We start from the raw sequence: 72,089 nt of genomic DNA on the forward strand, positions 1-72,089 counted from the left end.
ATGGTTATTTATAGAATAGTCTTCATTGCCATTCAGGTCAAGTAGGGAGTGTTAAAGTGACAGGGAGTGAACATATTTAGATTTTGTTTTAGTTTTTCTTTTAATAAATTAAATTTGCTGATATTTTGCATTTTATTATTTCCATGTGTTTTATGTGTAAACTTGTCCTGGTCACGTGGTCCACACGAGGTAGAGTTGGATTGGGCGCCGATTCTAACATCGATTCTAACATCGAATCATTCCCGTGTAATTAATTTCACACTCTTAAGTTCCACGGTCATCGGTTATAGTGGGGATCAAGCCCCAAGGTTGATTAATTAGCGTGATCGATCCAGACCTCGATCATTGCTCGGTGTTGCTGGTCTGGTGGTGGCAGCGTAGAGGCGAGACTAGGGTTTTACTCAAAGCCTAGGTCACGTCATACTGGGTGTAGAATCCTAAGTCGGTCAATCGTCTTAGGACCACGTGGCGTGGAGTTGGCTTTGGTAAAAGTTTTGGAGTCCCTTGGTAGAGAATAAAAAGTAAGAATACGGGTAGAGGGAGTAGAAGGTAGATAAGTAGAGAGAGAATCCTAACCCGTGTTACAGTGGGGGGGGGGGGTTGTGAGGTGGTGGTGGCGGTGGGGGGTTGTGAGGTGGTGGTGGTGGCGGTGGGGGGTTGTGAGGTGGTGGTGGTGGGGGGGGGTTGTGAGGTGGTGGTGGTGGGGGGGGGTTGTGAGGTGGTGGTGGGGGGGGGTTGTGAGGTGGTGGTGGTGGGGGGGGGGGGGGTTGTGAGGTGGTGGTGGTGGTGGGGGGGGGGTTGTGAGGTGGTGGTGGGGGGGGGTTGTGAGGTGGTGGTGGTGGTGGGGGGGGGGTTGTGAGGTGGTGGTGGGTTATGAGGTGGTGGTGGGTTGTGAGGTGGTGGTGGTGATGGTGGTGGTGGGTTGTGAGGTGGTGGTGGTGGTGGTGGGTTGTGAGGTGGTGGTGGTGGTGGTGGTGGTGGTGGGTTGTGAGGTGGTGGTGGTGGTGATGGTGGTGGTGGGTTGTGAGGTGGTGGTGGTGGTGATGGTGGTGGTGGGTTGTGAGGTGGTGGTGGTGGTGATGGTGGTGGTGGGTTGTGAGGTGGTGGTGGTGGTGATGGTGGTGGTGGGTTGTGAGGTGGTGGTGGTGGTGATGGTGGTGGTGGGTTGTGAGGTGGTGGTGGTGGTGATGGTGGTGGTGGGTTGTGAGGTGGTGGTGGTGGTGATGGTGGTGGTGGGTTGTGAGGTGGTGGTGGTGGTGATGGTGGTGGTGGGTTGTGAGGTGGTGGTGGTGGTGATGGTGGTGGTGGGTTGTGAGGTGGTGGTGGTGGTGATGGTGGTGGTGGGTTGTGAGGTGGTGGTGGTGGTGATGGTGGTGGTGGGTTGTGAGGTGGTGGTGGTGGTGATGGTGGTGGTGGGTTGTGAGGTGGTGGTGGTGGTGATGGTGGTGGTGGGTTGTGAGGTGGTGGTGGTGGTGATGGTGGGTTGTGAGGTGGTGGTGGTGGTGATGGTGGTGGTGGGTTGTGAGGTGGTGGTGGTGGTGATGGTGGTGGTGGGTTGTGAGGTGGTGGTGGTGGTGATGGTGGTGGTGGGTTGTGAGGTGGTGGTGGTGGTGATGGTGGTGGTGGGTTGTGAGGTGGTGGTGGTGGTGATGGTGGTGGTGGGTTGTGAGGTGGTGGTGATGGTGGTGGTGGGTTGTGAGGTGGTGGTGGTGGTGATGGTGGTGGTGGGTTGTGAGGTGGTGGTGGTGGTGGGTTGTGAGGTGGTGGTGGTGGTGATGGTGGTGGTGGGTTGTGAGGTGGTGGTGGTGGTGGGTTGTGAGGTGGTGGTGGTGGTGATGGTGGTGGTGGGTTGTGAGGTGGTGGTGGTGGTGGGTTGTGAGGTGGTGGTGGTGGTGATGGTGGTGGTGGGTTGTGAGGTGGTGGTGGTGGTGATGGTGGTGGTGGGTTGTGAGGTGGTGGTGGTGGTGATGGTGGTGGTGGGTTGTGAGGTGGTGGTGGTGGTGATGGTGGTGGTGGGTTGTGAGGTGGTGGTGGGGGTGATGGTGGTGGTGGGTTGTGAGGTGGTGGTGGGGGTGATGGTGGTGGTGGGTTGTGAGGTGGTGGTGGGGGTGATGGTGGTGGTGGGTTGTGAGGTGGTGGTGGGGGTGATGGTGGTGGTGGGTTGTGAGGTGGTGGTGGGTTGTGAGGTGGTGGTGGGGGTGATGGTGGTGGTGGGTTGTGAGGTGGTGGTGGGGGTGATGGTGGGTTGTGAGGTGATGGTGGTGGTGGTGGTGGTGGGTTGTGAGGTGGTGGTGGTGATGGTGGTGGTGGGTTGTGAGGTGGTGGTGGTGATGGTGGTGGTGGGTTGTGAGGTGGTGGTGGTGATGGTGGTGGTGGGTTGTGAGGTGGTGGTGGTGATGGTGGTGGTGGGTTGTGAGGTGGTGGTGGTGATGGTGGTGGTGGGTTGTGAGGTGGTGGTGGTGATGGTGGTGGTGGGTTGTGAGGTGGTGGTGGTGATGGTGGTGGTGGGTTGTGAGGTGGTGGTGGTGATGGTGGTGGTGGGTTGTGAGGTGGTGGTGGTGATGGTGGTGGTGGGTTGTGAGGTGGTGGTGGTGGTGGTGGTGGGTTGTGAGGTGGTGGTGGTGGTGGTGGGTTGTGAGGTGGTGGTGGTGATGGTGGTGGTGGGTTGTGAGGTGGTGGTGGTGATGGTGGTGGTGGGTTGTGAGGTGGTGGTGGTGATGGTGGGTTGTGAGGTGGTGGTGGTGATGGTGGGTTGTGAGGTGGTGGTGGTGATGGTGGGTTGTGAGGTGGTGGTGGTGATGGTGGTGGTGGGTTGTGAGGTGGTGGTGGTGATGGTGGTGGTGGGTTGTGAGGTGGTGGTGGTGATGGTGGTGGTGGGTTGTGAAGTGGTGGTGGTGATGGTGGTGGTGGGTTGTGAAGTGGTGGTGGTGGGTTGTGAAGTGGTGGTGGTGATGGTGGTGGTGGGTTGTGAAGTGGTGGTGGTGATGGTGGTGGTGGTGGAGGTGGGGGGGTGGTGGAGGTGGGGGGGTGGTGGAGGTGGGGGGGTGGTGGAGGTGGTGGAGGTGGGGGGTGGTGAGGTGGTGGAGGTGGGGGGTGGTGGAGGTGGGGGGTGGTGAGGTGGTGGAGGTGGGGGGTGGTGGAGGTGGGGGGTGGTGGAGGTGAGGGGTGGTGGAGGTGAGGGGTGGTGAGGTGGTGGAGGTGGGGGGTGGTGAGGTGGTGGAGGTGGGGGGTGGCGAGGTGGTGGAGGTGGGGGGTGGTGGAGGTGGGGGGTGGTGGAGGTGGGGGGTGGTGGAGGTGGGGGGTGGTTGTTGGATATTTCCAACATCGAATACAGCATTGTTGTATTCTCATTACTTATTACTAACCATATTAATATTGTAGTAAGTAAAAATAACAACTCGTAGAATTCTCATGTACTAATAATTCATCTGTGCATTAGGCTAGAATTCTCACATCACCTGACGCCAGTATTGCGTCAGATTTCTTTACAGTAAAACACATTATATTCAATTTGTGTGAGAATTAAATACGATTCTCCATAATTAAAGCATTCTGTATGGCCACTGATTGCAGACGAATGGTTCTCTAACTAATAGTCGAATAGAGCTTTAGAATCATAACGTCTACCTCGCGATAGAGGTAATGTCATCAATGAATGCTATGGGGAGACATTAATTCCTCTCCCTTATATATTTACTATTCTTAAATAGTTAAATAATAATATTTCGTTCCTCTAAATAATAAACCCGTCCAGTCTTTAGTTTCAAGCGCGAATGCGAGAAATATTAATGTTCAAGACAATAATTTGTGTCATGAACGTCGACTCGGCGTGGGTTGGGGGACGCCATCCTCAGTCGGGAAGCGGATACGTGCAGGGCCAGAAGGAGGCAAAGCTGCGCTTACCGTACTCACAAAAGACGCCATTGTCCAGCATATAGGACAAGTGTGTCCATCCACAGATGAAAGCCGCCACTGTGAGGCGTGAACGACCTTGCAGATAATATCTTCAACTAGTGCTGGTGTTAAAGGAGGGACCTTAGACTTGGTTCCTGACGACACGTGATCAGCCAGCTTGAAACGCATCAATCCAGGATAGGTTCACCGGAGCCTGGGATGCGAAATTACGGCACTTTTTTTTTTTTTTTGAGATATATACAAGAGTTGTTACATTCATGTACAGCCACTAGTACGCGTAGCGTTTCGGGCAGGTCCCTGGAATACGATCCCCTGCCGCGAAGAATCTTTTTTTCATCCAAGTACACATTTTACTGTTGCGTTAAACAGAGGCTACAGTTAAGGAATTGCGCCCAGTAAATCCTCCCCGGCCAGGATACGAACCCATGACATAGCACGCGCGGAACGCCAGGCGAGTGTCTTACCACTACACCACGGAGACTGTGCTCTTAATACTTACACAGTGCCCACAGCTAAGTACTTTTTATTTGATGCATCATTTATAAGTTTATTAATAGCGGGGTGATTGCACGTCACGCGGCGAGACAACACCTAATAACAGGTGATTACAATACAATACAATTTTATTTAGGTAAGGTACATACATACAATAAATATTTACAAGGATTGTTTAACTTATAGGTATAGCTAGTACATACAATGCCTAAAGCCACTATTACGCAAAGCGTTTCGGGCATGATAAACTTAAATGACAAGCTTAATACTAATTGAACATAATGAGTAGAATGAAAACAAGAAATGAAAACATAGATGAAAAAGCAGCACAAATACAATTATGTCGACAAACAGCGCTCTTTAAAGAAAAAAACAGACATTGGTTGACAAAAGAAGGGTAAGGTAGGTTACAGGGAATTTATTAGGTATAGCTTCGCTTTTAACTTAAACTGGTTGAGAGAGGTACAGTCTTTAACATGGTTGGGAAGGTCATTCCACATTCTGGGCCCCTTGATTTGTAGAGCATTTCTAGTTTGATTAAGTCGTACTCTAGGAATATCAAAACTGTATTTATTTCTGGTGTGATGCTCATGGGTTCTGATACAACCTTCTATGAAGCTTTTGAGATCAGGATTGGCATTATAGTTTAGCGTTTTATATATGTATAATACACATGAGAGAATGTGCAGTGACTTAATGTCTAACATATTCAGAGATTTAAGTAGGGGTACCGAGTGATGTCTGGGGCCAGAATTGGATATTGTCCTAATAGCAGCTTTGTGTTGAGTAATTAGAGGACGTAAGTGATTTTGGGTAGTAGAGCCCCAAGCACAAATACCATAGTTGAGATATGGATAGATAAGGGAGTAATAGAGAGTCACCAGGGCAGGGCGAGGTACATAATATCTGATCTTAGAAAGAATGCCCACAGTTTTTGAAACTTTTTTTGATATGTTTAGAATGTGTCCCTGGAAATTAAGCTTGTGGTCAATGAGAATGCCAAGGAATTTGCCATCTAATTTGTTACAAATTTGGGTATTGTTTATTTTGAGATTTATTTGATTAGAGGATTTATTGCCAAACAGAATATAAAAGATTTTGTCAATGTTAAGGGTGAGTTTGTTGGCAGTTAGCCACAGATGGACTTTATTTAGCTCAGTATTTACTGTGGCATTTAGAGCAAGGGGATCAGGACTGGAGTAAATGAAGGTTGTGTCGTCAGCAAATAGAATTGGTTTGAGGTGTTGGGAGGCATTTGGAAGGTCATTAATGTAGATGAGAAAGAGGAGAGGGCCAAGTATGCTGCCCTGGGGAACACCAATGTTGATGGGTAGGGTGGGAGAAATTGTATTATTCACAGAAACATATTGGAGCCTGTCAGTAAGGTAGGATTTGAGGTATTGTAGGGAGTGTCCTCTGACTCCATAATGATGTAATTTAAGAAGAAGGTTTTGGTGGTTGACAGTGTCAAAAGCTTTACGCAGGTCCACAAACAACCCAACAGGGAACTCATTTTTATCAAGAGCTGTATGAATCGAGTTAAGCATACTAATAAGTGCATCGTTAGTGCTTTTTTTGGGTCTGAAGCCATATTGGCAAGGGCTAAGTATATTGAGTTTGGCTAGATATGAGTAAAGCTGCTTATAGATTAGTTTTTCAAAATTTTTTGACAAGTTTGGCAGGATAGATATAGGTCTGTAGTTGTTAACATCTGTGAGATTACCACATTTGTGGACAGGCGTTACTCTCGCTTTTTTTAGAATATCTGGGAAGGTTTGGAGTTCAAGTGACTTGTTGAAGAGCAAAGCAATAGCAGGGGCTAAAGATCTGGAGGCTTTTTTGTAAATTAAAGTTGGTATCTCCTCAAGGGCACCAGACTTGGTTTTAAGGGAAAGGATTATCTCATTGACGTCAGTGGAATTAATAGGCTTTAGGTACAGAGACTGTGGATAGTTACCTGAAAGATAGTCATTAATGTCTGTACTGGAAGATGAAATATCATTTGCAAGGGATGAACCAATGGAAGAGAAGAACCTATTGAACTCAGTAGCAGAATCAGAGGCTGAAAGCTGACCATCGTTATTAGTCAGGAGAGTCGGTTTGTTATTTAAAGACTTCTTTGATCCCAATATTTGAGAAATTGTTCTCCAAGTTTGTTTAATGTTGCTCTTTATTTGGGTAAATTTATCTTCGTAGTATTTAGTTTTGGCTCGTCTAATTATCTTAGACAGCAATAATGAGTAATTCTTTGAGAATTCTTTGGAGACAATTCCTAACCTATACTTCTTCTCAAGGTCATGTTTTTTATTAATAGATTTAAGTATTCCCTTTGTAAGCCAGGGATTGTTAAGCCTTTTGGTTGTGACTTGTTTTGTAAGCATAGGACAGTGGGTATTATAAAGGCTAAGAGTTTTTTGAAGAAAAGATTGTACTGCAAGGTTGATGTCCACTATGTTACCTAACTCGGACTCCCAGTTGACATTATCAGCAGCAGTTATAAAATTGTCTATAGCAGTTTCATTGTGTAGTCTAAAACGTATCACTCTTGACTCAAGAGGTGGTTTGCTAATGTTAGTTAAGAGAAATGTGGGGTAATGATCTGTAGTGCTATCGGTGAATATACCTGAAGTAAGCGGAGAGGTTATGTTTGTCCAGATGTGATCGAGCGTCGTGGCAGTGCTATCAGTGATTCTAGTAGGTCTAGTGATTAAGGGTATGAGGAAGCAGGAATTCACACAGTTGAGGAAGCTAACAGCAGTGGGGTGTTCAGGCTCGCAGAGGTCAATATTAAAGTCCCCTGCGATAATTAGGTGGTTTTTGTTCAGTCTGTTATCAAGTATTAGATTTCTAAGGTTTGAGTTGAATTCGGACACATCAGTGTTAGGAATTCTATAAACTGCACCCACAGTCAGGACAGACTCGGCACCCTTGACTCTGAAGCTGGCGAAGATATACTCTCCATAGCAGTCTCTGGTTCTAATTTCTTTTAAGCATGTTAGTTCTTGGTGGTAGTAAAGAGCAGTGCCACCACCTCTCTGAATTTGACGACAGTTGTGAATTGCTGAGTAGTTAGGCATGTTAAAGAGCTGAGTAGTATCCTCTTTCAACCATGTTTCAGTAAGTATAATAAAAGAGAATTTGTTGTCAATAGCTTCAATCAAGGCACTAACATCATCGAAGTGTTTACCTAGGGATCTAACGTTCAAATTGATTACAGAGATATTGTGATTATGAGTTAATACATTGTTTACATCATGTGCTGCAAAATATCTGCAATTTAGATCATTAAAGTGATAATTGTCATAGATAGTGGATAAGAGGTTAAGTTCAGGGTCTATACTTGTCTGCATAAAAAAAACTGATTGCAGGAAAAACAAGGGAAGAAAGGCAAATAACAAGGTAGAAATAAGCTATAAAATAGGGAAAAAGATGTACACAATACAGAACAAAGCAAACTCAAAAGGGGCTTACAGGGGTACAATGGAGTAAGGGAGTATGGCTAGGCTAGGCAACCTAGGTAATAAATGAGATTAACGAAAAAACATATAAACATGGACTATACAAAACACAAGATATAGAAATACAAAACAAAAATATAAACAAGACTAAGCAATACAAAAACAAATTGAGCAAAAAATGAAAAATGAGGTAGATTGCTTACAAGTATTCTCAGGTACACTGTAAGTAACAATTTGCAATTTGAGATGCAGGTAAAGCCAGGGGTACAATGGAGTAAGGGAGCATGGCGAGGCTAGGCAACCTAGGTAATAAATGGAATCAAAGAAAAGTTGAATAATAAGCATAGGCAAATTTAAGCTAATGATTATTAACTATAAATAGTTCAGTTATGACTGTAATTAATAAGACCTGAAGAACTATTAATGCACTCAATTAAAAAATTTCAGTAAATGACTAGTTAAGAGTAAGTTAAAAATTAAGTCAGAAAATGAAACAATGAGACTTAGGAAACCTAGCCCCACTAGTTGACAGGGGGTTAATTAAGTTAATTCACTGGGAGTGATAATGAGCTGAGACAGACCACATTGGGAGAGGAAAGCGTTGAGGTTCTCTTCTTTAGTAATAGTGAACATTTTGCCCTCTGCAGTTTTTCTCACCTTTATCAGTCCATCTCTAACGAAGCACTGATGAATCGCATCTGGTTTTTTTTGACGGATTTGACGCAGGCGGTAGAGGAGGTGCTGTCTGTTCCTAGTCAAGCACTCGTTGATGTATAATCCCGTCCGTTGGGCTACAGCTGTCCGGACTAGATTGGATTTCGTGAACTGGGAAGACAGCTTCAGGCGAATTTTCCGTTGGTTTTGACTTGATGGATTCTTTTTGCCTACTCTGTAGGCAGCAATAACGTCAGATTTGTTTAGAATGAGCTGCAATTTGTCTTTTATGAGATCCAGAGCTATTTCGACACAGTTTTCACCATCATGTTCCACAGGTAAATCTTGGGACGACACTATAACAGAGTCTAGCAGCTTTTGCTGGTCTTGTTCATCCTGGGAGACAGAACGCTGGGCTGAAAATGTACTGATACATGCAGTCATTTTGTTGAGGGCTTCCTCCTGTTTTTTAATGGCTTCATCAGTTTTCAGAAGGTTGCTTTCCTCACGGAGATCATTTAAATCATGCTGTAGTTGGTCTTGGCTTGCCTTGCAGTTTCTAATTTCCTCGCGGAGGAGGGTTATTTCTTGTTGTTGTTGTTGGAGATTAGCGCGGATCGCTAGATTCTCATTTAGAAGACTCAAGATGATAGCATTTTGAGACTCGAGGACTTGGCACAACTTTTTGAACCACTGATTCTCGGCCCAGTTATAGAATTCCGGTGAGGGACCGGAAGCTCGCTTGAGTTGCTTATAGTGGGATGCTAGCATGTCCATAGGAGAGGGTTGAGATGTCTCTGCTCCATTGCTCAAAGGGGTGGAGGGGAGGGCAGCACCGCTGCCCTGGACCCCAGAGCTTCCAGACGGAGAAACACGAATATTGTTTGAGTTGGCCGGGATGGTTGCCTTGTTAAGGGGTTTGTTGTCCTCCTTTCTCTGCACAGCCCCATGTTTAGGAGACATGATTGGTTAGAATGGACTGGGGGTATATATTGTGAAGAAACTTGCGTCAGGCAGCGCGGTGGCGGCAGCATGCACTGGTACTCACAGCCGTAGAGGAATGTTTTGAAACTTAATTGAGATGGAATGAGTTGATTTTGGTCGGTTACTTTGGTTTTGCTATAACATGCTAGGACTCCATGTACTTAGCTGCCTGTGGGTGGCGGTCTACATCATCTGGCAATAGTATAAGGGCTGATATACAGCTTAGAGTGAGGAGCGCAGCGTGATCACGTTGGTCTCGTAGCGTAGCTCCAATACCTAAGCGTAGCTAAGCGTAGCTTAGAATTCTATCTGTAGATATCAGTAATCTTGAATATGAATTGAGTAGTTAAATCAATTGCTACTGGTAGTTATTTATCTTGCAGCTTGAGAGACGGATTCCTCATGCTGTCTTCTCCATGTTAATCGTGCCATTCGTCAATGTGCCAGAATTGGAGATTAAGAGGACTTCCAGAGTTATCTAAAGGAACCTACTACAAGCTAAGGCTTATTTCTTTTTCCTATATTTTAGCAATTTGATACATTCAGAATGTTCAACATAATGTGTGATTTACTGTAATTCATTGCTATGCTCATATTCATGTTCTTTGTATGAATAATATTATATTCAGCATTATTTATAGGATTAGATTATTATTAATTGAATTAGTGAACGAACCACACTGATTCCTGGACGTACTGACCTCCAGTAATAACCCCCCAATGTAGGTGTTTGAGGTTTGGTTTTTAATAATACAGTCCATTAATTATTCTCATGATCATACTTTCTAGTCATATCCATAGTCACTGGTTTCCTCTAGAATTTTATCTAATGATCTGGAATTCTCAGTTTCCCTCTTAACTTTAAACGCGGGTGGTCCTTCGTAATTTAATTTACTACTTTAATTATTAATTAATCAGAATCAAACCCAAATATCCCACATTATGGTCCTTATCGAACCGGATAGGCATTAAATTTATAATTAAAATATTAACCATTAATAACTAATCCTTGTGTGATAGAAGCTAGACTAACTATTTAATTAATTGTGTCAACTAACATTGTAACACATCAGTTAGCCTAGATCACACTAACAGCTACCTTATACATAGCTGTAGTGGGTCATAGCCAAGTACCCACAACACTTAGACCTACACTTCATACTGAAGTAGAATCTTTAGGTCACCAAGAGCAACAGCTCATAACCTTATATTAATCACTAACACCAATTAAGTGTTAACCATTTAGGCTATACCAATGTTTCAATATATGGCTGTCAGCAGACTGTCCATTATAGCCTGAATCCATGTTATAATTACTGATTCACTCAAGTCAGTGGATCATTAACATTTAGGGATCCAATATACTAATATAAATTACTGATCTCATACTAGTTAATCATTACTAACCCTGATAATATTTTATTCCACCATTAGGAGTACATTTAGGAGTTAGATAATATTTACGGCAGTAGAATACTTGCCAAACACAATTAATTCCTTTGTGTTCATTTAATTTCTTATACACATAATTACACAAGTGTATATTATATAAAATACAAAAAACCCAAAAACACAGCACAATTATTTGCACATTACTGCACCATAATATAATCTTTGCCAACCTTCATTAGGTAGCAATTTAGGCTGTGACTGTGTTGAATTTGGCACAAGCACAGACTAAATATAGTTGTAGTTTCTCAAGTAGAAATTCTCACGACTAGGCTTGAGCTAGTTAGTGACACATATTATTCTTTTGTGCTGACCCTATCAAGGGTGGGATTAACCATTTATTGTGTAATTATTTTATTGCATATTTCTATGTATGTCTTTGAGTGTTACTGTAAGTCCACTACCCATCCGAAGCTGATTTAGAAGAGCTAAGCTGAGGAACACCTGTAGTGAGACCAAGGTACCACTCAAATCTTAGTTGCTTATTATTAGGTAGGTAGCTAACCTCTAAATGAAGTAAATTACAACCAGCCTCAAGAAATATTAGGCTGTCCATACTTATACCTGCTCTGCATCAAGGAGCAGACTATAGCTATACCACTAGCTACATAAGCCCTATCAGGCTGTCAATAATTATACCTGCTCTGCATCAAGGAGCAGACACCCTAGCTATATAAGCCTTATGAGGCTCAAATTTACATCCAGAATGGATACTTCTGAAATATTAAAGAGAATCAATATTATCTTGAGAAGTCTCCAAAAGTACCTATCAAGACGACTTAACGACTGCGACAACTGTTTAGAAAACAATCCAATTGACTTCTTTGAGTTCAACCTCTACACAGAGGCAGCTAACGAAAAATACGTCCAGGTGAAGGAGACCATCGAGGCTTATAAAGACAAACTCTTTAGCAGTAATACTGACCCAGACGAATTAAGTCAGATCGAATATGATCTTGATGAATATGAAGATACCATTCAAGAAAAGCTAGATCACTATAAAAGGGTGCTTGCGAAACAAAATGATCCTGATTGGATAGAACGTTTTTGTAGAAAAACTACAACCGAGCAAGCACACAGCTCAGATGAAATACTTGAGCTAAATCAAGACGAGGAGAATCCTCTAATCAATACTGATCACTATACAGGATCAACAATTGAAGTTCAACCTTCATTTTCTAACCTCTCATCTAATACAGCTTCATGTGATGATTTGTTTACAGAGTCTGATCAAATTTCAGACCACACTTCTCAATGTTCCTTGGATTCTATAAGTTCGATACGTAATGCTACTGAATTAACTAGCTTATCAACAGAACCCAGAGAAACAAATGAAGCTGCAGATGAAACAAGTGAAGCTGCAATGATCAGTGAATCTGAACCAGAAAATGATAAAGCTAATGCTGCAGCAGCAGTCGAAGCTGTAATCAAAACTGAGGCTAAGCAAGAAGCCTTAAGCAACACAAGTAATGGTCACAATTGCTCACAACAGCCTTCTAAAGTAAGTGCTGACAATGAGAAGACTATTATAAACCTTGTGCACCAATTATTAAATTTATCTTCACCAGAGCAATCAGTTGACTCTTTACAAGCTTTTAGTTTTCAGCTTGAGTCACTAATAAATTCTTTCAGTAAAGAGGTGGATCACCCAACTACTGAGTGGATGACTAAAATTATCATCCAAAGAAAATTGTCTGGTGACACACTTAATAAACTATATGTATGCCAGAATGGTAATACCCTGTCAATGCAGGATATATTTACAGGTTTGCGTAATATGAGCAATCATACAGCAGACCAAGCAATTAATGCTAAATCTGAATGCACCAAAACTGTACCTACATCAGTTTCCTTACTTGAAACTCGTAAAGTGACACTGTCACTAGGTAACAAAGGTGCTAATACTCAATGTGACAACAATCAGTCAAATACTGATTCATCAGTGAGGCCTAAGAGTCTCACAGGTGCTCCTAAGAGACCTAATAGTCCAAAGAGCACTGCTAATAATCCATGTAACCAGAATCAGTCAAACACTGATTCATCAGTGAGGCCTAAGAGTCCCACAGGTGCTCCTAAGAGACCTAATGGTCCAAAGAGCACTCCCAAGAGCCTTTTAATGGTTCCCCAGAGTATACCAAGTACTCACAAGAGAATAAATAACAAGCAAATGCAAGCAGCAAAACCATCACAACCTGAAAATACTGTTTTACCTAAACCGGTAACCCTTAAACGATCTGCAGGATGGGGAATATGCTTGTTTTGCAATCAAAAACATTCTCTGTACAAATGTACTAATTATCCTAATAGAGACACAAGAGTCAGACGACTCAAACAGTTACATAAATGTACTAGGTGTCTCAAACCACATGATGTTAACAGCTGTGACACCCCACTGAACACCTGCAACAGGTGTAGAAGGGGCAAGCATCATGCTGCACTGTGCAAATTAGTTAGAACTAATTACGTCAATCCTAGAATAGGACGTAGAGAATCTACACCAGTACAGTGTTGCAAGGTGCGAGATGTGTACAGCGTAACTTCACAAGCATCTCAAGTGGATGCTGCTTTGCCCACTGCCCAACTTCAAGTGAAGAACAGAGGAGCCAAGATCACCATACGTGGACTATTTGATCAAGGTTCCCAGAGAACTTTCATTACTCAAAGGGCAGCAGAGGCACTTAATTTACAACCAATAGGACAGGTAAAATTAAACTTGTCAGGGTCCATGATAAATCGAGGAACCCATGAATACTCAGTAGTTCAACCGCTTGTACGACTAGGTAGTCAAGCCAAGGCTGTCCAAGCCATTGTTGTAGATCAAATACCTTTAGACTTAAATATTAAGGGTCTGGGGTACACAGCCCACTTCCTGCAGGAACGTGAAATTAATTTGGCTGACAACAAATTAACGTCTGACCGCCTTAACAATATAGATGTACTAGTAGGAGCCGACTACTATTACCAGTTCATAACTGGACATGTTAAACGATTGGGAATGAATATGCTCCAATCTGCAGGAGGCTACTTACTTACTGGTAAAGTTCTGAATGTGAACAAGCCTAAACCTGCCAACAATAATAAATTAGTCAGCAGTAAATCAATTCTCCAGCAGCAAGCTAAAAGGAGAAACACAGCTGAGTAATAAACTCAGATTGAATGTAGTACAATTGATACTCGCCGAGATGTTTCATAGCTCTCGGTGAAAACCAATGGTCCGTACTCAAACAAGTACAAGTCACAGCGACCAAGCCATTGAATTCACTGCAGACCTAGAATTATTCTCGACAAGTAGTAATTGACCACACTCAGTCTTCCTAGTTAAATTGTAATGTTAGGCTAGAGAATCTAGTACTCCCTAGGAATTAATAATGTTAGGCTAGAGAATCTAGCACTCAATGCCACTGGCATTTCCTGAATTTAGTGATAACATTCACTAGGACCACTGGTCCACTATACTTGCGCTTAAAGGTTTGCCAAGAAAACCTTCTTAATACCATGTTTTCTGCACTAAGAGTTAGTGATAAATACTTGCATTAATTGTTTGAGTTGTTTTTCTTTCGTTTCTGCTTATTTAGTGTAGGAACGCAGCACGAACAAACTTGCAAACTTACTAACATGTAAGTGAATTTTCAGAGAACTAATATGTTTAATGCATTATCGTTAAACATTAGCATTGTTAATTAACATGCTTCATGAGCTTAACATAGCTCACCTTAGAATTAACGTAATAATATGAGTGCTCGTTCACCATGCGCACGAGCTTAATATTGCTCGCCATGATAACTGAATGACAAAACTCCACCTCGTTAATTCGAGTTCACTGAACTCGACCTGTTAACGGTTAACGAGCTCCATGCAGCTCACCCTGTTAGCACCAGCTAACGAGCTCACTGTAGCTCACCCTGTCAACACTGTTGACGAGTTCACTGCAACTCGCCCTGTTAGCACTAGCTAACGAGCTCCATGCAGCTCACCCAGTTAGCACTAGCTAACGAGCTCACTGTAGCTCACCATGTTCACGAGTTCAATATAGCTCGACCTGTTAATGAGCTCAATACTGCTCACAATGTTAATTCGAGTACATTTTTGCTCACAATTAGCTTAGTCCCTCACTTAGGTAGGTTAGAAATTCAAACCATTTATTTAGGTAGGTTTAGGGACTTTAGTAGTGTCAACTGAGTACTAGCCTAATCAGTACTCACCATTAATTATAGTTGACTATACTTATAGAGACTGATTTAAGAAAATCAAATTCATGTAAAGGTGATTTCGTATTAACAAGTTTACAGTGTCAAGCCTATGAGCAGCCATTTAATTAGCTCATAAGTCAGAATGACTAGGCTACTAATCTCACTGTCGACTCAGAATTTTCCTTGATTTTAATGAATAAACTTTTCAGTTCTCTACTTTCTATTATTTTAGCTAGTTAGCAAATTAGTTGTACCATCAGTCAGCATGACTACTGCACGGCAGTGCACATTAAATTCAACTTCCTCATTTGAATTTGAGGTGATCGTGATGCTGCGTGATGTTATTGTCTAGTAACTTAATAGTTACAAGTCACAGCGACCCTAGACAGTGACCTTACTGTAGTGTCATAGTCTCCTTGATCTTAAATGACTAATAATACTCTACTGTATAATCATACAATAGTGTTATCAGTTCTTAGGAACTTATTCTGAGTTTACCTACGATTCAGCAGCTACGTAATTCACCATTACATGTCACTGCGACCCTAGTTGTTGAGTTTATTGTGAGCTTTAGAGTGTTCCTGATTACCGATAACTTAATCATTTAATGTTTCATTATTTCATGCATGTTTCCACTGAGGGAAACTGCAAGCCTATTACAACTCTGAAGAATGGAAATTTCCTTCACTTCCCACTGAGATAACTGTGATGAAGCTACGATGTGATATCACGTAACGAAACATTACACGTCACTATGACCCAAGATATCGCATCACTGTAGATTCTGTTAGTTTAAATTGGGAGAGTTAAATTTTATAAATATTGTGTAGGCTACAAACAACATGTTTCATTTGACATGTAAATAGCAAGACTCAAGTTCTTGTAAGTCCTTGATAAATCCGGGACGTTCGTTATGTGTGTACTAACATACTAACATACTAATGTATTAATCTTAATATCACTTCGGGATAGGTCAGTACAACACAGTACACTGCGACCCTGGGAACCCCCCCCCGGAGTTATGTTGGATATTTCCAACATCGAATACAGCATTGTTGTATTCTCATTACTTATTACTAACCATATTAATATTGTAGTAAGTAAAAATAACAACTCGTAGAATTCTCATGTACTAATAATTCATCTGTGCATTAGGCTAGAATTCTCACATCACCTGACGCCAGTATTGCGTCAGATTTCTTTACAGTAAAACACATTATATTCAATTTGTGTGAGAATTAAATACGATTCTCCATAATTAAAGCATTCTGTATGGCCACTGATTGCAGACGAATGGTTCTCTAACTAAAAGTCGAATAGAGCTTTAGAATCATAACGTCTACCTCGCGATAGAGGTAACGTCATCAATGAATGCTATGGGGAGACATTAATTCCTCTCCCTTATATATTTACTATTCTTAAATAGTTAAATAATAATATTTCGTTCCTCTAAATAATAAACCCGTCCAGTCTTTAGAGTTTCAAGTGCGAATGCGAGAAATATTAATGTTCAAGACAATAATTTGTGTCATGAACGTCGACTCGTCGTGGGTTGGGGGACGCCATCCTCAGTCGGGAAGCGGATACGTGCAGGGCCAGAAGGAGGCAAAGCTGCGCTTACCGTACTCACAAAAGACGCCATTGTCCAGCATATAGGACAAGTGTGTCCATCCACAGATGAAAGCCGCCACTGAGGCGTGAACGACCTTGCAGATAATATCTTCAACTAGTGCTGGTGTTAAAGGAGGGACCTTAGACTTGGTTCCTGACGACACGTGATCAGCCAGCTTGAAACGCATCAATCCAGGATAGGTTCACCGGAGCCTGGGATGCGAAATTACGGCAATCTTAATACTTACACAGTGCCCACAGCTAAGTACTTTTTATTTGATGCATCATTTATAAGTTTATTAATAGCGGGGTGATTGCACGTCACGCGGCGAGACAACACCTAATAACAGGTGATTAGAATTCTATCTGTAGATATCAGTAATCTTGAATATGAATTGAGTAGTTAAATCAATTGCTACTGGTAGTTATTTATCTTGCAGCTTGAGAGACGGATTCCTCATGCTGTCTTCTCCATGTTAATCGTGCCATTCGTCAATGTGCCAGAATTGGAGATTAAGAGGACTTCCAGAGTTATCTAAAGGAACCTACTACAAGCTAAGGCTTATTTCTTTTTCCTATATTTTAGCAATTTGATACATTCAGAATGTTCAACATAATGTGTGATTTACTGTAATTCATTGCTATGCTCATATTCATGTTCTTTGTATGAATAATATTATATTCAGCATTATTTATAGGATTAGATTATTATTAACAGAATTAGTGAACGAACCACACTGATTCCTGGACGTACTGACCTCCAGTAATAACCCCCCAATGTAGGTGTTTGAGGTTTGGTTTTTAACAATACAGTCCATTAATTATTCTCATGATCATACTTTCTAGTCATATCCATAGTCACTGGTTTCCTCTAGAATTTTATCTAATGATCTGGAATTCTCAGTTTCCCTCTTTACTTTAAAAGCGGGTGGTCCTTCGTAATTTAATTTACTACTTTAATTATTAATTAATCAGAATCAAACCCAAATATCCCACAGTGGTGAGGTGGTGGAGGTGGTGAGGTGGTGGAGGTGGGGGGTGGTGAGGTGGTGGAGGTGGGGGGTGGTGAGGTGGTGGAGGTGGGGGGTGGTGAGGTGGTGGGGGGTGGTGAGGTGGTGGAGGTGGGGGGTGGTGAGGTGGTGGAGGTGGTGAGGTGGTGGAGGTGGGGGGTGGTGAGGTGGTGGAGGTGGGGGTGGTGAGGTAGGGGGTGGTGAGGTGGTGTAGGTGGGGGGTGGTGAGGTGGTGGAGGTGGAAGGGTGGTGAGGTGGTGGAGGTGGGGGGTGGTGTCGGGGTCCAAGGCCTCGAAACGGTTTCGAAACTGAAAAAGTGGGAGAGGGCGAGAAGGGGAACTCAACACACGAGCATAAGATTCAGATTCAGATGTTTATTCAGGTAAGGTATATACATACAAGTGATGTTACATTAATGGATTGATATATAGATAGAGCTAGTACATACAATGCCTAAAGCCACTATTACGCAATGCGTTTCGGGCAAGAAAAACATTAATATCAAGAACTTAATACTAATTGAGCATAAAGAATAAAAAGTGTTGAGAACAAATACAAATAAAGATAAAAAAAAAGGGGGAACATGACTGAAAAAGCAGCACAAATACAATAGGTTGACAAACAGTGTTGATCAAAAAAAAGAAAATAACAGACATGGGTTGACAATAGAGGAGTGAGGTAGGTTACAGGGAATTTATTAGGTAGTGTTTAGTTTTTATCTTAAACTGGTTGAGAGAGGTACAGTCTTTAACATGGTTGGGAAGGTCATTCCACATTCTGGGCCCCTTGATTTGCAGAGCATTTCTAGTTTAAGTCGTACTCTAGGAATATCAAAACTGTATTTATTTCTGGTGTGGTGCTCATGGGTTCTGTTACAACCTTCTATGAAGCTTTTGAGATCATGATTGGCATTATAGTTTAGCGTTTTATATATGTATAATACACATGAGAGAATGTGCAGTGACTTAATATCTAACATATTCAGAGATTTGAGTAGGGGTACCGAGTGATGTCTGGGGCCAGAGTTGGATATTGTTCTAATAGCAGCTTTGTGTTGGGTAATTAGAGGACGTAAGTGATTTTGGGTAGTAGAACCCCAAGCACAAATACCATAGTTGAGATATGGATAGATAAGGGAGTAATAGAGAGTCACCAGGGCAGGGCGTGGTACATAATATCTGATCTTAGAAAGAATGCCCACAGTTTTTGAAACTTTTTTTGATATATTTAGAATGTGTCCCTGGAAATTCTGCTTGTGGTCAATGAGAATGCCAAGGAATTTGCCATCTAATTTGTTACAAATTTGGGTATTGTTTATTTTGAGATTTATTTGACTAGAGGATTTATTGCCAAACAGAATATAGAAAGTTTTGTCAATGTTAAGGGTGAGTTTGTTGGCAGTTAGCCAAAGATGGACTTTATTTAGCTCAGTATTTACTGTGGCATTTAGAGCAAGAGGGTCAGGACTGGAGTAAATGAAGGTTGTGTCGTCAGCAAATAGAATTGGTTTGAGGTGTTGGGAGGCATTTGGGAGGTCATTAATGTAGATGAGAAAGAGGAGAGGGCCAAGTATGCTGCCCTGAGGAACACCAATGTTGATGGGTAGGGTGGGAGAAATTGTATTATTCACAGAAACATATTGGAGCCTGTCAGTAAGGTAGGACTCGAGGTATTGTAGGGAGTGTCCTCTGACTCCATAATGATGTATTTTAAGAAGAAGGTTATGGTGGTTGACAGTATCAAAAGCTTTACGCAGGTCCACAAATAACCCAACAGGGAACTCATTTTTATCAAGAGCTGTATGAATCGAGTTAAGCATACTAATAAGTGCATCGTTAGTGCTTTTTTTGGGTCTGAAGCCATATTGGCAAGGGCTAAGTATATTGAGTTTGGCTAGATATGAGTAAAGCTGCTTATAGATTAGTTTTTCAAAATTTTTTGACAAGTTTGGCAGGATTGATATAGGTCTGTAGTTGTTAACATCTGTGGGATCACCACATTTGTGGACAGGCGTTACTCTCGCTTTTTTTTTAGAATATCTGGAAAGGTTTGGAGTTCAAGTGACTTGTTGAAGAGCAAAGCAATAGCAGGGGCTAAAGATCTGGAGGCTTTTTTGTAAATTAAAGTTGGTATCTCCTCAAGGGCACCAGACTTGGTTTTAAGGGAAAGGATTATCTCATTGACGACAGTGGAGTTAATAGGCTTTAGGTACAGAGACTGTGGATAGTCACCTGTAAGATAGTCCTTAATGTCAGTACTGGAAGATGGAATATCATTTGCAAGGGATGAACCAATGGAAGAGAAGAACCTATTGAACTCAATAGCAGAATCAGAGGCTGAAAGCTGACCATCGTTATTAGACAGGAGAGTCGGTTTGTTATTTAAAGATTTCTTTGATCCCAATATTTGTGAAATTGTTCTCCAAGTTTGTTTAATGTTGCTCTTTATTTGGGTAAATTTATCTTCGTAGTATTTAGTTTTGGCTCGTCTAATTATCTTAGATAGCAATAATGAGTAATTCTTTGAGAATTCTTTGGAGACAATTCCTAACCTATACTTCTTCTCAAGGTCGTGTTTTTTGTTAATGGATTTAAGTATTCCCTTTGTAAGCCAAGGATTGTTAAGCCTTTTGCTTGTGACTTGTTTTGTAAGCCTAGGACAGTGGGTGTTATAAAGGCTAAGAGTTGTTTGTAGAAAAGATTGCACTGCTAGGTTGATGTCCCCTATGTTACCTAACTCGGACTCCCAGTTGACATTATCAGCAGCAGTTATAAAATTGTTTATAGCAGTTTCATTGTGCAGCCTAAAGCTTAACTCCCTTGTTTCTAGAGGTGGTTTGCTAATGTTAGTTAAGAGAAATGTGGGGTAATGGTCTGTAGTGCTATCGGTGATTATACCTGAAGTAAGCGGAGAGGTTATGTTGGTCCAGATGTGATCTAGAGTCGTGGCAGTGCTATCAGTGATTCTAGTAGGTCTAGTGATTAAGGGTATGAGGAAGCAGGAATTCATACAGTTGAGGAAGCTAACAGCAGTAGGGTGTTCTGGCTCGCAGAGGTCAATATTAAAGTCCCCTGCGATAATTAGGTGGTTTTTGTTCAGTCTGTTATCAAGTATTAGATTTCTAAGGTTTGAGTTGAATTCAGACACATCAGTGTTGGGAATTCTATAGACTGCACCTACAGACAGGACAGACTCGGCAGAGTCTGATAAGACCTGCCAGAGAAAGAGGAAAAACGGCAAACGTGGCGCATTGCTTCAGGAAAAGTCAAATGATCACGATGCTTCAAATTGAGGATGGCTTCCTATTTTGTAATACACACATGCGCGGGAAGTAGGGCATTCCGTCTTGGAATGACCCGATGTTCCACACAAGGGGCAGACACCCCTCACTTGTGCACCTGAAGGGACCATGCCCAAATCTCCAGCATCTGTTGCAGAGCAAGGAGAGGGGATTTACTGAATGGAGCATCTGGCACCAGCAAGAATGACTGAAGAGGGAAGGGACCTACCACTAAACGTAGTCTTCACAGCGCAAAGAGGCTGATGGCGACAGCCACGAAGGGGCCAAGTGAAGGTATCCACTTGGAGGATAGAATGACTTTGGGCCTCAAGGATATACTTAATATCACCGTGGCAGTCTATATTCCCTGTCACCAGTCGCAACCTGGTGCGGGAGAAGAATTGTACTAATGCTAGCATTCAACCAGGAATTTACGGAGATCTGAACTGGGGTCTCCCCAGTGCAGGACAACGAAGCCAAGTAGGCAGCCATTTCCCGAGAAGGGCTGCCACAACACGGTTACCAGTATAGGTGGGGTTAAAGCTGACCAAAGTATATACCGAATCAACAAGGTGTGCATGAAGAAATAAATAATCAGGACGAGTAGATTCAACATGCCTAAGATCAAAATGGAGGGCCAAACAAAGCCTGGAAAGGAGGAGATTGGGACGGAACCAAGTGTGAGCGAGTGCGGAGGTGACGACGTTGAGCACCTCCCAGTAAGGGGGTAAAAGGCTCAGTTGCGACAACTAGAGAGCCACGCCAGATGATATGGTTGTCTACACTGGGGGGCTTGGGGCTCAACCCCGCCACAGAGGTTGGAGGGGAGCAGAGAGGCAGTCTGAAGAGTCCGAGAAGTAACATGGGTCAGGGCCCATTGTAGTGGGGGCTACAGAGTCTGGTCTTCCAACACAGTCGAACCCAGGGGGGCCTTGATCGCCTACCCGAGTCTAGGAAGTGAAAAGAGGGTCAATCATTGGTATAATCGCGTGCAGGTAATAGATTCGTTCACGAATAAGCCCCCCGGACCCACCATGGAGCCACAATTAGAGGATAGGACACCCGACAAGACGCCCCCTCCCCCCCAGGGATGCATCGTGAGTATTTGTCAGTCTCCGTGGTGTAATGGTAAGACACTCGCCTGGCGTTCTGCGAGCGCATTGTCATGGGTTCGTATCCTGGCCGGGGAGGATTTACTGGGCGCAAATCCTTAACTGTAGCCTCTGTTTAACTCAACAGTAAAATGTGTACTTCGTTGTAACAGCGATTTTTCGTGGGGGATCGTATTCCAGGTACCTGCCCGAAACGCTATGCATACTAGTGGCTGTTCAAGAATGTAACAACTCTTGTATACATCTCAAAAAATATATATACTCCCAGCAATCGCCTCCTTAAGATCCGTCAGTCCATCGCGATGGGATCGGCAACGAAGGTGAGAATTGACAATAAAAGCGTCCCCCCCGTCCTCGCTCGCAACGTCAGGTACCACAGTTCTACGGGTGTGAGAGTGCGCGCCTCCCCAAACACCCGGGCGTCAAAACATTACATGCCAGAAAGAATAATCAATACCAGCAAAAAGGTCAACGTGAAAGAATGAAAAAGGAGAAGATGGAGGGGGGAGGAAAATGAAACTTAAGAGTAAATAGAAACCAGCATAATTAGTGAAGACGGCAGCAGGAGCACAAGGCATCAAAAGGACAGAAGACTGTCCCATGGAGCATCACACCCCGGCAGTTGCCCACAAAGCCCCCCTCACGATGCCAACAGGCTGGCAAGGGAAGGGGAATAGCAACCCAAACGTCTGCAGACACCCACACTCGCCAGCCTAGCCAACATACTGACATCCCAACACCACACACAACCCTAACAAATGACCCATACCATATGCCAACCAATGGTTGACGGGCCACCAAGCTTTCCATTCCCCCATGCCCCCTTTTCCCAAACCCCCGTCCTTTTCCAGAACTTCAAATCATCACCCATTCTTCCCCACCCCCTTCTTCCCCACCCCACTTTTTCCAAGCTTTTTGGACATTGATCACAAGCATTACCCGACTTGATATCCAAGGACGGAGAAAAATGTCGTCACCATTTCGTTCAGAAGTCTACCTTTTCAGGAATTTTATTTCGATTTGCCATCTATTCATGTATCTTTTTATACCTCGTCAGAATGCTTCAGGTTTGACTAACAACACTAACCCAAACATCTTCAGAACTTCCTTCTAATCAAATCGGGAAGATATATTTTTCCGTCAAATTATAAAAAAAAAAGTGCTTATTGGTATACTTTTGTGATATTTTGGGTATCCTTAAGCACTTTAACGTTTTCGTCGTCGATCTCTTGCTAAAAGACGTGATGGCATTTCTAGGCTCTGGAGCATATGGAGAAGCTGCTCCTGTTGAGTGGCACGGAAAACCAGCACCTCTTAAAGTAGAAAAGTCTTCCTCATTTTCAGAATATTTCGCCAGCGAAGGCAAAGTTTTGTGGTTACTGAAGGGCGTGGGGGGGGGGGGGGGGGGGGCGCTCCCCTGGTGTAGGGTGTGACAGTCAATCCTTCAGCGCTGCTGACAACCTACAAAGGCAGCCAGATGCTTGATGACGTGTTAGAAAACCCACTGTACAACATACTCTACGTTGGACTACAGGTTGGCAGAAAAATAATGGACATCACGAGGCGGGTATTATACACGAGAAAATGTGATAACTTTATGGTCTTAATGACTTTGGATTGGCTTTTATGAATAATGATAATTTATTACTTGAAGCAGTCCCCGAGATTAACACAAAACACGCCTCTGGACGACTCCGGCGAGATATACATTCGCTTCTGCTTTATTTCCATATGGAAAACTGATGTTGGAGATCCTGCAGTCGTTGCCCACAACACCCGTCATTGGAGCAGATGTTCCAGGCACCTGCGCACCTCAACCCTGGGGCGCGCCCATCACTCCCTGACCTGCGTCGTCGTCCGCAGTAAAACATCAGCAGAAACTCTCGGGTTTTGAGCCAACGCCCAAAAAGCACCTTCGGATTTCTGATCTACACGTCAACCCAGAACACAAGAAACTGAGCCAATGCAACAGCACAATTGGGCTCCAAGTCCAGTGCTGGAAATTAGTAGGCTCCTCCCACGGCGGGGAAGGAGCCTATCTTCAAAATAGTAATAGAAGGTCTTCCAATGCAAAAGGCTGCCTTTGATCCAACAATCCTAAGGCGCATTATACAAAAGCAAGCGAGCAGCATTGCAGTAGCAAGAGCCACTCACATCTTCTCAGACGAATCGGTGGACACAATATAAGAGTGTTGGTGCTGCTCTCTACATGGATAGTGGAACAGACATATTGGAGACAGAGGTCCAGTCTTATCGACCTTAACTGAACTTAGCCATTTAACAGCCAATCACATGTGATTGCACAAACCACTAAAAATGCAATCACACACACACTCAAAAGCGGCATTTCAAATATTAGCAAAAAGCAGTGGAAAGAACGTGAAAATAATTACCACAATTTTGTATCTACGAGCAGTAGTTAAAGGCAAAGGACTCAACATAACCTTAACTAGATCCCATGTTTGAATCCCATTAAATGAGAAAGCCGATGAAACTGCTAAATTGGCAACTCGTCATCCAGTAATCCACAAAAAATTCCTACCAGCCTAAGGAGGGGGACAAAAAAAACTCAAAGCCCATCAACAGAGTAGCAAAATTTTCGCCCTCTGCAATACAGCACTTCATCCCACCAAGTTAGACAGGTTTAATTAATATATCCCGAAAGAAATCCACAGGGAAATAACAGTTCGTTTATATAGACTTCGTCTAGGATACAAATTACAACTGGGAAATGGGTGAACTCAGATGGGAATACATCTGCCAAACAATAACAGAAAAGTCACTACTTCCTTATCTCCTGGAATGTGAAGCAACCAACAACCTTAGATTTGCTGATGTTGCTGCTGTTTTAGATTCAGCTACTCGGAACAAAGAGGTCCATTAAGTCGCAGGGACTATAGTGAGCCCCTAGTGGACTTACTTGGCACAGGAGTGGGGCTGTAATTTATTAACTGTTACAGTACTGTAGTTTAGATTTACAATTCAGTGGTGTGAATATATAAGTGGTAGTGAGGTGAGAAAATGTCTGTTCAAAAAGAATAATGAGATAAGAGGTTATTAATAAGGTATTATCGAGATAAAGGTATCAATGATCTTGCTCAAATCGTTTTATAACCGATTCCATCAAAAATATGAGACCATGAATTTTAAATCCATCCTTCTGAAGATATATTATTAAATACGAAAGTACTTCAGTTATTTCCTGTCTTAATCCTCCCTTCGTGGTCTGACATTGTCACATTGTTCATCGTGTTTATTTATTCGCGATTTACACACTGAGAACCATGCTGTTCCCCTCAGTCTGCTTTTCCTGACCATCTATGCAACCCTACTTGGAGAAGTATACTGCACTTGCATCCGTCTCAAATTCATGAAACTCTGAGCAAGTTCTACCCATGTCCGTCTCATAGAATTAGGTGTTCAACCGTTCAGTGATGTGCGCTATTATTTTGGAAAAAATGTTACAAAATCAAGTGAACGTTATTTTTCAAAAACTTATAAACAGCAAAAAGAAACTTCCATCATGCCATACCTTCTGATTGGAAAAGTTCTCTGGTGGATCACTGTTCATGTGACTATGTAGGTCACTGTTCTCGACAGTGACCTACATAGAAAAACACATCAGTTACTGAATATTCTAAAACGTAAGTTATAAAGTCTGACAAAAAAGAGTGATTGGACAAAAATCTAATCCAATTAATAAAATCGCGGTTACTGCTTTGCTTATTGCATGTCATTTGTCATTTCAAGTCAACCATTTGCAGTTAAGATTTCTAGTTCATTGATTCTGCTAGAAAACCAAAACACAAAACTTAAACTTGGTTAAAGGTATTATTTATGGTTCAATGTGGACAAAATTTCCCTGAACGGTTCAGACGAAGCTTGCAGAGTTAAAAGCAGACTCCTCCATTCATATAACAAAGGCTGACAAAACCAGCACTGTTGTTATTTTAGACAAGGAGGATTATATTTCCAAAATTAATTTCTACTCCAAGATTCTTCTACTTAATCAAACAGGAAAAATCCTTTATGACCTCATTAAATCCTTCAATACTAGCTTGAAGTTTAAGAAACTTACTGATCTTAATTTACTACCGCATCTCCTTTATTACCATATCTCTATGACCTTGTCAACACTTATAAGCCTAACTATCCCACGAGGTCTACCATCAGTTCTGTTGGATGCACATCTTAAAGCTTTCCATCTTGTAAGTTCCTAACACTGGAGGACACCAAAATCATGTACCCAGTGTTAGGAACCATTTCATCTTCACATTTGACCAATTCTATTTAATTAATTAACAAATTGAATAATGTTCCAATCAATCCTGATAAGTTAATTAGGTTTGACGTCAGTTCTTTGTTCCCAAAAGGTTCCTGTTGATATTTCGGATTTTTATTACCTTTCTCATGAAGTAATGAACAACCTCTGCCTGTTGATATCATCATCAATCTTGTTATGCCATGTATAAAAGAATGTAAATTTACTATTAATAATGAGTTATTTAGACATTTGGAAGCAATGAGCAAGAAAGAATATTTTATCGCTATTCCTAGCAAACTTGTACAAGGAATTTTTTGGTAAAAAAAAAAATCGTTTCTTAAATTACCCCTGGAATCACTCCATTGTTTACGTATGTAGTGTATTTAGCCTACATATGTAAATTCAGACGAATTTTCAGCTAAACTTAATGATCAAGTCACCTCTAAAATTTACTATAGTGAAATTGATAAATGTTTGCCATTTTTAGATATACTCGTTAATAGGGAAGGTTTTTCACTTAAGTTTAGTGTTTACAGAAAGCCTACGAAAAATTTATCCAGTTATTTCTCAGGGCATATTTACAACGTAAAGCGATAAGTTTTTTCCCTATGTATAAAAGAGCTCTTCTGGTTTTTAGCCCGGAATTCTTGGATGAGTAAGAATATTGGTCTCAAGCTTTGCTATTCATTGTTTTGTTTTTCTTTTTTTGAAGTTTGCCTCAGCAAACTACTACATACATATAATGTATGCATTGAGAAAATTCTCCCCCAAAAATAGTTTTTGTTTACCACAATCTTCTGGCTTCGAAAATATTCAAGGCTGTTATGTAAATGGTGGGCTTGCTATGGGGAAACTGGTACTATTAAGGGGTAAGGGTAGTTAGAAGACAGAGTTATCAAATATGGGAGAGCTAAAAGGCCCGGCCCCCAAAATAAACTATCCACAGTAATAACTTGCTACTAGATCATATATGTCAGTCTAAGGGTTTGTTACGGCCCTCTCGGGACGCAACGGGGTTCTTACTCTGATGTTGTTAGAGGAAGATATATATATCCGTTCCCAAGCCAGTAGTGGCTATCAAGGGATGTGATCCGTGACGCAAGTAACTTAAAGGGAGTAGGAAAGAAAGTTAAGAACTTAATATTATAATTATCACCATCACCGATTAAATATATAAAATCAAAGAGTGCACAGGGGGAGGGGTATTAACACTATACAAGGGGATTATTCACAATATAGTCTTCTGCTGAAGACTCTGGATCCAGAAGCTAGGTGCTGAGTCCTCGGTGCTTTCTTCGTGGCCTCACAACGTGTCCTCCGAGAATGCCGAGCCTACCCTGGCCACAGGTCAGCCAAAACACAGGTCCACTGGGGGCACCGCCGTGGAGGCCGTCAACCACAAATCCAGCCGGTCTGCTGGCAGGTTCCGGACCCGCAACGCTGGTCAGGCCACTCCACGGACGATATTAGGGTAAACGCCCTAGACAGGAGTCTCGTGTGATATCACAAATCACCCTCTGTCCTCAATACCCCAGTGGATAATCGTCTCCAACAGTCGGTCCCGGGTAATCCTTTTGCTGCCACTCCACTGACAGGCTAACACACCACAGTGTTCTTCCGGGGGGACGACTTCACAACGGCTGCAACAAGGTACAAGGTATGGAGACTGGCTGCCTCGGGTAGACTGACTCAACTCCTATCACAGCAGTCCCAGGTCGACTCTGTAAGCAGACACGTCATCAATAACTGGGACACTAAAACACCTCACTTACAGGCTCAGACACAAACGCCCGACACATCCACTTCATAGATGGCGTTGTAGTCTGAGCACCACCTCACCAGAGGTCAGCAGCGGCGGTGTAGAGTGCTGAACGGGACTGGAAACTGGCCCTTGTGGCCGGTATTCGCCGTCCTCACCAGGTGTCGTCGTCCGTTTGGCGGGGGTTTCGGGAGCTGACCCACAGATGGCGTGGTCGTTACTGCACCGTGCTCGGACGCTGGATCCGGGTTCGTAACAGGGTTGATCAATGCACTCCCCCACAGGAAGAAGGGATACTCTGTTCTAATTTACTTATTTATTAACCCCTTAACAGCCCCCCATAGACATTCACACCAATAACAATAATAATAATAACTTTACCACACTACCTTACGTTAAAAGCCTTGGTCCACATAAGCAGGATACAAGGTTTTACACTGAACACAAGCTAGGGTAAAGCTCTACTATTGAATAACTTGAAGTTAGAGTCAGCTTAGGGTAGGGGACCACGTGGTTCCAATGGGACCCCCTTTAGAATAACTAGTAATATAAACTCTAAAAACACCTACTACACACAAAATATACTACTCTACACATAGAACATGAGTATGCCAGACATGGAATAATGTACTTATCTTTAACAAGACACAGAAATAAGGAAACGAAGAGGAAGGGTAGGAGGTTCCTGTCCACACCACGCCAGCTCAGAAAAAGATCGAGTCTCCCTCTCCTTCCCCTCAGCTGGCGGCTGCCGGCAGACCGCTCAACTAATCGTACCGCAGCCCTATACCAAGTTTACTCAGGTTTACTTTACAAATGATTAGAGTATTAGTAAACATAGTTGGTGCCTATGTTATTATTTAATAATCAACCCCAGCTCAGTCTTTAAATGCTCTTTGAGAAACAAGAATAGTCTTACGTCTGGCAGGGAAGATACAAACAAAGACACATCGAGTTGCGATTCCTACTCTAACGTAGCTTATTTAGTTAAATTTTGACCTCTGGTTTCCACTGAAGAACCCAGGGTCGCAACAAAGGCCTTGATTTTTTTTATATTATGTATTGTTAAATTATGAAAATACTGGTGGAAAATTATTAGTTAGAAACAGTCCTCATAATAACCAATTTACAATATACTTTGTAAAGACATCGGTTCTATTTAGGTCAAACATCGAGATTTGAAATTTAAAATTAGCAAATATTCTGTCCATAATTACAACAGGGATTACACCAGTTTCTCGTTCTCAATCACACAGCGTGTTAACACTAGTCTTGGGAGATATTTGACATAATCGAATTATTATCGAATCTAATCATAACTTGACAATTATTCATCGATAACAATGTTCAATTAATTCCTAATCATCCATCATTATTAACCTACCCTGATCTCGCTAATCCTGCAAAATTTTAACTTATCCAAAGATGATGAAATTTATCAATAATGATAATGCTTTTCTGATTAGGGGGGAGGGAAGTACTGTCACGAGAGAGGAAGATCCTCAATTCTATTTTTGTACGTAAAAATTTGGATGGAAAAATAGAGTATCTCAAACAAGAGGAAAGCTTGAACAAAGCCTGAATGCCTAACAGGGTTCTACATTAATTGCACAAATTGAACACCCAGTAAGACACTGTTCACATGTAGATTATCCAAAAGGAGCAGGTGGAAGGCAACTTTTTTCGATCCTGATGGTGAAGCAGACAGTCTCGTGCAGTATCTGGCAGCATATAAATGTTTAGCAAAAGGCATGCATAGTGTGTGGTCTGGTCAACATACTTCAGCCACGTTATTGTGACTCATCGCCTGCGCATGCATCTAGACATTCGTAAGCGATGTGAGAGCTGGTGTTTTAGGTATATTAATTGGCCAGCTGATATAACTTCGGCGTTCACATTTAATGATATGATTAAGGTAGAAAAATTAAATTGTCAGAAACTGTTTATCCGCTAGAAAGATGAAAATACTAGACATTACATCATCACTCTTGCAAGTAAAGGTTGTTGATGAACATGAGAACTGCATTGCTCAGGTTTAAAGCTCTTGTATTGAATAAAAAAATTTAACCAGAATGTAAACAATATGCGGCCGTAATTAAGATCGCATCGTGAGGCGTCATATTTTGTCATTTCTGCATGGTTTTCCTCTCACCTGCGAGAATGTGGGCTCACAAAGGTACGTCTAAAGTCCATCAGACCCTCACAGGCCATATTCCAGTCTAAAGATGCATGCGAGGTGAGCGATGAACCCTTCAGTGAGCGTTTTGTAATCAAAACTGGACATTATGATCAATGTGTAAGAGTACATAATTACACAGCAGCTTACTGTAATCACTGCAATTTGCAATGTAATGATTCCTATAAATTCCTCTACACATTTTATCAATGCTTCGTACGATTTAGGTGTGATCTTAAACGAGAAGTCCCCTAATATGAAAATAGATATACTAGTAGGGATTCATTAAGGTTTATGAATGTAGATATAATAGACTAGAGATTTTTGGATGGTTTAGCTCTTCTTAATTGATCATTAGGGAAAATAGCAGATCACACTGACAGCGGGAAGGCTACTGCCTACACATTAGCCATGATAGAGGGTGTAGATGTCCGAGTCATTCCAAAGTTGTTAACAGGTAAATAATCATAACAGATGGCTTGCTTATCATCAATGTGTGTGCTGGATGGACCGTGTCTTCCTTCTTGCAATTAGTGTTACATTTCGATGGAGGACGAGTTGTCAGAAGCTCATTATGAGCAAGTATTAGAATTTTTGTATTTGGCCTAATATAGTAACATCTGGGAACATGCAGACGACGAGTCAACGTGGCTGAAGATATGATGACCAAAACACGCATCAGAAGATGGAGACGGCGACGTTTTTGTCCGTCCTGGACCATTATCAAGTCGGTATCTCCTATACCTCAGTAGACTCGGGGTTATTGTGTGACGTTCACAGTCTGGAGGGATACTTTCATTGCTCTCTACAAAATTAGACATTTTCCACAAAAATTTCTCTCCCCCTCGTTCTCCTGGGATGCTATCTTGCTTAACTCTAAAGTTGAACAATGTGGCATCAGATCCTGTTATTCGACTTAATCTGGTAAAACTCCACATAGGGTTCACAAGCTTAACTAGACAGTATACCAATGCTGTGAACCATCATACCGGGGCTGAAACGAGTGATTATAGAAGTAATCAACATCTACTTGGACTTTAACAGTGTATAAGAGGCATGCACGAGGGAAATACTAGCGCGAGGTGGTATACAGAGGCTGACACACGACGAGTGGGACGCCATGCTGGAGCCGGGACTAGCGCATATTGTCAGCGACGGACCGAGAGGGTACTGGGTCTTGTGTGATACAAAACATGTTTCCTCGGTATTGTACGATACACAGATGAACCAACCCCTGGCTCTTTCCCATGAAGACATTACTGAAGATCAAATATCACCTTTCGGTAAGAACATTCTTGAAGAATGAGGCAGACTCCAAACAAGTAACACTAAACTAATCACCTTTCTCAGAAAGCCTATTGTATTAATCTTCACTTGTTGCAGTTGCTAATGTGTATTGGTTTAGAAGTATCCAAAGTTTACGACATCTACGAATTTGACCAGGAAGCTGTCCTTAAAGATGTCACTGAAAGTAATGTTCATGAACAAGCCAATACCACCTGCACGATGATATTTGTAAGGCCTTCAAAAGCCTATCAAACCCGATATATTACAATATTTTCACAGACGTTATAATACAGCAACAAACACTACCTAGTCACAAATCGTAGGGCCTTCCCAAGAGGCGCTCTTAAGCCATTTGTCAAGCGTCATCTTTGGTTTAGTAAATACCAGGTGATCTGTACCTTCTACAGAAAATCTCTTGGCCAACAATCCTACGTACCTCTCTCACCACATACTCTACATTGCCAAAAGACGTCTGTACGAGATCTGGTATGATGTGGCTAAATCAACATATGGGGATAAAGCTATTCTTTTATTCAGACATTCGTCATTAAACTAGTGTCGAGATGCATTCAATGAGTTGAACAAGTCCCCACTCACTCAGTGCGTGGATTTCAGTAACTTTGACAATGACGACCCATGTTTCTTCCTGGCGCGGAAAGATCAACTAGATTTGCTCAAGTCAGAAGTTCGATCTCTGATCATTAACCAATTAATCGTCCTTAGGCCTAAAAAGTACTCGTTTACATCTGTAGATGGAGAACATGCAAGTGTGAGAGAGCACCGTCTAACCACCAGGCGACACTTACACATGCTTCACTTCAACACTCAAAACCAACAACAATTCAGTTTGTAACTGGATTCATATGAAACGTGCAAGGGAAGACCTGCATTAGTTGCAGTACACAAGAGAAGTTTGTCAGCATTCCAAGATAAACGGTACGTACAGAGTCCAGCTCGATCACTTGCCTCTGGTCACCCTGATATCCATTAATATTGAGATGGAAATAGAGTTAGTAAAGAGGGTAGCAGACGTGGAGGCGGCAGAGGTAGATGAAGTAGTAGACGAGGAGGAAGATGCTTGTCCACACTGTCCCATAATCCTTCCATGGAGTAGGAGAGATGCTTTGGCCTAGAGACTGTTCAATCCCTAATAGAAAGTTATGCTCGACTTTGTACAAATATGGATCAACTTACTATGATGCTCTGACCTAATGTTTGATGATGCAATATATCAGTTCGTCCTCCAAACTAAGACCCAAAAGTGATTCTATGCACCCACCAAAACCCGTTTATGAATGAAAACGGTTTACACAAACTGCTTTAAACGGTTTAAATTAAATCGACCTTTTAAATCGTCTAGGATACAAGGTGCTCAGCGCTATATATCCGTCATTTGGAAATGGAGCAGCTTAACGAAAAGATCGTGAATGGCTTGCTTAAGTTCAAGATGAAGTGTCTGGGCTCTGGAGCATATGGAGAAGTGGTTCTCGTAAACTGGCAGGGAACGCCCACTGCTCTTAAAGTAGCCGTCTCAACTTCCTGTTCCGACTATCACTAGCGAAGCCGACGTATTGTGGTTACTGCGCGGCGCTGTTGGCGTTCCACTATCGTGGAGCGGTAGTGGAGCGTCGGCCACACCGGCTGGTTGGTGTGGCCGACGAGCCTCCAACTCTCCTGTCAACCTACAAGGGAAGTCAGACAATTGGAGACTTGTACGAAAACCTACTTTACATCGACAACTTTATCTACGTCGGGCTTCAGGTTGGCCAAAAATTACTAGAAATTCACGAGGCGGGTATTGTACACAACGATATAAAAAAAACAATAATATTATGGTCCAGGGCACGCCTGACAATCCAGAAGTTAGTACATTTGACTTTGGATTGTCCTGTGCCAACAATGAAAATCTTACTAGGAGGCGGCCTAGAGTCTCTCTCAATATACGCCTCTGAAGTCCTTCGACAACATTGCAGCACATACTCATTTGCTCTTTGCTCGTGCGAAGTACTGATGCTGGAGATCCTACAGGCGTCGCCCACACAACACTTGACCCTGGAGCAGGTGTTCCAGGAAGCTATGCACCCCAACCCTAGGTGGCGCCCATCACTAAGAAACCTGCTGAACCGCCTACAAGCAAAATTTGGCAAAAAATTCCTTGGTTTTGAACCGTATTAAGGTCTATTGGAATCCTACTCCGATGCTGTCAACTTTGCACACGGAAAGAAAATCAGGGCCCTAGACTATGTTATCCCTGTCCTAATCCAGTAACTGTCATCCCTGAACAAGACGGGAAACAGAATGAACGCTTTAAGAAGAGCTATCGGCATTCCAATCTTGTGCTGAATCTTGAACGACATTAAACAGAATGAGTGCCCTAAACAGCGCTATCAGAGTCCTAATCGAGGGAACCCGTCACTGCATAACGTGTTTCGGGAAGCTATACACCCCGTTCCCTAGGAGGCGCCCATTGCTTCGAATCTTGCTGCGACCCTTATAGGAAAACATAAGCAAAACCTCCTTCACTTTGAAAAAGTTCTGTAAAAATCAGTATCCAAGTGCAACTTTAGAGTTTTTCAACGTCAAGCCCGGCAGAAAACTGCGTCAACGCCCGATAAAGCAGAGTCGGACCCCAACTCGAAAGATTACCACCCAACACTGTAGGAAACTGCGTCAACGCCCTAAAGGGAGTCATCAGACCCCATCTTTAGAGGCTATTAACTTTTAACACGGCAAAAACAAAATGCAAAAAATTGCCTGGAGAAACATAACCGGAACAAGCTGTCAGGCACAAGACAAAAGAACTATGCATTTTTTGTTTTAAATAATTCTTAGATTTTGTTTTAATTTTTAATGTATTTTTTTATTTATTTATATGTATTATTCCAGAGCGTTTAAAATTGTATGTTTGGGGAGGGCGGGGTGTAATGTATTTTAAGTGCCTCAAGGCTCTGTCCTGGGACCTCTCTTATTCATTATATATAAATGATTTAGATTCAGGTTTGAGCAGCAATATTTGCAAATTTCCCGATGATACAAAAATCGTGCGGGGAAATAAACATCGAACAAGACACTATCATTTCAAGATGAACTAAATAAGGCTCCGAAGTGGTCAAAAGATTGGCAGAAGGAGTTTAATGCTGACAAATTTAAAGTTTTAAGGCTACGTGTTGATAATATAGTTACAAGACACGAGCTAGTGAAGAACAAGAATGAAGATAACTGCAGAAAATGATGTAGGACGAGTTAGGATTAAGGTACTGATATAGGGGTTTAAGACAGCCATAGAATTAGTTAGAAAGGGAGAAATCCCAATCATATGTGGGATTTATTTATTTTATTTATTTAATTTATTTATATATATACAAGAAAATAAAAATGAATTTTGGAGAATTGATTTTTGATTTACCTCCAACAGTGAAAAGAAATGTACGAAAGATTGAGAAAATTCGTGTTAGAATTATTAATCTTACTTTTTCGGTCATATTTAATAATATATATATACAAGAAGGTACATTGGGTTTGTGAGAATACATTGGATAGTACAGTATTTACATTCTTGCAAAGCCACTAGTACGCGCAGCGTTTCGGGCAGGTCCTTAATCTAACATAATTTTAAGTAGGTAATTTCTATCAGAATTAATAAATGATAAAGATACATTGCAAGAGAAAAATGAGATGAGAGAGCTAAGTAAGTATATTAAAGCACATTGTTATATTAAAGCTCTGATTACATTGACAGCTTGATTAGTAATTTAAACAAGATTAATAGACACCATACAGCAGATTGACAGCACATATAAGACAGCAATGATCACAATGGTAAAGATGTTCAGATTGGGTACATAAAGATTGGGAGACTGGGTAGCAAAAGATACAGGGCAATTTTAAGGCAAAAAGTGAAAAACTATGAAGATGAAATTAGGTACTTTTTAGTATTGATTTTGAATGATGTAAAAGTTGGACAGCTTTTCAATTCAGTAGGGAGTGAGTTCCATAAACTGGGTCCCTTTATTTGCATGGAGTGTTTACACAGATTAAGTTTAACTCTGGGGAGATATTTAACTCAGAGATATTTATTTCTGGTGTGGTGATAATGGGTCCTATTACAACTGTCCAGGAAGTTTCAGACAAGGATTTGCATTTAAGAACAGGGTTTTGTAAATGTAGTTGACACAAGAGAATTTGTGGAGTGAGATTATGTTTAGCATGTTTAGGGAGTTAAACAAGGGGGCTGTGTGTTGTCTGGATTCTTCCAAGAAAGGGAGTTAGAAATAAATGGTTGTCGATGGTAATTGGTGTCAATTGCCGACAGGACAAATATTGCAAGTTAAATGCAATATCATTCATTGATAACTGGGAACACTTCTATGAAATGAATGACATGTATACTCGGGATGGGGTGCATCTATCTAGGGCTGGGGTTGTTGCTGTTGCAAACTCTTTGGAACCTTGTGGTTGGAAGAGTTTGTTTGGGTTTAAACTGTTAGTAGATAGTGGTATGGGAATTGATATGGAGAAAAGAGGCAATAAATGTGTTTTTGTTGGAAAAACTGGCAAAATGAACAGGGAAGGAGAAGGTCCCGAGAAAAACAACACTTAAGGTATATTACACTAGCGGTAGGAGGCTAAGAAACAAAATATACGATTTAAATGCTCTTGTCTGCACAAAAACAATAGATATTATTGAACTTAATAAAATATGGATGAATGTAGAAAACGAAACTATTTGCTGAATATCAAATAAACGGATTTAAACTATTTTACACATATTAGACGAGGAAAGGGAGTAGCCATGTGTGTGTTTAAAATTGCAATTGTAGCCTCAGAGGGAATCAAAACTAAGCCCCTCGCAAACTATTTGTCTAGAATTAAACGAAAAATCTTGTAATAGGAGTTATATACAGGCCACCAAACTTAAAAGAGCCAAAGCATCTATGAGATGAAATATCTAGAGCATCTAGGTCAAACAGTATTAGTGTCATGGGAGACTAATTTTAGTGAACTAAACTGATTTGACAAAATGGGGAATAATGAAGCAAGATTTTCTATAATTGACGATTGCTTCCTTATGCAACACATAACGAACCAACGGGGTGAATATATTAGACTTAGTGTATACTAACAGTGAAGCAAATTAATGACATCAAAATAGGGAGTGAGCTAGGAAAGCTTGGACACCCGAAACGCTGTGCGTACTAGTGGCTTTAGGCATAGTATATACTTGCTTTAGATAAAATCCAACACTAACTCATTGTATACACGTCGTTTTCCCTAAATAAAATGATCATTTATATCTTACCTTATACTCAGACCTAGATAAAGCAGCCAGGCGAGTATGGAAGAATAAATTTTCACATAAAATACACAAATATAGACTTGTGTGTTTTCATCCAAAATATGTATACATTTTCGGGTTAGAGTAAAAATTTGGTTGAAAATAAAAACAAAAGAGGAACCTATAAAGTATTCAATAAATGGGTCAACAGTCACCATTACAACAGGTGAAGGCAAATGCCGCTAGTTCCGTAAAAGCTCACTAATCTGGTTCCGATTACCAGAGTGAACAAATGGATCAATGCAGACCTAGACGCCATGACCGGTACGCCTGATATCGACCTGACTAACCTAGCAGACCCCCCCCCCTCCCTGACCACACCAATAGCAACACTGGAAATGGAAGGGGTTATAAAGAACACCGGAACAAGGCCCCAGGCCTCTCGGGCATACTGGCAAAACAGATACAGCTCCTACCAGGGAACTTCATGCACTCACTCCTGAACGTAAACGTATTCAACGCAATTTTAGCGTCAGAACACATCCCATAAGTCTTCAAGAGGAGGAGGATGACTCATCCTTAGGCCCCTCCCCCCCCCCCCTCCCTTCTCCAAACAAAACGTCCAGAGAATTATGGACCCTCTCACTCTGGGAAACATTGTAAATGCTTCGAAATTATCATTCAACGGCTCAACTTACCTAGGATACAAGAACGTCAACACTCAAAAAAAAAAAACAATTTGGGTTCAGGAGGCATCGATCGACGCAACATGCAATCAACATCTTTGATGTGGTCTCCCACATACGCCAGCATAATCAGGTGACCCTAATAGCAACTAGAGATCTGCGCAAGGCCTTTGATAGCTTGTGGCACGACGATCTTGTGAACAAACTAACAAACATACCAGCTCATAACTGGACCTTCGTCCGTCTGATCAGGAACTTCTTGACAAATAGAAAACTTTCGCCCTGCTTCAACAGGAAAAATGCAAAGACCTTCTCCCCAACAGCCGGTGTTCCTCAGGGCTCATGCGTGAGCCCCGTGCTATTCAAGATCTTCGTCAACGACCTCTCACAACAAGAACAGACACAATCATCACTATTTGCAGATGTGACCCACATTATAACATCTAAACCAGGGAAAGAGGGGGGGGGGGGGGGGGGGGGATAAGGGGAGAACTACGAAGTTTTCCACAGTAGTGCGAATACCAAATTGGCTTTAAAGGCGGAATGAGAGAGGAAACTGCGTATCGGAACCAACCCAGAACAAATCAGAATTTGCACTAGTGGATGAATGGCATACTCCATCTAAAATGATTGAAGAAGATTAAGCCTTCCAAGAGGTGGCACGGGCATGAATAGCCCGTAATCCATCGAAAATGTTGGAGGGGTTCGCATCATGGGCAACCCATACTGATAAATGACAACAGTTCTCAGCTACAACATCAACCGGCTCCCCAACTCCACACAGTACAACATCACCGAAAAAACGGCAATTTCCAGGAGCTCACTCAAGGCAATAGAGATATGATCCAGCTCCCACTCGTGTCAAACTGCACCTTTACAAGATGATCGTCAGACCACCTTTGGAGTACCTAACACGCCCTTAAGCTTTACTGATAAAACCAACACCAGGGGAAAATTCAACGTGTCCAAAATAGTAATGAAATCTCAGATTGATCTTCGTAGACTCCAAAACTAAATGCATTATCTCCCACTCAATAACCGACTTACTGTAGACCAATACCGCTTTAACCCATCAGTCTTAGCATCAACCAATGACAGCAATCACTAAGTCATCAAGTGCATGATTTATTTGAATTTAATAAAGATATTCAAGCTATACATCAGATTAACATAAATGGTGCACCCGAATGTAGAAATTAATTATACATCAGTTACATCTATCATAACCTGGTGAAGGTATTAATATGTATATATAGCCCCTCACAACCGGCACAGTGCCACACGGCTGAGAGAACTGTTATTGTACCGTTTATATTGACTTGCCTCACTTGTTTCAGTTCTCTAAGAACAGATCTTTAGCCCCTGCTCTTTTAGCCCCAGATCTTTAGCCCCTGCTATTGCTTTGCTCTTCAACAAGTCACTTGAACTCCAAACCTTTCCAGATATTCTAAAAAAGCGAGAGTAACGCCTGTCCACAAATGTGGTGATCTCACAGATGTTAACAACTACAGAACTATATCAATCCTGCCAAACTTGTCAAAAATTTTTGAAAAACTAATCTATAAGCAGCTTTACTCATATCTAGCCAAACTCAATATACTTAGCCCTTGCCAATATGGCTTCAGGCCCAAAAAAAGCACTAACGATGCACTTATTAGTATGCTTAACTCGATTCATACAGCTCTTGATAAAAATGAGTTCCCTGTTGGGTTATTTGTGGACCTGCGTAAAGCTTTCGATACTGTCAACCACCAAAACCTCCTTAAATTACATCATTATGGTGTCAGAGGACACTCCCTACAATACCTCAAATCCTACCTTACTGACAGGCTCCAATGTGTTTCTGTGAATAATACAATTTCTCCCACCCTACCCAACATTGGTGTTCCCCAGGGCAGCATACTTGACCCTCTCCTCTTTCTCATCTACATTAATGACCTTCCAAATGCCTCCCAACACCTCAAACCAATTCTATTTGCTGACGACACAACCTTCATTTACTCCAGTCCTGATCCCCTTGTTCTAAATGCCACAGTAAATACTGAGCTATAAATAAAGTCCATCTGTGGCTAACTGCCAACAAACTCACCCTTAACATTGACAAAACTTTCTATATTCAGTTTGGCAATAAATCCTCTAATCAAATAAATCTCAAAATAAACAATACCCAAATTTGTAACAAATTAGATGGCAAATTCCTTGGCATTCTCATTGACCACAAGCTGAATTTCCGGGGACACATTCTAAACATATCAAAAAAAGTTTAAAAAACTGTGGGCATTCTTTTTAAGATCAGATATTATGTACCACGCCCTGCCCTGGTGACTATTACTCCCTTATCTATCCATATCTCAACTATGGTATTTGTGCTTGGGGCTCTACTACCCAAAATCACTTACGTCCTCTAATTACTCAACACAAAGCTGCTATTAGGACAATATCCAATTCTGGCCCCAGACATCACTCGGTACCCCTACTCAAGTAAGTAAGTAAGTAATTATCAAAAGAAGGCACCAAACCGGGAAGGCTATGTAGCACCATCAAATACGCAAAATAATCAGAGGGCGCTAAATATCACCAAGGATGCCAATACGAGAACAAAAACGCATAAGGCGAACGATATCAAAAGTATCCGAGTCACCAAGAATTCTATCGAGGGACAGGTGACCGCGAGGGGCGGTCGGAAAGCAAGACACACGCTCGTCCTGGAAGTCAGGACATTCAAGAAGGACATGCACGACCGTAAGAGGGACAATGCAACTAGGACAATAAGGAGCAGGGCGGCGCTCCATCAAGTGACCATGGGTTAAGCGAGTATGGCCAATACGCAACCTCGCCAGAGCTGTTTCCCACCGCCGGTTACGGTGGAAGGAGGACGGCCACGAGGAAACACAACATTTAAGAGTACGTAGCTTGTTACCAGTAACAGACAACCAAGAAGCCTGCCAACGGGTAAGGACTGAGGAATGGATAACCGGGTAAAAGTCGGAATACGGAATGCCTTTGCGAGAGATGGGACAAGAGCGGACAGCGTCCTTGGCAGCAGCATCCGCACGCTCATTTAAAGACACACCAATATGGCTGGGAACCCAACAAAACTCAACCGACTTAAATTTACCGTGAACGAGAAACAGCCAATGCTGGATCTCGACAACTACTGGATGAACCGGATTAAAGGACCCGAGGGCCATGAGGGCACTACGAGAGTCAACAACAACCACAAAGGAAGACTGACAACGAGAAAGCAGGAGACGAAGAGCAGAGAGAATAGCATAAAGTTCCGCTGTAAAGATGCTAGTCTCCAGAGGCAAGCGACACATATAAGTGCGATCAGGAAAAACAACAGAGTAGCCAACACCGTCCGCTGACTTAGACCCATCGGTGAAGACAGAAACGGAGCGGGAGTGAGAAGAAAAGTGCTCGAGGAAAAGGCGTTTTAGAACCGTAGGAGGGGTAAAAGCTTTAGTGATACGGGTCAAGGATGTACAAAACCGCGGAAGAGGGACCCTCCACGGGGGCAAAGAAGGAACAACACGAGGAGAAACATCAGAAATACGAACGGAAAGAGAATCCTGTAGGCGAGATAACCGGACAGAAAGAGGGAGGTGGTGAAGAGGAACAGGAACCGCAGGAGGGGTAAAAGTTAAAGCACGACAGAGGCGAGAGGAAGGATGTTGCAAGGACCGCGCAAGATAGCGAAGACAGTAGCGATCACGGCGGTCCTGGAGAGACAGGAAGCCAGTGTCAACATACAAGCTAAGGACGGGAGTCGAACGAAAGGCACCAGAACTGAGGCGCAACCCAGTATGGTGCAAAGCATCAAGACGGCGAAGAGTAGAAGGAGAAGCAGACGAGTAAGCAGGGCAACCATAATCGAGCTTAGACAGGACGAGAGAGGAATGTAAAGCAAGGAGAGTGCGCCTATCAGCCCCCCAAGAAGTATGGGACAAGACCCGAAGGAGGGTAAGGGCCTTAGAGCACTCAACACGGAGGTAAGAGATATGGGGAGACCAAGACAAACGAGTGTCAAGGAATAACCCCAAAAGCTTCGCGGAATCTTTGTATTCAAGGGGATGACCATAAAGTGACAAAGAGGGACGAAGAACAACCCGTTTCCGCGTAAAAGTCATGGCACAAGTCTTAGAAGTAGAGAACTTGAAGCCATGACCTGTGGCCCAAGACGACACGGCATCAATTGCAAGTTGAAGCCGGCGCTGAAGGAGAGGCGAATCATCACCCTGACAACAAAGGGTAAGATCATCGACATAGAGAGCGGAGAAGACACCAGAAGGAAGAGAGGAAAGAAGACCATTGAGGGCAACCAGAAAAAGAGTAGTGCTCAGAACACTACCCTGGGGCACACCTTCGTATTGCTGAAAAGAGAGAGAGAGCGGTACCAAGGCGCACCCGAAAGGAACGACGAGAGAGGAAGCTGCGGAGAAAGAGAGGGAGATGACCACGAAGGCCAAAAGAATGAAGTTGAGATAGGATATGATAACGCCAAGTGGTGTCGTAAGCCTTTTCTAGGTCAAAAAGGACGGCAACAACGGAGGTCTTCGCAGCAAAAGCAGTACGAATATAGACCTCCAAGTTCACCAGGACATCTGTCGTGCTGCGGCACTTGCGGAAACCAAATTGAGAAGGGGAGAGGAGGTGATGGTGTTCCAGGAACCACATCAGACGAACGTTAACCATACGTTCAAAGAGTTTGCAGACAACTTGTGAGAGCAATAGGGCGAAAGTCCTTAGGGGAAGTACCCAGAGACCCCGGTTTGCGAACAGGGAGGACAACGGCATCGAGCCAGTCCTCAGGGACTGACGACGACTCCCAGATCCGATTATACAGACTCAGTAAATACTGAGACGTGCTCGGAGGGAGATGGCGAAGCATCTCATAATGAATACCATCGGAGCCCGCCGCCGTAGAACCGCAGAGGGCCAGGGCAGACCGAAGTTCAGAGAGAGAGAAGGGATCATTATAGGGAAGCTGAAGATGAGTGCAGAAATCTAAAGGACGAGACTCAAGGACAGGTTTACGAAGAAGGAAAGATTGGGGAAGATGAAGACCAGAGCTAACAGAAGAAAAGTGGGAACCCAGTTCGGAAGCGACCTGCAACGGGTCCGCCACAAGAGTATCATGGAGGTGAAGGACCGGTGAAACATCGGGAACGAACTTACCCGCTATCTTGCGGATACGCTTCCAGATCTGGGCCAGAGGGGTTTCGGACGTAATTGTTGAGACATAAGATGCCCAACATTCACGTTTAGCCGTACGGATGGCCCTACGGGCCACCGCACTCGCTTTCCGAAAGAAAAGAAAAGAATCGGTCGTCTGCCTACGGCGGTGCTTCTTCCAGGCTGCACGCTTACAGCGGACAGCCCGAGCACAGTCCGCATTCCACCAGGGAACGCACTTCCGTGGACCCCGAGAGGAAGAGCGAGGAATAGAGCGGAGGGCAGCGTCGAAGACAGTGTCATGAAAAAGGAGGAGAGCGCGAGACAGGGGCAGAAGGGAGAGGTCAGAGAGAGTAGCACTGAGGGAAAATAGGGTCCAGTCCGCCTTAGCAAACTGCCACCTAGGGAAAGAGAGGGAAGGGCGAAAAGAGAAAAAGGAAACAAGGATGGGGAAATGATCACTTCCATGGAGGTCATCAAGAACCTGCCACGTGAAATCTAAGTAAAGAGAAGAAGAGCAGAGAGAAAGATCAAGACAAGAAAGGGTGCGAGTTCGAGAGTCCAAATGAGTGGGCTCACCAGAATTCAGAAGAGACAGGGAAGAAGAGAGGAGAAACGGCTCAAGGAGGCGACCCCGGGTATTCGTCAGAACGTCACCCCAAAGAGAATGACGACAATTGAAGTCACCCAGCAGGAGCACAGGCTCTGGCAAGGAGTCTAGGAGGTGTTTCAAATCAGGAAGAGAGAGCGGGACACTCGGGGAGAGATAAATGGAACAAACTGTGTACCATTTCCCCACAAAGATACGAGCAGCAGAACAATGGAGAGGCGAAGGAAAAAGTAAAGGAACAAAGGGAACATCAGCCCGAATCAAGAGAGCAGAAGAATTAGAAGCCCCAGCAATGGCTGGGGGGGGGGGAGAGAAAGGAATAGCCACGAAAACGACCAGGACGAGCACCAAGCATTGGCTCCTGGAGACAGACACAAAGGGGCGAAAACCGCGAAACCAGAAGTTGGAGTTCGAGGAAATTGGCGTAATAACCTCGAACGTTCCATTGAAGAATGGACAACGACGAGAAGAGAAAGGACAAAAACAGAGAACAAGGAAGAAACAAAGGCGAAAGACCAACAGAGCACGTTAAAGAATATCAGGGTCGGGATCAGGGTCAGCAAAGTCAGGGTTAGGGGGCATGGGTAAACTGAGCAAAGACGGAGGGAAGGAAACGGGAGAACAGATCAGAGGTGGGCGGGCAGGGTCCGGAGGAGGAGGAGGAGGAGGAGACAACGGAGAGGAGCAGTCAAGGACAGCAGCAGGAAGAGGGGGAGTAGAAAGAGGGGAGCGCACCCCAGCAAGAGCAGCAACCGAAAGGGAAGCAGGGGCCAAAGAAACCTCCATAGCAGGAACAGGGGGCGCAAACACTGAAACGGGAGGGGAAGGAGCAACAGAGCCAGAAGGAGGAGCTGAGGAAGAAAGCGAAGCCTTCTTACCCGCCGGGGAAGAGGAAGGAGAGGAGCCAGGCTTACGCTTCTGACTTAAAGAGACCGGTGTCCCAGCAACCACGTACCGGGCAACGGATTCCAGTGTCTCAACAGGAGAAGCCGAACGAGAGCACACACGACGGCCGTTAGGAGAGCGATGGACATCCGCCCGCACCGACAGGCGGTGGGGAGAGCCGGTAGATGGAGGAAGAGGATGGGAAGGAGGATCGGAGGGGGACGAGGAAGAAGACACAGAAGACACGACAGACCGGGTAGAAGGAAGGGGAACCCCAGACAGAGGACCAGGAGGAGGATCCTTCGGGAGAGAACCCAAAGGGACAGAGGAGGGGGCAGTGGGCGCATCAGGGTCCAAGGCCCGGAAACGGTTGTGAGTCTGAGGAAGGCGGGAAGGACGAGGAGAGGAAGAGCGCAACACGCGAGCATAAGAGATATTAGCAAAAGGCGGGAGCCGGCGAACCTGGCGCCTCGCCTCAGGAAAAGATAAACGCTCCCGGTGCTTCAAGTTGAGGACGGCTGCCTCAAGCTTGTAATGGACACACGCACGGGAGAAGGTAGGATGGGCCTCACCGCAGTTGAGGCAACGAGCCTGGGGAGAAGCGCACTCCGACTTAGAGTGACCTTCGCCACCACACAAAGGACAGAGACAGTCAGTCCCGGAGCAGCGGAGGGCACCATGCCCAAACCTCCAGCACTTGTTGCAGAGCCGAGGAGAAGGAATGTACTCCTGGACAGAGCACCTGGCACCAGCAAGAATGACAGAGGGTGGAAGGGTCCTACCATCAAAGGTAATCTTCACAACCCGGAGGGGTTGACGGCGACTACCACGAGGGGGACGAGTAAACGTGTCCACCTGGAGAATAGAATGGCCCTGGGCAGCGAGGATATGTCGAATATCGTCGTGGCAGTCGCGCAGGTCCCGAACACCGGTCGCAACATGGGGCGGGAGCAAAATAGTGCCAACACTGGCATTCAACCGAGCGTTCTTCGAGACCCGAACGGGGGTCTCGCCAAGGCAGGATAAGGCAGCCAAGCGGGAAGCAGCATCCTGAGAAGGAGCAGCAACGACACGTGTACCGAGACGAGTTGGGTTGAAAGTAATGGAGGCATCCACGGAATCAATGAGATGTCGATGGAGGGAGAAATCGTCAGGAGGCGCAGAATCAAGAGGGAGGAGATCAAAATATTTGGCCCACGAAGCGGGACCAAACAAGGCTTGATAGGTAGCAGAACTGGAAGGAATCGAGCGAGGGCGGCCGTGACGAGGACGGCGGTGAGAACCCCCAGAGAGAGAGGGGTTAAAAGGCGCAGTAGTTACAACTAGAGAAGGAGCCGCGCCAGGGGACGAGGTAGTCACCACTGGGGGCTTGGGGCTCGACCCAACCACAGAGGAGGGAGGGGAGCCAGAGGAAGGAGTCAGAGAGGCCAAAGGAGGAGCAAGGTCGGGGCCCAATGCAGCAGAGGAGCAAGGTCGGGGCCCAATGCAGCGGAGGCTACAGAGCCCGGTCTTCCAATACTGACCGACTCGGGGGCTTGGTCGCCCACCCCACGAGCCTGAGAAGGTAAACCAGAAGAAGCCGAAGCAGGGGTAATCATCTTGACGAAAGAAGAATTCACTCACGAATGTGCCCCCACACCCACCATGGAGCCACAATTAGAGGCAGGACACCCAACAAGAAGCTATCGCCGATCTTGTCGGGGCCTCCTAGGGGTGCGTCGCGAGTATACGCCCCACAAACGCCACCTTAAGAAACCGACAGTCCGTCGAGATCGGGTTCAGTGACGAAGTGGGGATTGACAATAAATGGTTCCCCTCGCTCTCGACGTCGGGTACTGCAGTTCTACGGGTGCATGAGTATGCCTCCTCAAGCACCCGGGCGTCAAAATAGAAGAAGTCCAAGGGAAGAACCAGAACGAGCAAAAGGTCGGCAGGAAACGGCAAGCAGATAGGAGAAGAGGGGGGAGAAAAACGAAACAGAAGGAAAAGGAAAAGATGCCCAGCAGAATTGGAGAGGACGGCAGCAGGAGCACAAGGCTAGAAAAGGACAGAGGACTGTCCCAAGGAGCATCACACTCCGGCAGCCGCCCACGAAGCCCCCACACGGCGACAACGAGCTGAGCGGGGAGGGGGTACCCCTACTCAAATCTCTGAATATGTTAGACATTAAGTCACTGCACATTCTCTCATGTGTATTATACATATATAAAACGCTAAACTATAATGCCAATCCTGATCTCAAAAGCTTCATAGAAGGTTGTAACAGAACCCATGAGCACCACACCAGAAATAAATACAGTTTTGATATTCCTAGAGTACGACTTAATCAAACCAGAAATGCTCTTCACATCAAGGGGCCCAGAATGTGGAATGACCTTCCCAACCATGTTAAAGACAGTACCTCTCTCAACCAGTTTAAGTTAAAAACGAAGCTATACCTAATAAATTCCCTGTAACCTACCTTACCCCTCTATTGTCAACCAATGTCTGTTTTTTGTTTATTTTTGTTTTTCAAATCAACGCTGTTTGAATGTAATTTTCTGTAATAATTTTGTAATTGTATTTGTGCTGTTTTTTCAACAATGTTCCCCCCTCTTTTACCTCTATTTTTATTTGTACTCAACGCATTTTTTTCTTTTTACCCATTAGTTTTAAGCTTTAGTCGTTAGTGTTTTTTCCTGCCCAAAACGCTTTGCGTAATAGTGGCTTTAGGCATTGTATGTACTAGCTCTATCTATAAAGCCAACAAACTTTGTAAAATCTCTTTATGTATGTACCTTTACCTAAATAAAAATTATTATATTATTATTATAACATAATAAGCCTATGTGGATATTAGTGAACATTCCCTTAAATATCCAAAATAGAGAATAAAACCAGAAGATACTCATCCAATATACGTCTTAATACTGGACATTAAGTACAAATTTAAGTACAGATATACATCGCATCCCCCTTCTAAGATCGGAAGCCACACACTGTGTATACCCCACAGTAATATTGGGCGGGATTACATGCACGAAAACACTGCTCAGACAGTAATATTGGGTGGGCTTGCATGTACTAAAACACTGCTCAAATATAAACTTACTTTAGGCTCGTCGAGGCAGCTGGAATAATGAGAGAGATGACTCGCCCAGGGATATAATAACCTTCACATAGGCACCTTAAAGCTGAATGTTAATATCCACATTACATGCGGACCTTAATAACAGTCCACAAAGCATTTTAAAACAAGTGAAGCAATTGTCGGTCTTCAGACTAAACAGTAGACATACACCAATTATAACCCCTTACTGGTGATAATCTTATATTAAATAATTATTTATATCATAATCTTTGAATTAAAACGACAGGGCCAGGCGGCGGTGTGTTAGTTAACACCCGGACTAATCTTGCTAACACTAGCCACGCCCACCAACTGAACTATCTACACCAGCGAGACTTCACACCCAGACAATTCAACTATTGTCAGGGAAGCTTAATATACTGAATATACATTGTGCTAAAGAATACAGGATTTTCTTCTACGCTTTCAAAATATTATGTACCGATAGAACCTTTTTGGCCAGTTTAACTTTACTTTCCTTATTTGGTCAAGAATCAAGACGGAAGTAGACAGACTACAGGATGACCTGGACAAACTGGAGGAATGGTCTAGAAAATGGCTGCTAAAGTTCAACTCGGGAAAGTGTAAAGTAATGAAATTGGGCGAAGGGAGAAGGAGGCTGAATACAAGGTACCATCTGGGAGGTGAAACCCTGCAAGAGTCAAATAGAGAGAAAGATCGGAGGGGTTGATATCACACCGAACCTGTCCCCAGAGGCCCACATCAAAAGAATATCATCAGCGGCATATGCTAGACTGGCCAACATAAGAATTTCCTTTAGAAACTTGTGTAAGGAATCGTTCAGGACCCTGTATACCACTTATGTCAGACCAATCTTGGAGTATGCAGCTCCAGCCTGGAGTCCATACCTAGTTAAACACAAGACAAAGTTAGAGAAGATTCAGCGGTATGCCACCAGACTCGTCCCGGAACCGAGAGGAATGAGCTACGAGGAAAGGCTAAAGGAGCTGAACTTTACGTCCCTGGAAAACAGAAGAGTAAGAGGAGACATGATAACCACCTACAAAATTCTCAGGGGAATTGACAGGGTGGACAAAAACTCTTCAGCACGTTGGGACATGAACAAGGGGACACAGGTGGAAACTTATTACCCAGATGAGCCACAGAGACGTTAGAAAGAATTTTTTCAGTGTCAGTAGTTAATAAATGGAATGCATTAGGAAGTGATGTGGTGGAGGCTGACTCCATACACAGTTTCAAATGAAGATATGATAGAGCCCAGTAGGATCAGGAATCTGTACACCAGTTGATTGACAGTTGAGTGACGGGACCAAAGTAAAAGCTCAACCCCGACAAACACAATTAGGCGAGTACAAAGTACTCAACAGGAACGTGCCAGCGATCCTTGCAGGTGACTAATGCACACCACGCCGCGTTCTTCAATGTCCTCAATGGTAGAAATGACGTCAAAGGTAGACTCTTGAACAACCTCCTAACGGCAAGAAACCTAACCGTCCTTGGCCCTTTTTCCCCCCACTTACGTCGGGGTTCACCCGGGAACTCCGGACCAAGTTCTGTTAAACCACGATTGTGGCATCTTTCACTCTGAGAATCACCCCTGGTGGGGATGTGGGATCTGACCACATCCCGATAATTATCCATCTTCAATCGCCCCCCCTTCAGGACCATAGGTACTCCCAGACCCCAACTCAGCACCCTTAGACTCCGCCCTTACATGGATTCCCTGGGTGATGATCCGGTAACAGTCTTACAAGACTGCGCGACCCACGACACAGATGCATCAGTGGACCACCTCCATACCCGCATCACCGAAGCAACACTTATTCAAAGGTTTGCCACCAGACTAGTACCCGAGCTGAGAGGTTTGAGCTACGAGGAGAGACTACGGGAATTAAATCTCACTTCGCTGGAAGACAGAAGAGTTAGGGGGGACATGATCACCATTCAAAGTTCTGAAGGGAATTGATAGGGTATATAAAGACAGTCTATTTAACACAAGGAGCACACGCACTAGGGGACACAGGTGGAAACTGAGTGCCCAAATGAACCACAGAGATATTAGAAAGAACTTTTTCAGTGTCAGAGTGGTTGACAAATGGAATGCACTAGGAAGTGATGTGGTGGAGGCTGACTCCATACACAGTTTCAAGTGTAGATATGATAGAGCCCAATAGGCTCAGGAACCTGTACACCTGTTGATTGACGGTTGAGAGGCGGGACCAAAGAGCCAGAGCTCAACCCACGCAAGCACAATTAGGAGAGTACAATTAGGTGAGTACTTGCAAACTGCGACCTAACCAACAAGTCATAAAACAGAACAACCCAACAAGGGAAATCAGGGAAAAATGAGATCTTACCAACAAGAGTACATCAGAAGGACCCGTACCGGCCTCCCCCATTTACACACGATTCAGTCCCTCAGACGAGAAGTAATAGGGCTCACACTCCTTCCAAAAGGTCATATCTGGGGCTCATTGGTCAACCTGGCCAACAATTACAAGAGGGAGCCAGCCGCGTTCTGGAGGGAAATTAAACAACTCCTTGGCTCGACTGCCACCCCTCTCTCCCATCTCAACCACACACACGCCAACAACGAGGTGGTCACAACCAGGACTGAGGACCTCCAGCACCAGGACAACTTCATGGAGAGGTCTGGCGCGGAATATTCACCGAAAACCTTAACCAGGTTAACCTTGAGAACCATTGGAGGATGGGCCTATGGGCCCAGGAAAACGAGGAAAAACCTTCACAGCAGACCAGCCATCGACGAAGCCCTACGCGATCCATCCCACCCCATTACTAGACCGATCACTCTTCTAGAGTTGAGGGAGGTCCTGAGGAATACCAAGAGCAGAGCTCTGGGGCTTACTGGTATTTCCCTCATCCAACTCAAGTTCCTTCCTATTAACTGCCTCCAAAGCCTTCTTAACATCTATAATGCCATCCTGGCATCCGAACACCTACCCACTGTACTTAAGACCGCAAAGATGATTTTCATTCCCAAACCAGGCAAGAGCAGCTACTCCCCCGTGAACTACCGCCTGATCATCTTGCTAGAAACGACATGGAAATGCTTCGAGAAGATCATGTAACAATTATTTACTATATGGAATACCACCACCTCTTCACAGAAAGTTCGCAAGCAAAAGCAAACGGCAATAATAGCGACAAGAGACGTACACAAGGCATTTAACAGCCTCTGGCACGACGGACTCAAGCTGACCAACCTGCCTCACTACAACTGGACCCTCCCGAGACTGATTAACAAATTCCTAACAAAAAAAAAACAGTAGATCCCAATATTTAACACAAAAACAGCAGCTGCATTCACTCCTATGGCGGGGGTCCCCCAGGGGTCATTCATCAGCCCTGTTCTCTAACCTTTTCGTGAATGGTTTGCCACGCCCCATTCACAATGACTATTATCACCCAATTAGCACACGATGTCATTCACGTTGTCACGTCGGGGTCTGCAGGACAAAATGCAAAACACGACATGGTGATAAGGAAAGTGAAGGAGGAACTAGCCGCCACGGCAACGTGGGAGAGGAAAATCGTGACCCACCCCAGCAAAATCCAACTTCGCTCGATAGGCTGCTGGGCTAGCTCCCTGGAAGCTATCAACATTGGAAGCACGCTGACAAGGGTACAGAACTATCACGATCCTGGGATACAACATAGCAAGACTCCTGAACTCTAATGAGCATATTAACAGTAAGAGCAATCGCCAAGACTCAACTAGCCAAGCTATACCGCTTCCACCAGGCCCCGCAACATGTAAAACTCCACCACTACAAGATGCTCATTCGGCCAACCCTTGAATACCCGTACACCCCACTCATTCTGGCAAAGAAATCGAACATGCTGAAACTGCAACGGGTCAAGAACAGGGCGCTCGGATTTGTGGCAAATGTGTCACTCTTAGAGTGCGCATAACAGACCTTCATGCCAGGCTGAGGATTGGCCCACTGAATGTTCGCCTGCATTGCCTTTCGATCAAACAACTACATAAAATGAAAAGTATGTACATGCCAAACCGAGAGAACTCCTTTGTTGTCCTCAACACTACGAATTACGCAATGCTCGACCAGCCCCACAGGTCGAGGAGGATGTCCCTCCAACAAGGGGTGAGAAGATACAACCTCGACAGACCCTACCCCAGGCCCAGGATCCTATGCAACCTAACACAAGAGGACGAATGGCATCCACCAGCCCCACTGTACACCTAAGTCCCACGACCTGAAACCCACCGATTAAGGATTTAAAAACTCCACTCAACCACCAACCACTGAAAAAAACAAGCACAGCTCTCCAGGAAAAACAGTGAGTGGCTACTTAATCAACCACCACCAGCACTATGGCTACTCACCGCCAGCTGATCAGGGAAAAAAAAGAGCCTTCTACTAACCACCATGCATCACCTCCACATCCACTCATCACGTCTCATCACAATCAACCCCAAACTGGTTGGGCCACTTAACTGTAACCCCTTCCTCTCCCTCGTACCTTAATCCTTTTCAAGTTTTCCTACAGCCTCCCCCCCATCCTTCTCTTCCCGACTTACCAGTCCTATGGTCTTCAAACCGCAAACTTATCCACAAACCAGTTTCCATTTTTTGGCCAATAATTATACATTTGCGATCACAACAGATCGTTTCTTCTAATCTCGGATCTGGTGCTTATGTCTTTAAATGTACAAACTGTATGTCAACTATCAACACCGCATCTGACCACACGGCGTCTCTTACCACACAGCTTTGTACATTGAGCAAATGTCATCCTCTACTGTTATGGGATCACAGAGGAAAGTTGAATGTTCAGTCTAACTCTTACTGTTTAACACATTCTCGTCCTCTAAGTCTTATGTTGTTGGGTCTTTCCTCATGTTATTTCAAACTTTTTTTTTTTTTTTTTTTTTTTACTTTCCATATAACTTAGATTTTATCTTTTTTAATTTAATGTGTATAGATTTTAAAATAATTTTAGCTAATCTTGCCGTGTAAATCGACCTTCTTGCACTGAGTACATTATGAGAATCGTCCATTTTAAATAAACATTAAGATCATCAGTTCTCTAAACAACTGTTCTTCATATTGGTTAGTTATTCCTGAAAAGCTGATCTTCATTTATCTAAATATGTTGAAAATTATTTCAATACAAACACTTAAAGTACGGCTTGACAGATTTAAGCTTTAGGGCTTTTTTGTGATAAAATGCTTATGCTGTATACTAATTATTAAGGAGTACTCTTTAATAAAGAACCTTTTTCAGATTAATTTAGCCTTAAAGCAAGCAAGGCTACCAAAACTTAGCAAAAATTTAATTACATATTCTTCACAAATATATAGCCAGTTACAAATAATTTAATAAAAAGACCTTGCAGTATCATTGAAAAAAGCACAAATTGTCCTGCAATATTGCCAGTGGAAAAAGCTCAATGTACTTTTTTTTACCAAAAAAATCTATCTTCATAAACTTTCTAGAAACCATCTTATTGTAATGCAGTGTTTGCTAATTTGTGTACTGTGTTAAGTTAGTGATAATCTGTAAAAACTTGGGGAATACAATACAGAAAAACAGTGCCATTGTGAGTAATTTTCCTGCTAAAAATGTAGGGATCAAATGCTCAATATTCATTTAAATTATAATACATTTTCAATGTCTTGTTCAATTAATGACAAAAGTGCTCTGACATGACTGGTTGAGCCTCCTCCTTCCCCCCCCCCTCCCTCAAGGTGAACAAACCGTTTTCACAGAAAATACTCAAATTATTTTTACTTTTAGAGGCCAAATATTTGATAATCGACTAACAATAAGGATACATGCAAATTTGACTTTGTTCATCAATATATTCCATAACAATTATGATCTTATATTTTATGAAAATAAAAGTGGTCTTTGGCTAAAGCTAAATATTAAGCAAAGTAGAATTGTCAGAAGTTTTTCTTAAATAGAACAACTGTTGGGAACAGTCTACCAGATCAAGTTGAAAGTAATTATATATAAACTGCATTAAATGAAGGATCGGTTTATTAAGAAACACTCCTACATCTCCTTATGCACTGTACTAGAAGAGACGTTTCAGGTATACTATACATCAATGTTAATTTGTTACATAATTAACAATATTTTAATTCAGGAATTGAATATTTTCCACTAGTGGATCTTGTGTATTTAAAGGGGGGGGGGGGGGTTATTAATATGTAATTGTCTACCATAATATATAAAAACGGTTGGGTGTAAACATAAGGAAGCATTACAGTACCATCGGGAGAAGCGCCTGATTAAGTGTTAAAACACTGTCTTCGATCGAAGTTTGTGCTTACTCAACCTGCTCGATTTCTGCTATATTAAAAGTTTATTCATTGAAGGTAAGACAGCTTGTAATATTTCCTACCTGCCTTTGACCCTCATAAGATAAAGACTGCAAACAAGAGATGGACCTGCATTTAATGGTTAAATAGTATTGGATGTAAACAATGTCTAATCTTGAGAAATTCGGAAGACATTTGGTAAAGGGCGGGAGGTTGGGGGGGGGGGGGGGGGGGGGGGGGGGGGGAGGGCCGCAATGTTCAGTAATGTGGACTGTGCTTTCCTGATACGCTATTGACATCTATCGCAGCTTAAACGGCACGACGAAAATTTTCAGACGCCAAAATGGGCAGCCAATCTCCATCACCCTTAAAAGTGACGGACGGCAAGCTGACCTAAGCTTACTAATAAATCAGCCTGACAACAAGTGGTTATTTAAAGTTAACGACTAGTGGTACAAATCGGCAAGAAGTGTTAAAGATAGATGCCTTTGAGTACAAGTGACGATGATTAAGCCAGACAACGTCCATGGGCTATAACGATGACAAGTGGAGCTCATGTCTATTAGATGACAATCATCATCATCATCATCATCATCCCAGGTCAATCTTATTGTACCATTACTGGTTCCTCCCACCGAGTATTGGCCAGTTTTAAACATAACTAAATTAGGTGAAACGTCGAGTAATGAAGACAGACAAAAAGAAGACAAAACTAAATTAAGTACAATATGTCTAGAACACTATGCTATCTATTTAAATTTGAAATAGTTTTAAAATTCAGTTAAAACTTCAGTAATGTTAAATATCTAGTGTTAACATACAAACAACTTGCCTGTAGATATTACAGTGGCGTAGTAAACACTGTAGCGAGTAGATTATCCCAATAATATACTCGCTCCAAATGCATTGTTAATATTCCTGTCAACCTTTGGAGATGAATGAGGTGAGGCGTTGCCCGAGCATATGAGCAGCAGAATAGCAAACATTAACCAGTCTACTTTCAAGTGTGGTCTAGAGCAGACACTTGCGAGATACTGTACCGACGCTTAGTGCGCTCAACTCACACCAAAGTATCACCTGTGTACTTCTGTATATCCGACCAAATATATATATAGTCTCTTAGTGTCTGTGTTTATTGTCACCATACTTTACGTAACAATAGAACCGTTACATTGGTGACCCAGTGAGTGAAAAAAACACCTAGTCACAAACTAGATCTTCGACATGGATTTATCTACCAGGTTTCCAGCATACAACGCAGATGAGCCAGAATTTTGGTTCATGCAGATGGAGGCTATTTTCGACCTTCACGAAATTTCGACTGAGAAAGCCCGATATGCCTGTACCCTGCCAACACTTACCTCGGAGGATATGCACACTGCCCCCGCTGTCATCACCGCACCATCACCAGACACCAGGACGTACACCGCATTGAAGGCCGCTCTTCTACAGGCAGCAATGAAATGCCGTGTTACGACCCTGGGTTCCTCAGTGGAAACCAGAGGTCAGTATTGAGCTAAATAGACTGCCTTATAGTAGTAGAAACGCATCACGAGATGCAGTTGTTTGTATCTTCCCTGCCAGACGTAAGACTATTCTTGTTTCTCATAGAGCATTTAAAGACTGAGCTGGGGGTTGATTATTAAATAATAAAATGGGCAACAACTATGTTTACCAATACCTTCTAATCAAGTGTAAAGTAAATCTGAGTAAACTTGGGATAGGATTGCTGTACGATTAGTTGAGCAGTCTACTGGCAGCGAGTGAGCTGGGAAGGAGATGTGAGAGGCTCTCTTCGCTACTGGCTGGCTGTGGTGAAAGGATCCTCTTCTCCCTCCTCTCGTTTCTTTATTTCTGTGGGCTGATACCCAGCTAAGTATACTGTGTAACGTTCTCATTGTCTGGCATAGGCGTATCCTAATGTGTAGAATTTTATACTTTGTATGACTCAGGTGTTCCTAGTGTGTGTATTACTAGTTATTCTAAAAGGGGTCCAAGTGGAACCACGTGGTCTCCCTACCCTAAGCTGATTCAAGCCTCTAGCTCTTCCCTAGTAGTACTTTACCCTAGCTTGTTCTGAGTGTAAACCTTGTATCCTGCTTAAGTGGACCAAGGCTTTTAATGTAAGATAGTGTGGTTAAGTAATTATTATTATTGTTATTGGTGTGAATGTATATGGGGGGTTGTTAAGGGGTTAATAAGTTAGTAAAGGAGTATCCATTCTTCCTGTGTAGGAGATCCATGATCAACCTCTAGGCTGACTATTGCTGTAATAAGCCACTACAAGTTTACTTCTATATATTTCTATATAGTGGGGGCCGGGCCTTTGAGATCTCCCATCTTTGATAACCCTTAATGCTAACTACTGCCCCTACTTCCATTTAATATTAGATCCCCCATAGCAGCAGCACCACCAGCACCGCAGACAAAACACCAGCCCAGCTTCTGCGGCATATTCAGTATGTGATGCATACTGCAACTGGCCCGGCCCCCAGCGAGATTGAGAGATCACTGTGGATACAACTTTGTCCAAAACACATTCAACCGGCCCTATTCAGTATGGCTGACGACACCTCATTAGCCCAGCTGGCTACACTGGCAGACCGGCTTCATACGACGTCTGATAACGCTATGCTGTCCCACCCCAGTGTTACACAGCAGACTACAAACACCCAACAACTCTACGTCCTCCAGACCCAGCGTTTCTTCCGCCCAGGGAGGACGTACTACGTCAATCCAGTATCGGTCTCTAGGCGACAGCAAGAACATCGGGGAGAGCTTTGTTCTTACCACCAGAGGTTCGGACACCAAGCCCGCAACTGAAGGGCTCCTTGTTCCTGGTCGGGACACTACTTCGGTGGGGACTGTTAACGGCCAGTGACCCTGCCATTTCAAACTCTACACTGCTCTACATATCTGACATCATAACCAAACGCCGTTTCCTCGTTGACCCAGGTGCAGCAGCTAGTGTGTTGCCTCCCCCATTGGTCAAACCAACCCGTACTCCTGGTTTGGACTTACGTGCCGCCAATGGTACGTCCGTCCGTACATATGGGACCCGCATCCTGGTTCTCGAGTTCGCCTCTCTGGGTCGCTTTATGTGGACTTTCCTCATAACGGATGTGGAACAACCCATTCTTGGATGGGATTTCCTGCAACACCATCGACTTATTGTGGATCCCGCAGGTGCAGTACTTCGAGCCTCTCCTAGTACCTCTACACAAGTTAACATCGTCACCCCAGTCGCATCTACGGAACTTCAAGCACTCCTGGATGAATTCAAAGATGTGACCCAACCCGCCAGCCCTCGACCAGAGGTGCAACATACGATTACGCATCACATTACTACAAAGGGAGTACCTACCTTCGCCAGACCACGCCGCCTGGCACCGGAACGACTGGCGGTAGCACGTACTGAATTCAATAAGCTACAGGAGGCAGGAATAATCCGCCCTTCGAACAGTCCATGAGTTTCACCTCTCCATATGGTCCCGAAAACAGCCGTAGGGGAATGGCGCCCTTGCGGAGACTACAGGGCTCTCTACGTTCGTACTCTGCCGGATCGCTACCCAATACCACACATCCAGGATTTCTCACAGGGATTGAGCAACGCAACCGTTTTTTTTTCGAAAATTGACTTTGTGCGGGCATTTCACCAGATACCTGTGGAACCGGCAGACATTCCGAAAACAGCGATCACAACACCTTTTGGACTGTTTGAATTCGTCCAGATGCCTTTTGGTCTACAGAATGCAGCCCAGACATTTCAACGCTTCATCGACCAAGTAGTTAAGGACCTTCCTTTTTGCTACGCCTACATTGACGGTCTGCTGGTGGCCAGTACATCACCAACAGAACATCTGCTACACCTCCGACTCCTCCTCACCCATCTGCGCAACTTCGGCTTGCAGCTCAACTCCGAGAAGTGTATTTTCCATGTTCCAGAGCTGGATTTCTTGGGACACCGTGTGTCAGCAGTAGGGGTCCAACCACTAGAGAAGAAAACCGAGGCAATCAAGGAATTCCCGCGCCCATCCATTCCAAAGAAGTTGCAAGAATTTCTTGGTGTAGTGAATTTTTATCATCGATTCATCCCACATTGTTCGGACATCTTGCGACACTTATACGATCTCTTACGTGGTCGGAAACTCACGTCCCGTCTTCCGTTGGAGTGGACTCCCCCAGGCAGAGACAGCATTCACCGACATAAAATAAAAGCTGGCGGAATTCCCCTTGCTCGCACACCCAGTGTCTGACGCTCCCACCAATCTATCTGTGGTGTTTGTGTGTTACTGAGGAAGTCTTGGTTGTAGGGTTGATATAAAGCCATTGCTTGGTTACTGACTTTAATACTTACGATGTTACATGACTAGTAGCTACCAAGCTTGGCGGGCGTCCTGTACGCTCTGTTTACCTTCTCTGGCGTCTGCTCCGCCACACATAGAAAACGGATGGTACCATTTTCTGTGAACATGACATCCCTCCTTTTCTTTAAAAAGAATGAATACAGGATGTCTACCATGCTTGTAGCACAAAGCAAAGTTATTGACACAAAGTAAGTTATTAACATATCAAGAGATATTACATACATTTAACATTAATTAAGCGCACACAGAATTTAAACAACTTAATCTTTACCACAAAGGATTTCAATGTTAAAAATACATATGCAATGTTAAACAAACATGAAAGAAACTAATACAAAGTTACAAAATATTGAATGAGATATCTGCATTATTCAAACAATATTAAATTTAGTTCAGCATAACAAGTAAATACTTTGCATTACATAGGAACACAATTAATCATCATATCGTGTAGGGCGTTTAACATGACGTTTAGGCGAGAGTCCTTAAATGCAATAACATCCCTTGATGAATTGTTTGTCGGGTTATAACTTTTTTTTTTCTTTTGTACGACTTTGCACTTCATCATTTTCTACACTAGTTGGAATCACTTTGAAATAGGCCATATTACGTGTTATACTATTATCTCTATTACTAGCTGTTATCATAGTTCCTTTTACACTAATCATTTTATATGGTTTTGTATCATACGGCATATCTAGCTTTCCCTCTTTTTTCTTTTTAACGAGAACAGTGTCACCAACCTTTATGAATTGTTCCTTTGCACGTTGATCATGAGCAATTTTCATTTTGCCCTTGGCTAGTGCATCCTTCTGAGCGAGACGTTTATCCGTTATCACGGCTGTCATGACGGGTAGTGCGATTCTCATAGGACGTCCAAATAAGAGTTCACCAGGCGACTTGCCCAGTGTTCCATGTGGTGTTGCACGGTAGTTCCTGAGAAAAGCATACATAGCTTGTTTCCAGGATCGTCCTTCGGCATGAGCACAGCGTACCGCTTTCATGAGAGGTTGCATGAATCTCTCGACTTCTCCATTTGCTTGAGGATGTAGTGTCATCACACGGCGGTGTTTGAATCCAATATGCTCAGCAAAGTTGACAAAGTCTTGTCCATTGAATGGCGGTCCATTGTCCGTCTTAACTTCGGGAATGCCAAAGTTTGAAAAGATCTTGTCGAGTTTCGGGATGACAGCCTTTGCAGATGTGGAAGTGATTATTTCTACTTCTGGATAGCGTGAGTCATCATCAATGACTACCATCAAGTACTCTCCAGTTGGTAGTGGTCCGCAGAAGTCCCTTGATACTTCCGTCCACGGTGCAGCAGGTAGTGGTGAAGGTTGTAGAGGTGTTGGTCTTGAAGTATCCACTGCAGCTTGGCAAGGGACACAGGCATCATGCATGTCCTTTGCTTGACGACCAATGCCAGGAAACCACACCTTTTCGCGTAGCAGCTGTTTGGTCCTAACAAGACCTTGGTGTCCTTAATGTGCAAGCTTCAGAGCACGCTGCTGGAGAACAGCTGGAATGACGATATGAGTACCTCACAGCACAGTGTCGCGTTGTTGCGTAACACTTAATTCTGTCTGGATGCGTTCAAGTGCTTTGAATGCATCTTGGTCAACTCCTGAGGGTGGGATGCGTAGAAACTTTTTCTTAGTCAATGCATCCACTGTTGCTTGCAGAGTTGGGTCCTCTAGGGTTGCAGTACGGATTTCATCAAGAGTGAGAGCCTTAGGGACTGCATCACAGGTTACAGAGTGTACATATTCCTCGGCAACTTGCTGATGCTTGGTGATGGTGAAACTGTTGGCAGGATGTCTACTGATGTAATGAGCGGGATTGCCTGCACCCGGCTTGTATTTCACCGTAAAGTTGTATCGTTGCAGACGAAGAGCCCATCTCTCAATGCCAGCTGGTGGTTTGGACTTTGGATTATTGAAGATGGTCTCCAACGGTTTGTGGTCAGTGACTATCGTGGTGAAGGGCGCACCAAGCAGATACACATTGAAGTGTTCACAGCCCCATACAAGAGCAAGAGCTTCCTTCTCTGTCTGACTGTATTGTTGCTCAACATCTGTGAGAGAACGGCTGGCGTAGGCAATTACTTCTCTGGAATCTGGTTGACCAGGTTTGTGTTGGGCTAACACTGCACCTAAGCCAACAGGACTAGCATCCACCGTTAACTCAGTGTCCATTGATGGATCAAAGTATGCAGCAGTCGCATTCTCTACTAGTGCATCTTTCACAGCATCAAATGCATTTTGCTCGATATCGCTCCAGTACCATGATGCATTTTTCTTCAGGAGCTCACGTAGAGGCTTCGTAATGGTAGCAAAATCTGGAATGAAGCGAGAACAGTAGTGAGCCATTCCCAGAAAACTATGTACTTCAGTGGACGTTGAAGGAGGTGCAGCATTCTTGATATCTGCAACTTTCTTAGGATCTGGAGACAGACCTTTGTCACTAAGTACATGTCCAAAGAATTCAATTTTATGTTGATTGAACTCTCACTTTGCTCGGCTTAACGTCAGATTCTTTTCTCGTAAGCGTTGCAATGTTGCACGAAGAGCTTTGTCGTGTTCAGCTTGGGTACGGCCATAAACAATGATGTCATCAGACATGTTGTCAGCATTAGGTATATCTTGCAATATCTGGCTGATGATGTGCTGGAATACCTCGGCAGCACTGTTGATACCAAAACTCAGGCGCTTGTACCTATACAGACCTCGATGTGTCGTAAACGTTGTGATGAAGCGACTCTCCTCATCAAGTTCAAGCTGATGATAGCCCTTGTTTAAATCTAACTTGCTAACTACAGTGGCACCATTCAAGCGGTAAATCATATCATCTACAGTCGGTGTAGGATGGCGTTCACGCATTATTGCCTTGTTGGGAACACGCATGTCTACACAAATGCGTATCTCATCTGGATTCTTCGGCTTTGGTGGAGTGACAATTGGGCTTACCCATGGTGTTGGGCCTGTTACTGGTTCAATGATATCTAGTTCCATCAGCCTATCCAGTTCGGCATCGACTTTCTTGCGAGTATGGAATGGTTGTCGGCGATGTGGTTGGGCAACTGGAATTACATCTGGGTTGATATGCAAATGTACTTTGCTATCAGTATAACAACCTATGGATTTAAATCGATCAGAAAATTCAGCAACAATACCATCAACATGGTTTGCAGACTCCACTGCTACAGCATTAGAAAGCTGAAGTAGCCCCAATTTGGTTGAAGTCTTGTAACTGAGTAGAGACTCCTCTGCATTCATAACAACATGGAATGTAGTAGTGAGCATTGCACTCTTTGACTTAATTTCTGCAGTGAAAGTTCCAATCACTGGCAAGGCTACCTTTGAAGCATAGGCAGTGGCTTTACCATTGTAGTTTTCAAGCTTTGGGAACTTTTTTAAATTTTTCATAGTGGCACTCAGCAATGGTGTCAATGTTTGATCCAGTGTCAATGAGAACTTTGAGACAAATACCAGCAATGTATACTATAGTCTCTGGGTTGTTTGGAAGATCATTCCATTCATACCCCATAAGTGTAATCACATTCACCGTCATCTGAGACTGATTGTAATGAAATGTTGTCTTGTACATTATTAACACTCTGGATATGAGGTGCAATATTGTGTTTACCACCTCCACACCTATGACCTGATCCTCGTACAGTGCTTTTATTCACTGACTGTGGTTTCTTTAGTGCGGAACGACACACAGCACCAAAATGACCTAGTTTTCCACACTCATAGCACTTCTTACCTTGAGCAGGACAAACATTACCTTGGTGTGGGTAGTCTCCTCCACAATTGTAACATTTATTGTTGACACCCTCTGATGTGGGTCGTTGTGACTGCTTGAGTCTTGTTCCATGACTCCAGGTGTGATGTGGTTCTCGGCTCAATTTAGTGTTAGGTTTGCCATGATATCTTCTTTGATTACGATGTCCTCCCTGAACCTTACATACCTCTTCACTGTTAATAACAGTGGCAGAACCGTTGTTGGCACTGCACTCAATGACACGAGCATCACGTGCAGCATCTTTCATTCGACGAGCAATATCCAGTACCTTGGTAAGAGAACTTTCATCATCAACAAGTTCTAGAGCTCTTCGACGAAGACGTGTAGATGTGCATGTTTCAATTATTTGCTGTTTGATTTCTTTGTCAACATCAGCAAACTCACAATGGGCTGCTAAACCCTGCAGACGTGTGTGGTATTGATCCACAGTTTCATTAGAGAGTTGTCTGGCTCTCCTGAAATGCATAACTTCCATTGCAGTATTTTGCCTTGGTTTGAAATGCTCTGTTAGTTTGGCTTTGGCAATGTCATAATCTTTGGCACCACCAGTGTCTTTCAGTGTATCAAAGATGTCACAAACTATCACCTGCATAATGAAGTAGAAAGGCACGCTTTCTTTCAGCACATTTGATGTCAGAAACTATCAACAAATTTTCAAACCTTTTAAGCCATTTGACCCACCTCTGACAGGTTTATCTGGTCACAGTCAGGAGCAAATGCAGGAAACTGAGGTATATTTGCCATTTTTACTTTTTTACTGAATAAAAGTAAACTAATCACTTAAAATGTTCCTCACAATACTAAACACTTACTGCACTGTATATGTTAGTCAAGAATTCACTGTAATTACTTTAATTTTGCAAAGCACAAAAGCATTTTAATGCAAAAGTTCACAACAGTGCACAATATAGCAGCAACTGACTTCTTACTTATGTTGTTCCTACTCACAGCAGTTGTCAGCAGTCGGTACAGCAGTCGGTTCAGTGTGAAGAATTGTAGCACAGAGCGCGTTTCGTATACAAAACATCAGGTTTTGTATACAGCATCAAAGCGTCGTTTCATATACCGCGTCGGCTGATTCCTCAGTACACAGTAGTAGTAGGAAATGGGGCTACGAAGGACCGTTTTGCTTTTTCCAGCGGTCCTTCGTAGCTTCATGGGTTTTTCTATGTTTATCCCCAACGGTCTTCCATAGGGCCTAGTTCATTTTGTTACCCCGGCGAACGAGTCAAAGTTTTTTATCAGCGGTCCCACGTAAGGCCATGGGTTTTTTCCATATTTTACCCAACGGTCCCTCGCAGTCTCCTAATATTTTCATTCATTTTATTGTCCCCTCCCGAATGTCATAGAATTTTCCAACTGTTATATTAAAAGGTTCGCTCCTAGGCCCCAGCCATTTTGTTTCAAGGGGATTAAAAGGTCCCTCGTAGTCATACATTTTTTTCGTTACCCCAGTGACCCATGCACAGGCATCGCTAATGGTCAATGACGTCATCAGCTAGCCAGTCTTCATCTTCCCTGTATAAGTCCGTTTTCTGTTAGTGTATTTATTCCCATTTTCAATATTTATAGCTAAGGGGGATTCAAATGCTGCCATCTGTCAAGCCTAATGTGCAATGGCGTTAACCATTATAAGCTCGTTTTTCACAATAAGGTATTACCATACGGTTTCCCATTGTCTAAGACCATTTTAACATAAGAAATGAGTTCCACCCTGTTACAGAACCAGTATTTACCCAGGTCATTTTCCTAAATCTAAAAAAAACATATTTCCAATTTATGTCCATTGTTTCGTGTTTATAGTATTAATAGCCCATTAATATCCCTTTTGCCATGTTTCCCCTATTTCTTCTTCGCCTTTGTAGATAATGCAATTTAAGCTTTGTCAATCTGTCTTCAAGGATTGCTTATTGACCATAGGGAAAATAAAAATGAAAACCCACTCTCATCCATTTGTATGAAAACAGTCCCATGCCAGGTTGGTGATTTCAATGCGATTTCAGTACTAATCTAATATTACTTATACCCATTGTTTCATATCCTGTCTCATGTTGATACGTTTATTGACCTATTAATATCCCCCTTTATCATGTCCATTCATTCACAGCTCTATCATGTCGCATCTATTTCTTCGCCTTTCTAGAGAATGTAATGTAAGCTTTGACAATCTTCAGAGATTGCTTATTTCGCATAGGGCAAAATAAAAATGAAAACCACTATCGGTCATATATATGTAAAAACAGAGCCCTGGGCATTGACAATTTCAATGCAAGTTCAGTAGTAATCCAATATTGCTGCTACCATATACACGTTTCACATTCGCTCAAAACACACCTTACTGTAGCATATAACAAATCAAAAATACTCATTCAGTAAAAGCGAGCCTCTCATGTTTTTTGAAATAAGGCCTTCTGCAGTTACCTTCTTTTCTGACGTCATCATCCCTAATGCGGTGCGAGGCGTCAACGTGCTAAATGTGGATCCCAGGAGGTTCGCACATAAGTGTGAACTCTTAATCAGGCTTAATACCTCAACTGTGCTTCAGCAGAGTCGATATTCAGCTACAATGGCTCGTATATTCGCTCATTGCTTATATTTTCTGTTATTCATAAACCCGATCAGACCATCCTAACCTAACTACTTATATATAATAAAAATACATTCTACAGACCAGTTGTTGTTGTTGTTGTTGTTTATCGACATCACGAAAAGCGACCTCAGGTATAGGGATAAGGTATTGATTGATTGATGAAGATTAAGGCACCCAAAAGGTGGCACGGGCATGAATAGCCCATAAGTGGTGGCCCTTTTGAGCCATTACCAGTATCAAGAGCTGATACTGGAGATCTGTGGAGGTGCGACTGCACCCTGCATGACGGGAGATGTCTCCCGTGGATAAGGTATTGCTGGCCATTAGCATATAAGTGTTAAAGCACCCTAGCACCTTACTAGTCAACTATGTGTGACGTCACCAGATAACCAATGCGACCTTTGGCGTCCTACCTGTATATGTACTGTATTTGATGTTGTTATTAAAAAATGACTAGACTAGCCATCCCCTACCTAACCTAATCAGAGGTTTAAGAATATACATTTTAGTCATCCGCAACTGTAATCATTATTCAGTGATAAGTTCAAAAACTAAAACAGCAGCCCAAATGTCATACCGCTATTTTTGCAGAATCGTACATCTGGCAGCATAGCAGGTAAGCTGAACATAAGAATAAAGCTAACTGCAGAGGTCCTATTGGCCCATACGAGGCAGCTCCTATATATCTCCACCCAATCTTTCATATTCATGTCCGCCCTATGCTTAAAACAACCAATGGATCTCACTTAAAGTACTAGTTTACAATAATAGTGTTAATAAATAGCTCTCATTCTAGTTTTATGCACAACAGCAATTATGAAACCCTATAGCTAGATATCGTACTATAATCCACAAGTAGTTACCACACATCTGGCAGCACAGCGGATTAGTAGCTGTGTTCATAGGCTAGTCAACTGTCCTCACATCCATCAAATAGCTATCCAAATGTCGCAACTCAATTCATCCATCTAGCAACTCAGCTGGATGCTAGCCACTATATTCATAGGCTAATTATTTCTACACCTCAAAAAATCCTAGTCTTGCTACGCAAGTCAGGTAACTTTTTTCTAAACCAACACTCGCAAATACAAGCATGCACACCTACACATACTCCACAACCTATACATTCATAGAGAATAGCCTAGTTTTTTGCCACCATTTCCCCCCATTAATCAGATGCAATTTATGCCATACACAGAAAATACAGCATCTACACACCAAATATGCCATTTATGCACAAAATATATTATTTACACTCAAAATATGCCATCACACAGAAATATGTCATTTATAGACAAAAATATAACATTTACATGCAAAAATATGTCAGTTGGACACGAAAATATACCATTTACACAATATTGCATGTACACTCAGATTATGACATTTACACAAAGTATGGTATTTGCACAAATATATCAAAATGCTTATGCATTTAGACAATCAAAAATGCGCTTTCACTAAAATTACACAATTCCACATACATAATTTTCACAAAATACTCATACATTGTCTCAAACCAAAATACACTTACACCATGAAGATTATTTTTTCAGATTACAGAGCTTACACAAAATACACAATGTGCACACAAAAATACAGTTGCACCAGTTCCACTTTAGCCAATTAAAAACAACTTGCATAAATGCACTATTAGCACAAAAATTACTATAAAACATGGAAAATGATTACACAAATTGTGTAATTATTATACATCTTTGCACAATTAATACAAGCAAACTTGCTATATAACTAAATTTGCACAATGGCAATCAATACACAAAGGTGTAAATAAACAATTCGTCCATGTGCAATTAATACACAACTTTCACAAATATTACACATCTTTCATAATTATTACACAACTTGCACAAATACATATCTAGCACAAATACGTACAATACATAACCACCCCAAATATGAAAATACACAACTAGCATAAATACACGATTTACACAAATACAATTGCGACATTTACACAATTTGCTCAAATATAATCAATACACAACTTACCAAAATATGAACAATACATAACTAGCACATATTCATTAAATACACAACTACACAATTTCCACAAATGCACATACAAAAACATATACAATTAATACATACAACTTGCACAAAACAATACACAATTTATAGCAATATAATCAATACATAATTGCAATAATCATACAACTTATGCAAAATACATAATCTGCACAATTAATACACACGTATATTAATTGTGCTATATATGTGCAAATACAAACAACCAACTAGGTCAAACAATACACAATTTGCATGATATTTTTCTAGGTATATTTAGGACATTAATTATAATATGCTGAGTTTAACCAACTCCCCAAAAGTCAGAATTTCACATATAAAAATAATATATATGACTTCCGACGAGCTCAATATAAAACATTCATTTTCCATTAATATTTCAACATTATTAGTGCTAAACTATTCATTTAACATATGTCCATTGTTTTTAATGTCTTATTAATACCTTCCTTGTTACATCCTCTCCAATCAGGCCCCCCCCCATACTTATTTATGCAAACCATCTAACAGACTTATTTGTTCTAGCCTTAGTTATGTTAGGGAAGGTGGGGTTAGGTGAAGTCAGTATTTTCTATGATAATTTTAGGCAAATTTGCTATATCTTATCAAACCATCCTATTAAAACCTAAATTCGTCTAAATATATCAAAAATATACTTATACTACACAAATTTGACTAAATTCAACCTAGCAAAAGCTAAACTAACTAAATATGAGCATCCCATATCCTCACACACAAGCCTATGTCGCCTCTGTCCATAAATTACATGAGTTGGCCATATAGCTCGAACCCCCAAATAGGAAAATTTATGCTATTTCATAAACATGCTAGTTCATTACCCCTAAGATATTATATATGTCCTTCCCTATACGACCCCGCCTAACCTGACCTAGCATATCCAAACCTAGATTTAGCTCAAGTTGGTGTAATTTAAGCTATGCCACTTAAATTCGACCTAATTTAAGGCAATTTCCACCAAATATACCCAAATGTTGTGTATCATAGCACTGCCAAAGCCCATTTTTACCCACATTTTCTCCTGTTCCATACTACCCTACACAACCTCACCTAACCTAGCATATCCTAACCTGGATTTGCTGAACGTCAGCGAAATGTAAGCTATCCCACATAAATTCGACCTAATTTAAGACAAATCCCACGAAATATACCCAAATGCTGTGTATCATAGCTCAGCCAAAGCCCATTTTTTACCTACATTGTCTCCTATTCCATCCTACCCTATGCAACCTCACCTAACCTAGCATATCCAAACCTAGATTTGGTTAAACTCGATGAAATTTAAGTTATCCCACATAAATTTGACATAATTTAAGATAATTTCCACCAAATATACCCAAAAATGTTTTGTAACATAGCACAGACAAAGCTCATTTTAGCTGAGTTTTCACCTATTCCAACCTGCCCTAGACAACCCTACCCAGCCTCACCTGGCATATCCAAAGTTAGATTTGATTCAAGTTGGCGAAATTTATGCCTTTCCCACTTAAATTCAACCTAATTTAAGCCAATTTCCACCGAATATACCCAAATGTTCTGTATCTTAATATAACCAAAGTTCATTTCACCCAAGTTTTCACCGATTCCATCTTACCCTACACAACCTTACCTAACCTATCCTAGCATATCCCAAGCTAGATTTGATTAAAGTTCGTGAAATTTATGCTTACTCACCTAATTTAAGACAATTTCTACCAAATATACCTAAAATGTTTTGTTACATAACAGTCAAAGACCATTTTAGCCAAGTTTTCACATATTCCAACCTACCCTACATAGCCTTACCTAACCCTGACCTAGCAGATTTGATTAAAGTTGGGGAAATTTAAGCTATCGCCACCAAATTGGAGACAATTTCCACCAAATATGCCTAAATGATGTGTAACATAGCACAGTCTAAGCCCATTTTACCCACATTCCATCTAAACCTGGACCCAACCTCTGATACGACATATACACAGAGAAGTGATGTTTTTTCGATATGAACCTAAATGCCCGTGCCTAACCTGCGAGAGTCTTGGAGCTTTGTTGAATATTTTATCTATTTTCTTTGAAAAGTGAAGTTTTGGATATGAACCTATCCACACTGTGCCTAACCTACTAGGTTCTTTGTTGAACATTGTAACCATATTCATAGAAAAGTGTTGTTTTGGATATGGTCCTAACAGCCCCTCTCCTTTAAAACTTGGAATTGTGTTCAATATTGTAGCTATATTGTTGGGTAGGTGTTTTTGTTTTTACACATCAACCCAACCGCCCTGGACCTAACCTCCCTTTAACTTCAAATTCATTGTATTTATGGGAAGAAAGTGTTGTTTATGCATCAACCCAACCACCCTGGACCTAACCTCTGATACACGAATCTTGGTTCAATATTGCATCATATTCGTAGCATTTTTTTCACATCAATACAACCATCCTCAATCTAGCCTCTATTACCTGGGGGAGGGAGGTTAATGGAAAATATGATAACGGGAATTTTCTCTACATCAGTTCAACTTAACCATCCTTAACCTAACCTTAGTTAGAAAGGGATATAACTCACAAACTATTCAATTACCATTACTCGCTAAAACTATTCAATTACCATTTACCCAATTTTCCTTATCCTAACCCATAACCAGGGGGTTTAGACCCCCCTTACCTCGAAATTATAGTATAGGGTTAAATTAGGGAATGTTAGGTTTATATGTGAAAATATATTCCTACCTTAAATATATAGTATAATTTAGAGGTAAGGGGGGGGGGGCGGTCTAAACCCTCTGGTTATGGGTTAGGATAAGGAAAATTGGGTAAATGGTAATTGAATAGTTTTAGTGAGTTATATTTTCACATATAAACTTAACATTCCCTAATTTAACCCTATACCATAATTTCGAGGTAAGGGGGGTCTAAACCCCCTGGTTATGGGTTAGGATAAGGAAAATTGGGTAAATGGTAACTGAATAGTTTTAGCGACTTATATTTGTTAAATATAACTCACTAATATTTGTTAAATAAATAATTGTTAAAAATTAAAATTTTTCCCATCATTCTAGGACTGGTTTCAAAATGAGCGCGTTTAGATTGCGCACAATTTGATACCACAATGACGACGTAGCCTGACAATTGAGGTTAGAACACTGGAAAGATTATAAATAATTGTGGTGATGAGCGTCCAAAATTTAAAATGTTAAAATTCCGTTTATTGTTCTATTAATATGGGAATAGCTTTAAAATGCGCACCTTTATATTGCGAACAATTCAATGTCAAAATGAAAGACTTAACACGAAATTGATGTTATCAAACTGGAACAAGTACACACATTAGGTTGCAGGTGTGCCAATTGGTACTCGTTAACGGGTAACGGTTGCCGAATTAGGCTTTGTTGTGGGGGAGTCACGCCCGGCTTTTGGACCTTATATGCATACATCCCTGTAGGGAATTCTATTGCAAACACATTGATACCAAAACGAACGACTTAGCACGAGAAGTATAGTGAGAAAGCTGAAACGAATATAAACATTTGAGTCGCCCCACGCTCGCCCTGATTTTTTTTATTAACATTAGGTACATCTGCATTAGTGCAGCTACCCTAGACTATATGAAGTGGAGTACAGTGTGTCAAAAAAGCTAACTACGTGATGCTAAAAAATCCCCATCACACAGGATGGTTAGTCATACAGAGGCATGTGATAAGCGGTCTGCACTGGCAGACTCCGGATGCATTTTGAGGATATCAACAAAAGATTGAATAAGGTAGCAGTGGTAATACAAGTCCCCATCTTGCAGGATGGTTAGTCATACAGGGCCATGTGTTTAATAGCCTGCACTGGGAAATTTTGGGTATACTGTGAGGATATCTTCAAGAATACGAGAGTGAATAAAGTAATTGCAAAGCTCCAGGTACCTCATGCCAACTGGTCCGAAAGGTCTAATAACTGGGCATTCAGTGATGTAGTGCGGGAGATCATGCCGTAGTTCCTGCTCACAGAGTTTGCAACTGGAGTGCTCAGAATTGGGAGACCCGTCACCTGCAGCCACCTGCCACAAGTAACGGTAACCCAACCTGATCCTTGCAACCACTGTGTCGCACAGTCTAGTGGACGTTTTGTGCTGTCCATAGATGTAGGTTTCAGATCTGAACAAATCATAGCTTTTTATACTAGTACTTTTAGGTCGTTGGGAGTCAGTAAGTTCTTTCCTATCAGATCTGAATGTTTGGACCAATACAGTTTTGACAGCAGAGATGGGGGATACCTAGATCTAATTCAACTTCAAACTTGTTACACGCTAATTTGGCTGCAATGTCTGTCTCATTATGATGGGTTATATTTATGTGTGAAGGTATCCATACAAAGGAGATTCGAGACCTTTTACTCTGTGCATCAATTAGGTCATTTATAATTGGGAGTATGAGGTTCTTGCTGTCGATCTTCCAAGAGAAGTTTTCGATTGCTTGAAGAGCAGACTTGAATCACAATATTATTCCTCCAATGCTTTTTATTGTACTGGTTGCTAAGTGTAATGCTGCTAGTTCTGCTTGTGTGGAGGTCAGCCAGTTGTTTAACCTGACACTGACAGTCTTTGTGCAAATATTTCTATAAAACCTACATGCCGCTGCAATCCGTCCAGTAGAGGATTGGACTGAGCCGTCGGTATAGACACAGTGCTCTTGAGATCTTAAACTCTCGATGGAGGAGGCAATTGTTTCAAGAGTGACAGCTTTGAGAAGAGCAAGATTCTCATTATCTTTCTTTGTGACAGGTGTGTATGATACTTGAATGGTGGGGTACAGATAAAGAGGAATATCAGAGACAGGTAGATTGCACTTAAAAGGAATGTTAAGTTTAATGAGATTGTAAGCATGGTTGCTCAGCCAATTATCATAAAAGGAGTGAGTTGGTATGTCGGCACCAGTCAAAAGGGTGTTAACAACACTAAATAATTTGTCTCTGAGCAATGCAGGAGATGTAGAGTCTCATGACTAAGGCATAAGGTAGTGTTGACTTGCATTATTCTCTAGTATGGTTGGAAGCTTCAGTTCTTCCCTCATGTTGATGATTCTTGTGCATCTTGGGGCACCAAGAATTATCCTCATAGCCTCATTCTGTACTACTTCAAGTTTGTCCAACACAGAGGAGGGGAAATTAATTAAGTGCAGAGCATTATAATCAACGAGAGATCTAACGAACATCATATAGAATAGTCTAGCATATTAAACGTCGCGACCATTTCCGGGAAGTCTGCGGCGCTCACACGCCGAGCGCGAAAGTGATAAATTATTAACACTGGAAAATTCAGATGCTCGTCGCTATATATACAACACTAGAAATCAGGCCAAGGATTCCGTGACAAGTCACTGCTGTGTTTAACAGCAATAATTCATGCTACTTTCACAGTTGTGTGAAAGCATAGCCACCTTCACATTAGGATTCAGGCCAAGGATTCCGTGACAAGTCACTGCTGTGTTTAACAGCAATAATTCATGCTACTTTCACAGTTGTGTGAAAGCATAGCCACCTTCACATTATATATAGATGAAGCAAAGTTCACATATAGATGAACCAAACTAGAGGACCCCACTAGTTACAGCTC

Source organism: Procambarus clarkii, chromosome 48, assembly GCF_040958095.1.
Source record: "Procambarus clarkii isolate CNS0578487 chromosome 48, FALCON_Pclarkii_2.0, whole genome shotgun sequence".
NCBI classification, from domain to species: domain Eukaryota; kingdom Metazoa; phylum Arthropoda; class Malacostraca; order Decapoda; family Cambaridae; genus Procambarus; species Procambarus clarkii.